The sequence below is a fragment of the Polyodon spathula genome, chromosome 22 (assembly GCF_017654505.1).
Source record: "Polyodon spathula isolate WHYD16114869_AA chromosome 22, ASM1765450v1, whole genome shotgun sequence".
Lineage (NCBI taxonomy): Eukaryota > Metazoa > Chordata > Actinopteri > Acipenseriformes > Polyodontidae > Polyodon > Polyodon spathula.
Window position 1 is genome coordinate 2,786,975 of NC_054555.1, and position 72,089 is coordinate 2,859,063.

Genomic DNA, 72,089 nt, shown 5'->3' on the forward strand with positions numbered 1-72,089 from the left:
AACGTGTGTCTACTTCGCTTAAGGGTGGTGCACTGCATTACATCCTCACACATAGCAGGCTACACTACTGCTAACACAACTCAGCACGGGTGGAGCAAGAAGTTTTTTTTTCAGCATTTCTTTTGGAATTTTCTGCCACTCTGCAGAACCTAAGATGCGCGACTCACCGCGAAACTGGCGATAATAGCATGAGTATGGTCGCTAGCTGGTTAACACTTTTGTCTCTGCTACTTATCTCATATTATGCTTTTTTAACAGAACCTACTTTTGACAGATATTATTATTTTTCTCTTGTTGCTGCATGAAAATGAACAGATCGGTGTCGCTCTGCCAGGAGACCGGGTTTTACAATCTTTCCAACGGCGAGTGCCTACTCAACAGGAGCTCTGCCACGGACGCCGCTATGGACAACGCCACTCTCATGCACGTCCTGCCCTGTGTATATGGCATACTGTGCATCGTTGGTGTCGCCGCTAACAGTTTGGTGATATACTCTGTGGCCTCCTGTAAGAATAAAATGGTTTCTGATATTTACGTGCTGAACCTGGCCATCGCTGACATGCTGTTCTTACTGGGCATGCCTTTTACCATCCATCAGCTTGTCAGAGACCGACACTGGGTCTTTGGGAATGTCATGTGCAAAGCGGTGACTGTGGTGGATGTAAGCAATCAATTTACCACCGTGGGAATTGTTACAGTATTGTGCATAGACAGGTAAGAGTTTTTTTTTTTTTTTTTTAAACAGCGTCTAGAATTGAAGGATGAAGGTAGTGCGCGGATTTTGGAGAGCAACTTTGTGCCAATTATTATTATTATTTTTTTTTTTAAGTTTTCTGTTCAAAGCGTTTAAGTTTGTTTGTTGAGAAGATATATTAGTTTATTTATTTATTAATTTATTTATGTATTATTTTATTTATTTATTTGCATCCATTTTATTTTTTCTTTTAAGATTATTTTACTCAGTTGGAGGAGACTCCTGTCACAGACACTTTGCGCAAAGTCTGCGGACAATCAAAAGGAAATACGGGTAACAACGTTTGGCTGGAAAGAAAATGTGTCACGATAATTTGGTTCCACAAATGGTTATCATGTGCTGCTGTCGGCGACAGTGATGTGCACCAAAACAGATGAGATCTGTACAATCAGTATTTAAGGCAGTGGCACAGACTGGAAAGTTTGAGCACAAAGATTTGCTTGCTGCTGTGTGGACAGGCAGACTTAACCTCTGCTCTGATATCCTGACAGGAGTGTTTTGCAAGAATTGGCAGATGTTAACACCAGTAGCATTTGTTACTTTCACTATGGCATCTGCATAAAGCTAATTAATATACAAGTTTGGATGCAACAAATACTTTTTTCTCACTCAGACCCCCTGCTTACTAAATATCTTGCTGTCCCAGAAATATATATATATATATAGTAAAGATTTGAATGAGCAAGCTGTCTCACTGGTTTAATGGTACCCCCAAATGTTCTCCCTTTTCTTAGAAAGCCGTGCAGTGCAGCAAGTCACTCAGCCTACTCACTCACAACATATTTGGTATCCCTGAAAAAACAATCCTCTCCTTTATAAAAAATATATGCAAGGTTGTAATGAGCAATCTGCCTCAGATGTGGCATCCCAAATATGATCCCCATACTATCACTTATGGGTAGAAAACGAATGTTCCATCCAGTCATTCAGCATTGGAAACGAATAGGTCACATTTTGGTAAGATATGATTTATTGAAGAAAGAGTGTGAAACAGTATGAAACACTGTGAAACAGCTTTTTCCTACCCATGTTGTTATACCCATTTGAAATGCTGTTACAACCTATATATTGGACACTGGACAACCTCAGCCCCCCAGACACTCTCTGAACCAAAGACACTGATGCTAAAGAGATGCTGAATCCTGGTCAGTCAGCGCTCCAAAGACACTGATGCTATAGAGATGCTGAATCCTGGTCAGTCAGCGCTCCAAAGACACTGATGCTATAGAGATGCTGAATCCTGGTCAGTCAGCACTCCAAAGACACTGATGCTATAGAGATGCTGAACCCTGGTCAGTCAGCGCTCCAAAGACACTGATGCTATAGAGATGCTGAATCCTGGTCAGTCAGCGCTCCAAAGACACTGATGCTATAGAGATGCTGAATCCTGGTCAATCAGAGCTCCAAAGACACTGATGCTATAGAGATGCTGAATCCTGGTCAGTCAGCGCTCCAAAGACACTGATGCTATAGAGATGCTGAATCCTGGTCAGTCAGCGCTCCAAAGACACTGATGCTATAGAGATGCTGAATCCTGGTCAGTCAGCGCTCCAAAGACACTGATGCTATAGAGATGCTGAATCCTGGTCAATCAGCGCTCCAAAGACACTGATGCTATAGAGATGCTGAATCCTGGTCAATCAGTGCTCCAAAGACACTGATGCTATAGAGATGCTGAATCCTGGTCAGTCAGCGCTCCAAAGACACTGATGCTATAGAGATGCTGAATCCTGGTCAATCAGCACTCCAAAGACACTGATGCTATAGAGATGCTGAATCCTGGTCAGTCAGTGCTTGGGCTCATTGGACTCCTGACCGGTGCAACAGGGAACTGGCCTCATGTGCTTTTCCTCTGTAACCCCACGGAATGCAAATAACTATGTAGAGCTACTGGTGGGTCCTCATCTTCATCCTCATATTCACACATCCAAAGCACTAGCAGAGATACACTCAGAGGATTCACCCATCCAAAGAACTGGTAGAGATATACTCAGAGGATTCAGAGATACACTCGGAGGATTCAGAGATACACTCGGAGGATTCACCCATCCAAAGAACTGGTAGAGATATACTCAGAGGATTCAGAGATACACTCGGAGGATTCAGAGATACACTCGGAGGATTCACCCATCCAAAGAACTGGTAGATACTCAGAGGATTCAGAGATACACTCGGAGGATTCAGAGATACACTCAGAGGATTCAGAGATACACTCGGAGGATTCAGAGATACACTCGGAGGATTCACACATCCAAAGCACTGGCAGATATACACTCAGAGGATTCAGAGATACACTCTGAGGATTCAGAGATACACTCAGAGGATTCACACATCCAAAGCACTGGCAGAGATACACTCAGAGGATTCAGAGATACACTCTGAGGATTCAGAGATACACTCGGAGGATTCAGAGATACACTCAGAGGATTCACACATCCAAAGCACTGGCAGATATACACTCAGAGGATTCAGAGATACACTCGGAGGATTCAGAGATACACTCAGAGGATTCACACATCCAAAGCACTGGCAGAGATACACTCAGAGGATTCAGAGATACACTCTGAGGATTCAGAGATACACTCGGAGGATTCAGAGATACACTCAGAGGATTCACACATCCAAAGCACTGGCAGAGATACACTCAGAGGATTCAGAGATACACTGGGAGGATTCAGAGATACACTCAGAGGATTCAGAGATACACTCAGAGGATTCAGAGATACAGCCAGGTCTTTTTAAAATTCCAAAACATGTCAGCCAGAAAAGATTGCCTCCAAGTTCTTAAACCTTTATAATGCAGAATACTCACAAATAAAAATAGAGAAACACAATGCAAACACAGGGGGTCGTGTTGGATGATACATCCTGTATTAGGGCCATCATCATGCCATTTTATCAAGAGAAGCACATATCCAATTGAGATTAAACTTGCTAAGGACATTCTACAGCACAAGTTATTGAGAGTGTCAAAATCTGGCAGTACAGGTATATGAAGAAGACTGTCTCAATTTCACATTTTTTATTCCATATAGAACTGCTTGAATTATCAGTATAATGTAGTATGGAGTATACAGATGTGTTACTCTGTATGCTGCATTTACATATATATAGGTTTTGTCTGTTTTACCATGGAAAGCTCCTAAGGCAGTTCTAGTAGAAATTGGATATGGACATTTGAGAGTCAAGTATTCCTTTTAATTTATGTCCAATATTTGGTACAGTGGGACCCCTGCATACAGCTCTCATACAGCTGTGAATCAATTAAATATTCCATTGTATTTAAAAAAGGACATGTCTACCTCAATAATCATAATTTAGTGCCTCTGTTAATCATAGACTATAGCAGTTCTGATTTATGCAACACACTGGCAAATCAATGACCTCACGAATGAGATTTTGAGGTGCCCTGGGCTATCGAGCCTAAAAATAGAAAAAAGGCAAAATGAAAAAAGTGGCAAGGATGAACAAGGATGTTTTCTAGGTGGGGCAGACAGGGTATAGGAGGTGAAGATGTGTTTTGAGAGGACATTAAAAAAAGCAATAAAATAACCGTAATGCTAAACAGTAGGTTGACTAAACAACATTTGACAGCCATTTTATCCAGTGTGACGGATTTGAAAGTCAGTCTGTATTCCATTGCATGACTGAAGCCGTAGAGTAGATCAAAAACATGTGTTTTCTGCTTAATCCGTTTATAGCCATGCAGAGGTTTACCCAATATCACTAGACTTCAGAGAAAGACATTCAAGTTGAGTAACAGACAAACAAAACGTGCTTCCTCAGTTCTGTCAAATTTTATGTTTTTTGATGTCCGCAGCTGTTCTGTTTTCATGCTGACCTGTCAGCTTTCTTTTTGATTCTGAAACCATCTTTTTAAACCCGTCTACTGGATTAAATATGAGAAATGATGTGCTGTGTAACTTGAATGTTACTCCCAGGATTCCCAGGCATTAGCAACCACAGGTAGATACCAGCAGGAACATCACATCGGAGGTCAGGAGATCTACCATAGAAAATTAATACAGCCTGAAGACAATTTTTCACAATACAGTTTGGTATGCACAGCATCCTTCTTACTGCACACTTATGTTTCATTTTTAAAGTTAGTTCCTGAAATGGTAAACTAATGAACAATCTTATAATCATTAAAACTGTATACATTTTTTTCTCTTTAATTTCTAAATATTTTTAAGATTTTAAGATGACCACACTTCAATGTTTTTATATTTTCAAACCCCAAGCAGCTCAGTGGGCAGAACAGCCAAGAATATTCCCACTTTTCAAATCCAAACTGAAAAACTGTAATTATTTTCTGCTTGAAATGCCTGTTTGCATGATTAATTTAATTGAGTTACAAAGAGCAAACGAGAACATTTCAAAATCACAAGAGGCAGGAAAGGTTAAGTGTATTTACAGCTGGTGCTGCTAGGAATATAACCTGCTGGAATTCTGTCTGCTTATTTGGTTAGAACCTTTTTTAAAAATCTAAAGAGGTCAGCTCCTCAACCTATAATTTATTTACTGTTATCTTGTTCCAGAGAACACCTGTCACACATTGAGGCAGAATGCAGCTCACAGTGGAGCACTGTGTGGGTTTGCTGTTTAACCAAAAATATGAAAGCCAGGAAGAGACTCACCATTCTCTACATTTCAGTCATTGAAAACCACTGTCTAAATGGATTGTTACTTACTATAATGCTACTAGGAATGATACAAATATCAAATAATACTACTACTACTACTACTACTACTACTAATAATAATAATAATAATAATAATAATAATAATAATAATAATAATAATAATAATAATAATAATAATAATGTATCCCACGTCTGTTAAATGTTTCTAGACATTTCGGTTGTGAATGATAATTCCATTTTTGTGTGATGTGGGATGCTGTCCTTCCATCTTGATGTATTTATTTACATGAACTGCTGCAACACTGCGAATCTCGGACGATGCACTTTTGACCTTTGTCTCTGTACCCTTTAGCATTAGAAATTCTGTCTCCTTTCATTCGTGAGAACCCGAATAGCCCTGCGTTTGGGAGTTATCATGTAGAACGTCAGTAGCGCATGCTTTTTTTTATTAATATCCTGCCCACGACACCCTGAGCTGTTTCATTATTGCAGTCACTCTTATGGTTAAAGATACAGTTCTACAGGTTAACAGAACGCATGTGGGTCAGCAGGTATGCTGTCAATTTAACTTGATTTGTGATGACCCAGTATGTTGAAACATCCAGGCTTTCATTAAGGTGTATCTATGCAGGGGCACATTGTTAACACTGCCAGCCTATTCATAATGCCACTGTTGGCAGCTTCCTTTGTAGCTTGTAATAGCTGCAAAGGTGCTCTTGTAAAAAAAAAATAGAGCATTTGTCAGGGTCAGTACACTGTCCTTTAATAAGACTGACAGTGCCCTTTCAATTGGGAGACATTTATTACAGCAGTCACATATCTGGAAGTCGAAGCGCTGTTACTGTGTGATTGCCTGCAGGGGGAAATAGGCATGTGGGTAATGCATGCCACACACACTCCACTCCTCCTTCCAGTTCAAGCATGGTAGATTACACAGCAAACATAGCAGATTCTCGTATAAAATTCAGACCAGGTCAAAACAAACATTTATTTTGAAAATGAATGGATCAATACTATTTATGTAAGTGTTAGTGAGCTCTTTGTCATCCTTAGCTAGTAGGAAATAAACATACTGGTACAGTGCTGTTATTTCTTTATTTGATCTGCCTTAAAAAGATCATCAGAAGAAGAACACGCTTATCACGCTTTATCTGTGTTTAAATGTGAAAGGGTTATTTCTGAAAGGATCAGCTAGTCTTGCTCTCACTGTATATTAAAAATTAATGTCTAGTGCAAAGGATCAGATATTATTCAACTCACACCTTCTGTGTCTCTCTACTGGTGTATATACAGGAGAGAGGGAGAGAGAGAGAGAGAGAGAGAGAGAGAGAGAGAGAGAGAGAGAGAGAGAGAGAGAGAGAGAGAGAGAGAGATACTGTGTTCTCAAATAAAATGTTGAATACCATTTTAATTTACATTTTAGCACCACTATATAGTATATTTTAGGATAACCTTAATCTTTAGGTAATTACCATGGCATATAATGCTGCTTTGTGTTTTCTGTGCTGTCTGTCAAAATATTTCCTATATTTCATTTGTATGGCATTAGCCACGGCAAATGTGTCTTGCAGATGGTAAGTGTTTTTTATCTGTTTTCACTGTACAATGTTGTACATAAGCATGCATAATCATGTGTAAACAGAGCATTTGACAGAGCGAGCAGACAACATGTTTAATCTTTTTTAATCTTGGGCTTGCTTATGTTGACATTCACTTGGAGTGCACTCTGTCGCTGCAGTAGTTAAATTTCATTCTGTTGAATAATTCCTTATTTTAAATAACCATTCTTTACAGATCTTATAAAAGATCATATTTATTTTTTCCTAATGACATTGGACAACGCTATTGTAACTTATATTCAGCTGTACACCCCGGTCCTATTATCTCGGTGGGAACCTTTTTATTCAGCGGCTTATAAGAAATGAAATGAGATTCTCTATCACACTGATGGAGCAGTTTTTAGCTTTTTTTCATGTGGCGAAGCTGCAGGTGACAGCTGAAGCATATCCATTGACTAGCAAAAATAAATAAGAAATAAGGAAACATGAAGAAGAAATGATGAATCTTTTACGTATTTAAAGGCGAAAAACTGTCAAGGAAGATTATGGAAAATAAATACACAGAAAAGACACTCAAAAATGTAATCCATACAAAATAACTTGTTGATTCATGCTTTTTAAAGGCAACAATAGAACGTTCCAAGGAACTTGTCCCCTGCTGTTTGTGATGTAGTTTGAGGAGTCTCTCTCTTGGTTTGAGTTGACTTGTTGTTTGTGATGGTGTTTGAGGAGTCTCTCTCTTGGTTTGAGTTGACTTGTTGTTTGTGATGGCGTTTGAGGAGTCTATCTCTTGGTTTGAGTTGACTTGCTGTTTGTGATAGTGTTTGAGGAGTCTTTTGGTTTTGCTTGACTTGCTGTTTGTGATGGAGTTTGAGGAGTCTCTGTCTTGGTTTGAGTTGACTTGCTGTTTGTGATGGCGTTTGAAGAGTCTATCTCTTGGTTTGAGTTGACTTGCTGTTTGTGATGGCGTTTGAAGAGTCTATCTCTTGGTTTGAGTTGACTTGCTGTTTGTGATAGTGTTTGAGGAGTCTTTTGGTTTTGCTTGACTTGCTGTTTGTGATGGAGTTTGAGGAGTCTCTCTCTTGGTTTGAGTTGACTTGCTGTTTGTGATGGTGTTTGAGGAGTCTCTCTCTTGGTTTGAGTTGACTTGCTGTTTGTGATGGAGTTTGAGGAGTCTATCTCTTGGTTTGAGTTGACTTGCTGTTTGTGATGGCGTTTGAGGAGTCTATCTCTTGGTTTGAGTTGACTTGCTGTTTGTGATAGTGTTTGAGGAGTCTTTTGGTTTTGCTTGACTTGCTGTTTGTGATGGAGTTTGAGGAGTCTCTGTCTTGGTTTAAGTTGACTTGCTTTTTTGATGCATTCTGTGTTCTTTTTGTTTCATTTAAATTTAATATGTATTGAATTCATTAATCTGGATTAAACATTGATAATAATGATCTCAACAATCAATGCAAATGCTGAGTTTAGAAGCTTTGCATGTAGTTATAACAACAATATTATTGGTGATAAAAATGTGACTGTGGCTATCAACCACCAGCAGAAACCAATACTTCGTGCAGGGTTTCCATAACGACTGTATTTCAAAATGTCAGCCAAGCTGAACTATTGTTTCAATGTAAAATCTCTTAGAAAGCATAATACCTTTCAAGAAAAAACATCACTCTTGATTGAAATGGGCTGATTATAAATGCAGCCTAGACTAAATAAGTATGTAATGTTCTGACTACTAGAGCTCAAAAACCCACTGCTCTTATGTTTCCCAAGACTATTCCTGCAAACAAGCATTTGCCTTTCCCTTGGGAATGTACTTATTGAATTGAAATATTGTTTATACAGCATGAGGCACAACCTTAGCAGAAGTGATCTCTTACAGTTGCATGTGAGTCAAAGTGCAAGTCCGATGGGGAAACCTGGAGGGAACTAGCTTACTTGTTGTCCAAGGCCCTGCTCAGTTCACAATCTCATCCCCATTTTCTTTACGTTTCAGGTATGTTGCAATAGTCCACCCAGCCTCAGAGAGGAGGACAATCCAGTGGACCATGGTCATCAATGCCCTGGTGTGGACTGGCAGCTTCCTGCTGACGGTACCGGTCATGCTGTACTCCAGGACCATCCGAGTGGGAAAGGCAGAAGTGTGCGTCCTGGACCTGCCTTCTGGCCCCACAGACATGTACTGGTACACCCTGTACCAGTCCACCATGGGCTTCATCATCCCCCTCATCATCATCAGCACTTTCTACTCACTCACGCTCTACCACGTCTTCAGATCCCTCCGCAGGGTGCGCCGGAAGCAGTCCATCTGGGCCAAGAAGGCCACCAAGACGGTCCTCTTGGTCATCGCGGTGTTCCTGCTCTGCTGGTCGCCCTTCCATGTCATGCAGGTGCTCAACCTCAGCACCGTGGCCCCCACTCCTTCTTTTCTCTACGCCTACCACATCAGCATCTGCCTGAGCTACGCCCACAGCTGCGTCAACCCCCTCATGCTGCTCTGCTTTGCACAGAACTTCCAGGAACGGCTCTGTCGGAGTAAGCAGTCCCACAATGGCCAGCTGAGCACCTCCAGGCACACGGTGGTCAAGACCGAAGGAGGCTCCACAGTCACAGCAGACACTAACTATCGGAGCACAGTTATTTAAAAGTTTTAGGTGCTGGAAGGACTGATTGAAGTTATTGACATGAAAGTGTAGCACTTTCAACTTGCACTCCTAGTTTCTTTGTCAGGATACCAGGATCGCTGCCTCTTGAGGATTTGTAAGCTTTTGATCCAGAATTGTGTTTTTTTTTGTTTGAAAAATTAGAAATGAAATAGTCCTGTGTTCATCTGAGCTCTCTTCCTACCTCTGCCTCAATTGTTTCTTGGTAGGTTTGTTATGTAAACATTTAATTTGGCCATTGAGACATAAAGGCGGAGACACAATTTTCACTTTTTTTCAATAATCTAAAAAAACTGGGTTGATAGTTTGGGTTTATACATTTTTGCAGGGACTCTCTCATAAATACGTTATTTAATGCAATTTTATTTTCTGAAAACAAGCACACATTTGTCATTTACCCATAATTTACATGACGCATGTTCAAAGCATTTTCTCCACTATTTAATTATAACCACTGCTCATTTCACAAACTAGAACCAAACAACTAAAGTCATGCAGTATAAATAATGCACCAAACTATCTTAAAAACTCTTAAGTTATTTACTTGTAACGTCAGGTTCAGTGCAGTCCTGAGAGGTCACGATTAAATCAAGGTTCATCTGAATGTAGCACTAGGTTAACTATGGTTGTACCTGAATGTGTAAAAATATCTTTGGATTGCAGTGAATTAGAGGGTTATTATTGGCATCAATGTTTTGATTACATTATAATTTCATAAGAGGAAAGCTTAAGTGATTTATGATTAAGCCACCAGAACGCATGATATGCAAATATATCACGGGGCAATCAATGCCACCCATTGTTTTATAATATAGGGATCAGCTTTTGTTTAAATAAAAAGATTTGTAATTTTAAAAACACAATAAAACATAAGAACAAGCTGAATCAGCATGTGGGTTTCTAGCCTCTCTTCTGTATTATGTAAGAGGTTACACTGTGCAGTTTATAGCAAAGGAAGGGTTGACGAATGGTTCACTAAAATGCAGACGCTGCACCCCACATTTCAAAAGACATTGAGCATTTATGATATGCACTTTTTCTTTTGTGAGGGCTAGAGATCAATTATAAGACGTATCTAGATATTATGAGTCAATAACTCAGTATGCAGCACAGCCTCACTCCAAAGCCCCTGGAACCTGTTTTAATAGACAGCCACTCAAATTAAAGAAGTGCTTTCTCTTGTTAATTTGTTTTAATGGTAACACTGTAGTTTTAGCATTATAAATAACCAATCAAATGTGTAATGAAGGGTGTTATAAAAAATTATGAGATGTGTATTAATAATAACATGCTATGTCAATACAGTGTCATAAGAACATGTAGCTAAGGGCCTTGCCATCTAAGAAACCTAACAATATGTGTTATTCAAATGTCATTGTAATAAACTGTTAACCTATGTTAATAATTACCTGTATGTAAACTTCTATAACATATGTATGTGTGTTCTTGCAAAAGGTTCCTAAACTGGAGTGTTGCTGTGAAACTTTTTAGTTAAGTAAAAAAAAAAAAAAAATAGTAAAAAGAAAAACCTTTGGCTTTGTAAACCATAACAAAATTCAATATTCAATGTTTTTCCTTGTATAAGTCTTTTCAGGTCTGTCTCACTGATTGTGTGGGGCTGCTTTGCATTTGCAATACAGTTATTATACACTTTTTTCCATTTAATTAATTTGTTTGTTGTTTATTATCACTTGTAACAGATACCTAAACTAAAGTGCTACCCTTTTTTATTTTTTAAATCCCATTATCCTTAAAAAGGTTGGTTTAGAACCAGTATAGTGCTGATAGAAATAAGCTTTTGGATTGAAACATTTACTACCAGACTTCAGTATACGTTTTCTAAATATATTCAAAGCAAATGCAGAACTGAATGGAGATGTTCTCATCCTAATCAATGGTACAATATGGAATGCAAAGGCAAAAAAATATTATTATTATGCATCATAACCATGTTAAACAGTGTTTACTTGTAATGAAAAATTGACTATGCTTGATGCAATGAGCTTATTATATACCTAAACAAATGTTGCGTTATTTCTGTACATAAAACTTGAAATGGCCAATGTTCAGTCAAAGTAGGTATAGCAATAGAAATTGTGCATGCAACTATTCTATCAGTACTGCAAACGGAGTGCCTGGCATACTGCTACAATAATCATTCAGACCATTTATGACATGCTGATATACAGTAACAACCTAAATACAAAATAAAGCACGCTGTGTACAAATAGCACCTGGAGCAGTATGATAACCCAGTGTAACCCCGTGCAAAATAGTCTTTGGACTGTGCATTGTCTCAGAATGCCTGGAGACATCTCTGACCAGCTGTTTACTTCTGTCATTACCAACATGTGGCCAAATCATATTACAACCCTGGGCCTAATGAATAGTGCACACATTGTAACACAAGTGCTGGTATTGGTTAGTTAAGTGCTTTTCATGACATGCCAGCTGGAACTATTCCAATAGTAGAAACAGTAGTACTTTCTATCAGAGTAACCTGTGCAGATTGTCATGTGAGCAAATAAATAAAAAGCACACAGTACATTAGAAAACAGTAGATAAACAGGGAGAGAACATTACATTTGAACATGTTTCTTGTTCTGTATTTCAACTAATGATACAAAATAGACTGTTTGTTATCTAATTGCCAGTAAAAGCATTGCTGTGCTGTCTTCACTGTGAAGTCCCTGGTTGGGAATTCTATGCTATAGTAGTACAATAGTAACAATAGTAGTACAATAGTAACTTATTGTATTTTATTCCCCTGGTCTATGAATTCAAAACACATACTGATAAAATGATATGGCTTCATGAATGATTATAAGATAGGGTAATCCTCTTTGTCAATTCCATTGGTTGCTCAGCCAGCCAATCATAGGGGCAGAAGCCTGTTTATTTGCTGTGCAGGTTACCATTGATTAGAGAGAGTATTTGGCATTTGGGAGTAAAACTAGAAAGTTCAGGGTACAATTATAATCTATGCCAAGCAGTCTTCGTTAGCCCACCTACCTGTTGCCCATAATTGCAATATAGTTCTTGGCAAATTAAAATGGCAGATAGTTCACCAATGTAGAAAGGTTAAAACATAATAATCAATGTTTTGCAATTGTTGTCTATTATCACCAGTGATGTTATGTCACCAGATCAACATTTTGTTTTGTTCTGTGTGGTATTTCAAAAGACAAAGCTGTGGAAACCATTGCACTTCCTGGTCCTCTCTGTGTGCTTACACAGCTTCTAAAACCTTGGTTAGAACTCCTCTAAAGCAATGACAAAATGCTGCTTTCAGCCCCTTTGAAACTGAGCTGGACTGTTAGCAGTGAATCAGAGCAAGTTTGAGGGCTATTCACGGTAGCAACCTCCCAGTGTCTCACCACCACAGAGCTTAGTTCTGCCTATGTGCATGGAGAAAAGAGGGGGAGGCAAGCCACACACATGATTGATAATAATACGTTTGGAGAAGGGATCAAATGGCACAGCGTCTCATGAAAAATACAACCATCATGTTATTACAGCGTTATTGGCTTGAATGTGTTGCACACAATAGCCCTGTCCATACAGCAAGGAAATATCATGTGCTTAGTTCCTTGAATATGGTTCATTTGAAAGTTTTTTTTTTAATGCAGAAATTCTTATTACTGCCGTCCAGGATGGTGCAATCTGAAATGAGAATGTGTTTTTATATGTAATGTACTGTGTACAGTATCATATTGTGAATAAAAAAAATTATAAAATAAAGCCTATAGACCTGTGTAATCACAGTTATTTAGTAAATGTATGTTTGTAAAAGTCAATACATCGTTGGCTGGATTTATACAGTTACAGGGTGTTGCCTTTAAGATGTTGTTTAAAATGTAAACCCTACAATGTGTCATTTTCCTTTATGATGGAAAAAGAAATTAGCAAAGCAATTGTTATGATTGGCTTAAATGAATAGGGAGAATTAATAGCGGTAGCAGTATCTTGGTATCGCTTTTTTGTGTGTGTTTTTGTTATGTTAATGAGATGCAAAAAAATAAAAAGATCCATTGCTTATTTTATCTTTAACCTTTAATGGGGCATCATTTTAAGTGTTTACAAGTCTTTCATTAACTCTTGTTTATTGACAGGTAAATTAAATAAAAGCACCTAGTAATTTTAACAAAACTACTGATCATCCAGACAACCAAGCCACTTTCTGTTTGGGTCTTATTTTATTTTCTAAGAAATAGGAGTTAATGAAAGACTGTGGTGAAGTCAGTCGATATGTATTATCTCTAGAAGCAGCGCATTTGTTGTGTATGCCAATTTAAATAGTTTGTATTATTTCTACTTTCCAAAAATTAACAAAACAAAATGCCAGATCTGCAAGTCTGGGTTTATCAAATTTAAATGTTCCAATAAAGCTTTGACATGAAATCTGTGGTATTCTTGTGATATTTCTTTCTGCGCTCTGATGTAGTGTCAGCCAGTGGAAATGGATAGACAGCAACACACATGGACTCTGGCCCTGCCACTTCCATTCTGAAAACTGAGTCTGCTATATATTACAAAGATTTATCTTCCCCAGACTCTACCTTCAATTCAGGATAAAGAGAAGAAGTGTCTTGATTAACAGCTAAAGCCCTTGTGCCATGGTATTGAAAAGCTAAAAATGAAACTGCAACTCTGTATGTGTCCAGGCAGGAGAGGAATGAAAGTGAAGATAAATTAATAAAAATAGAGAAAATGGTGTCTGTTTAACACAATGACACATGAATACATATATTAATGCTAATATAATATCTGCAGTGTTGAAAGAGTATAGGAGGATTACTCATTTCTTACAGAAACAAAGACAGTAATTAAAATGCACTGTAATAGTGCAAGACTTGAGGTGAGGGATTTTCCGTTCATTATTTGTGGTGTACGGTTGTTTTGTTTAACCTTTTTGTTTTGGATCAGTGAGTTGTCTTTTTGTTTGTCATTTTTATTTTGGACAAAATAAACATTTCAGCTCTGAGTCCTACCTCCTGACCACCTTGGACACCCAGCTATCCTGTCACAAGTACAAAGGAGGTGACTACCTTAGACAGCCAGCTATCCTGTCAAAAGTACAGTGGAGGTGACTACCTTAGACACCCAGCTATCTTGTCAAAAGTTCAGAGGAGGTTGTTGGTATCACAGCAGGAAACGAGTGATAGGCCTGTCCTGACGCCAACCCGTACATTGTACAGCTTTGGCCAAAAGTTTAGCTTCACCCTATAGAATTAACACATTTTGCTTCATAAAGTTCAACGACACATGTTGAATAATGTTATGTTAACATACTGCATTACATACTCTTTTGTAGAAATTGAAAAATGAGAAATTTTGAAATCTAACATGTAATAACATACTACTATTATGGCTTCCAGTAGACTTTTGCAATATCAGAAAATGATGTCAAATAAAAGATCAAAATTATGTTCTAAACTTTTGGCCATAGCTGTATTACATGTACTCTATCAAATATGTATTGTTAACTGTCCTTAACAGTATTGTTATTGGTATGGATGACCCTCTTTTCAGGGAGAGGAAGCAAACATCCAAACAGTTCTACGGATATGAAAGGGAATGCTGCACTGAGACCATACAGGAGAACCATACTGCCTTCTAAAGACTGCTAAGGGTTTACAACTAGAATACAAAGAGTACTTTGCACTAAACTAGTTATTCAATCAGTTTAGCAAATTTAGAGCAAACTTTTCTCCCAAATTCCTTGTGCATTGGTGAAGATTCGCTAAGCATTTTCCCTGGAAATTGTTACATTTTTGTTATATAATTTTTACATGAGCGCACAGTACATCTTTAGTGAATGTGCCCCTTTGTGTTTTTGTTTGCGTCAATATTCTTAAGATTACTGTGATGATTTATCATGAAGACAATTAGCTATTTCATTTGTAATGTCTTTTTTTTTTTTTTTTTTTTTCGAACTGGCATGTTTTTTTTTTTTTTTGTTTTGTTGTGTGCAGTACTATCATCTGATTTGAAGTCACAAATGTATTAATAAGAGAATGTCCCAGGGGTACAAAACTCGAAACGCACAAAGTCATTCTTCTTCAGTCTTTCATCTTGGAAATTCTGTGTTGCAGATCACATCTCTGCAAACATGAGGTGCAGATAATATTTGACCTAGATCCACACAAGTCATGAACTCTCAAACAAGGCTTCTAATACATTAAAGCTGCTAATCTCCAAACTGCTTAGTGTGACTAGAAAGCTGGGAACTCGTGGATGACTGACCAAAGATCCTGGTCAGAAAATATTAAACTGACTGTTAGTCTGACAAGTCACTGGTGGGGAAAATGAGCTTTCCTTTATGCATAGCTTCTCCATGTAGTATTTTTGGAGGGGAGGAGGTTGTGTTTTGAAGACTTGTTCATGAATGATTTCTAGACTGTCATTGGTCTCGTTAAGCCGTTTTTTGTGTGTAATTGGTAGGGGGTGTTGAATAATTTGCATATGATTAATTCAAATCAGAATCTTTGTATAATAAGCAACCCTTCTCTTGGTCAGTCCATCCCGCTGGGTAGAGAGCCAGACAATTAACAGCACCTGGATACCAAGGCAATACTTACACGGGCACAAGCCTGGCCAAGTGACCTTACAGAGGCCAGCCCGGTGGCATAACTGTATTATCCAATGTATTCAAGTGTGCAATGAATCTAAAGCAGCTGTTCAGGTAAAAAAAAAAAAAAAAAAAAAAAAAATGTAATGGTGATGATACTCCAAATATTACCATTTCTGCATTGTCCAAATTCCTCTTTCATTGCTCCAAATGCAGTCTACTGTATATATCAGTCTTCGTTTAAACTCTATGTAAATGTCTGCCTGTATAATATTTGCATACTTTGCATATATATATATATATATATATATATATATATATATATATATATATATATATATATATATATATATATATATATATTCAATTTCCATTATTGTAAGAAAACAAGGCCTACTGTTTTCTTAATATCCACTGAGACCCTGAGAGTAAACGTAACCAGACATGACCAACAATTTAAAATCACAGTAATCCAGGTTTTATTATTAGCCTACACATAGAAATTCACTACTACCAGTTTATGCACTAGCCCTGATACAGAGTAGCAGATAAAGTACAATACTTGGCTATTAGCTGCTATCAGTTCCTCTGCTGCCTTTTCCAACTGTGCGTGAATGCAACCTTGTATCAATAGATAAAGCCTCCAACCGCCACCCACAGCCCTTACATTCCTCGACATGCCCCCTCTCCATACCAGCAACTCCTCACTTAACAAAGAACACACGTCACCTCCTGCGACAGTTCTCAGGCATTACATGTATCGAAAAAGTTCAGTGTTAGTCAAGCAAATTATTTATTAAAGTATATCAAAAAACAAAAATTGTGAAAAGTACTAGATAGTACTAGATAGTACTAGAATTCTACTAAAGTTAAAATAAAACGTAAATATTTTCCATTCAATGATAGTCAAGATGTTTTAGATATACCTTCACATTTTGTGAACACATTTTAATACCTTCACATTTTGTGAACATAAGCTGTTGAAATATCTGCAATGATATTCATGTAAGCTTTCCATCTACAAACATGCAAATGCTTGTTTAGACCTTTGTTAATGTCCCACCCAAAGCCATTGGGTTAACTTTTACACACTCTCTGTTATAGAGGAGCAGACTCTGAGGCAATAGTTAATTCAAACAAATCCCTTTGCTTGGGTTGCTAAGGAAACAAGCTTACTTGCATGTCAAATGAACATTTGTAGGTGTTCAATAATATGCTTTTATAAAACAGACCTTTGACGAGACTCTAGAATTAGAATACTGAAGTTTGGTTTGTACAACTGCCCTAAGCATTTATTTCATTGTGAACACATGAAATGATATGGAGGTTCAGACTATCAGGATTTAGGTAAGCGAGATTGTACTGCTGTTTAACATGTCCGTAGCATACCTGCACATCCCTCTAGGATTAAACAGGTAAAGAGTGCCTTTGCAAATTGACTTTTGAATGTAATCTTAACTTTCAAATCATCTAAAAGTATGTTTCTTAGGTTTTAAGATTATCTCTGTGTCTCTATTTGTACTCGTTCAGAACTCTAAATGTAATCAGCACTGAGATTAAAGCAGACGAGGAATAAAAATAACAGAATGTGTGTATCATTCTGTGTCCTGACATAGAAAATGCAAAGAATTTAAGTTTTGTTGTATTTTGCACCAGAGGTTTAAAGCTCCCAAAAACTGGTGAGAATGTGGCCAGACTAAAGAGGGTATTGATTGCAAATTGAGCCTGGCCACATGTGTGAAGGAGGAGCTGGAAGATAGCGTCTCAGTTCATTTAAATCTCTTTGTGGTCTCTGCGCTGGTCACTGAGAGAGTACAACTAAAGGGCCTGTACCTTTTGTTTTGAATTTTGTTTATTTTGTTATTTAGTCCTCCTGGCACTTCCTCATCTTGACAGAAAATAACTTTTCATAAAAATAATAATAATAATTCTGTAGCATGAAAGTTAATTTCTGATTAATATGTGAACAGGGGTTCAAATATGAGATTTGCTAAAGCAGTCACCAGATACGTGCATAGATATTTCTTCTGGCTTTTGCTCATTTTAATTGCACTGGAGAATAATTTTAAAATATAATACAATAAAGGCCTTTTTATACATCCAGAATGTGGTGTATAACATGTAGAGCTAGAAGATTTAGCTTCCTCATTACTTACTTGAAGAGTAATTGAATTATTACAGAACTGCACAGGGATTGCAGAGCAAAATTAAAATTCTGGAAGATTAGCAATCTGATCTAGGCGCTTCTATAAAGTATATGTCACTGGCTCAAGCCAAATACATACCTTGTGAAATCTGATTGACAATATATTGTGAATACTGTCACTAATCTGAGAATATAACAATGATCACCAAACCATTACATTATTCATTACTAAACCTGTCCATAACCAATTAATCAAAGAAAAAAATGACCTGAAAACATCAAGAATAATCAATGTAGGGACGACACCCACAGAGATGTGAATTGCATTGTTGTGGATCAGTCGAACGCCAAAACATCCATTGTGGAAAACAATTTTCTTACTAGCATGCAGGCTCAGGCATCTTTATGTAGCTGACAAAATCAATGCCAGCCTCATTTAAGTCAATGCAGGATGCTGAAGCAGTAACAACAAATGGGCTACAGACATGGTGATTAAAAGGAGAGATTTAGCAATTAGTCATTTTATCAGTGCACTGCTACTGACATAAAATATAAAAAATAGCATGCATTTGGCACATTTTCTAGATAACGAATAGAAACGATCTGAAATGTATTTATAAGGCTTTATAAAGCATGTTTTTCAACAGAAGTTAAAAAAAAAAGTTATTTGCTTTAGAATTCCTTGTAATAAGAGAATATCGGCAGCACTAAAAGCCTCTGAATTTAAATAATGTTCACAGCTGCCATTAGGATAATTGCTGGGTTTCACAAAAAGGTCATTCTAACAGATTTTTATTTATTTTTTTTGATGTTCACAGTGTTGATGTTCAGTGTTTTACAAATTAATTGTGGGGTTATTTCTTTTAGGTCTGGGTCATTAACCATGATGGCATTAAAAGTGATAAATGGAAGCCCACTTAACTGTTCCATTTGCACTTTGCCAACATACTTCAACTTGTGTCAACTTTTTAAATGTCTTTTTTTATAAAGAGATAGATGACATTTATTGCACATGAGGCTATTCCCTGTGTGGTTTATTAGAATGCAATCATTGTATCCTCGTTCTCTAACACAGTTATGAAAAAGTCGTCAGCTTTATGGATTCCTTTTCTCTTCCAGGACCAGACTCACTAGGAGAAAGACAGATAAGTAATCAGATTCCTAACCGAAATAAACCTTGGGTGCATGCCTGCTTTTATTATCTGTTCATTACTGAAAATGTTTTCTTTTCAGACACAATCTCTGAGTGCTTTCAAATTTCCAAATTCGATATGCAGCTCAATCCAAACACAATCAGAGGAGGGATGCTGTAGCAGCTGGTATCTATTTGTTTTCCATGTCTGTTCATTTAACATTGATTAAGTATTAGAAACAGGTTCTGACATCTGACACCAACAGTGTACAGCACAAAATGTCATCTTTTGAAAGCCTCAGTGCTGCGCTAAGCAATGCAAAGTCATCTTATCATGGGAAATGGAAGTCTCCTATAGGGAGATGTAACAGATTCCATTTAGTTTCACTGGGTGACCCCTCTTTAACCCTCCACTTGGGGAAAGGCATACAATAATTTTGCTGTACAATACCTTTCCAAGGCAGATTTGTATGGGGTTAGTGGTAATTATAGTTGCAAGTTAGACACAACTGATACAAATGGATTGTTCCACATTCAACACATTTCTGCATGCTACATTTTCTGTTTTCCAGGCATTTGGACTGATTTAAGAATGGGTATTGGTTTAAAAACTGTGCTAAAGCCCTTTGTTGAAAGCACATGCATGCTGGTCCTTTGGATAAGCTGTTTGCATGTCACTATAGAACAGGGAAATGAAGCACAACATGGAGATTGGCATTTTGAGTTAGATTGATTCATTGAGGTTGTATGGACATCATGCCTAAGTGAATTCATTTAGAAGGGGATGGTGGAAAATCCATAACCTCTGTCACAAAAAGATCACCCCCTTCAGTGTTTCTGAAGATGAACAGGTACCTGGTTTTTGAAAGGTCTGTTCAATGCATTTCAAAGGGGATAGTGTGTCAGTGCTGTCAGACAGGTTGAGAGTTCAAACAATTCATACTAGTACACTTGATCAGAGAGTGTTCTAGAACACTTGATCAGAGAGATGCAGCAAACAACCCAAAGTCAAAGTCTGTTTTTGTGTAGAAATCAATTGGGTAGGAAGTGAAATACAGTGTGTTTTTTCTGATCATGGGATTTTGACCCAGCGGGTTCAATACAATTCATTAATTTATTTCTGGTTAGATGAATACACACCTGTGTATTCAGCTTTACTTGTATTTTCAATCCCTCTTGCTTGCAGTAACTCCGAATAATCGTGCTTCTAAGGTACGACATTGTGTGTAGGGTGTCTGTTATTATTAAGGTATGATATGTTCAGGATGACATTTATGCACAAGATGCATTGGAATTTAGACATATTCTTAAGTGATTGATTGATTGATTGCTGTAAGCGATTTATAATCATCGACAGGACATTGCCTGTATGGGTCTCCATTCACCTCAGCTGCCCAGTCCCCTGATAGAATAATGTGTATTCTAATATCCAAGGTAACAGACTGACCATCTCACCACCGGCAAGATTCACCAACTGTGGTCAATTGGGATCACGGATTTCCACTCCTGTGTAATTTTCTTAACCTCTTTAGAACTGCTTGCATGAAGTGTCTCGGCTAAGTGTAACACTGTATTTCAAAATGGTGAGTCTGTTTGAGGAAATGCTTCCTTTTTCTCAAGGTTGGATAACCTCTTCAATATTTAGATCAATGATGGACAAATTGACCAGTCCATGCAATAAAGCATGGCCGGCCAACCAAGAATCCTATTTCTCCTCACCTGGTGCCTCTGCCTTCCTTGAGAGACAATTAAATATGACATTCTATCTGAACAAAGTAAAGAACAGCTGGGGTGCATATTAAAAAATGGAATAAATTAGCTTTGTGACTTCATTTGTGCATTTTCAGATTGCATTTGTGCGTTTTCAGATTGCATTTGTGCGTTTTCAGATTGCATTTGTGTGTTTTCAAAAAGGGCCATGGGGGAAACAATTTAATGATATTGATTTCTTTTTTTTTTTTTTTTTTTTTTTTTAGTTAAGTGGCTTTAAAGAAGGCAGCTGAATGCTCCAGGTTTTATATTTTTCCATTGTTTACTTGCTGACTGTCGAGTCAGAGGTGTGGTCAATTGATTTTGTTGTACTATGCTGGGAATGCTTCTAAATAATCACATTTGCCTCCATTTATTCATAAGATATGACAAAAAAGGGTCAAACTTACAAATTGTGTCACCTAATCACACTGTAATAACAGTGCTGGTGTAGTTACAATGCAACTTTGTGCTAAATACAAAACTGGCAATTGAACGCAGTTGCTAACATGCAGTAGCAGGCTTCTCTGTGGATAACAGGTGAAGAGCATCACCCACACAAAGGTTAACTGGAAAAGATGACAGCATTCCTATATACATTTACTGCACAAAAACATATATTAATTATGCATTTTGTAGCCTATATAACCTTGACTACGCCATCTATAGTTTAATGAGGAATAGAACCTATAATATGAATTCAAAGAGGTATGGAATATGAAATAACACATGGTTCCTTGATATAAGCCACTTCCAACTAAATGAAAGTCAGAGACAAAGTTATAGTTATGCTTGTCCGAGCAGCATCCTTTAACAGCAACAAAAACAGGTTTTCAAAGAACACCCGATACACAGATCTTGAGTCCTCTGTATTGAAGTTTCTTTAGCACTGGAAAACAAAGCGAGAGCGAGCACAGGGAGACCAAGCACTGACACAAACCAGGGGCAAAGTTTACCAGGTGAACTCCCCTCTGATCACCCGACTCACCAAGCCCCAGACCAGACCCAGCCAGGCACATCACCCAGTGAAATAAAGAGTGCTCACAATAAACAAAACAGTGCCAAGTGCACTTAAATATATTTAGTGCATAAACAAACACAGAAACCTACACAGCAGACAAAGAAACAAACTATTTTCTTGCTTGTTCAGGTGCATTGTACATACAAGATAATTAAGCCTTGATTGCTGTTAATTGTTGTCAGGATAACATCACGCCCAGATTTGCTTTGGGCTTTTCAACAATTATTAGGTGCAAACAAGACCCATGAAGTAAACTGATACCACTGAAGTAAATGCTTGTTTAATTTATGTTAATGAAATCTAAAAAAAACAAACTTCCTGTGCTATACTGCCCTAATTTCCAATTCTACTACAGCACAGGCTACCCTTTCACAACTACAATTTATCAGCAATAGGAACACAAATGAGTGTGTAATGAACTGTGGTGAGGTAAACTGCAATGCTATTGCAATTTACCTTCAGTCTATCATCATTAGAATTGATTGACTGTCACTGCGGATTGGCATACAATAATCTGTAGGCACGTTGCAGCTAAACTGAATTTAAACTAGACTCTGGTGTATTCTTTTCAATGACCTTCGGTATCTTTTTTAAACCTCCAGATTGCAATTATGATTGCTGGTGTTTCAGAACTCCAGTTTTTTGGATGATTACAGCAACCCTCACTTAATAGTCTGCATTCAGGCTGGGTTCAGTGTTTTATTGGGAACCTTTCTCTGTCCAATTATCTTTTGTAAGGACACCTCACTTATTGATTGCATTGATAGCTGCACTTGCGTTTGTATATTTGTACGGTTAGCTTTAACCATTTCAATGTATTCCAAAGCTGTTTGTTTACTGAGTTTGTTATTAGTTGTATACCTCCACCCCCTGGGAAGCAATGCAAGTCTACTGAATCCCTCTTGAATGCCTGCAATGAAGGTCACTGAATTAATGCTAATTCAGGGTACAGTGTTGTCTGCTCAAGGGGCTACAACACTGCATGCCTTTGATCAAAAGCTGACCTTTTCCTCCCTGGCAGATTGTGATGATTACTCTTCTAAATATGGTTTGCATCCCTTCTGCATACACCTTCAATCTGCTGCAGCTCACAGATCGAGTCAGCTCCTGCTGTCTAAAGGGCATGTCTGAAATTTAATGACCAAATTGATGCTAAGAATTTTTTTAATAATCTTTTCTACAAGTTTTCTGCTGTATACCATAAAAACTACAAAAAAGTAGAGCATAAAACAATGTGTAGAGTACTGTATGTTGAAGGCATGACATAAATACTGCCACCCTGTGATTGACATACTGTTGAAAATAAGTCAGGTTGCTAGGGGCAACCACCATTAGATATGTCATTTATGTGTATATCTTTGCAGTAAAAAATAAACGTCAAACATTTTCACACCACATTATGATTTGCTATACTATCTTTTCACTGTGACCTCTGAACCCTGTTCTCCTAACACATTCAGTTTAATACACAGCAAGTATTTTAATATATAACTGTGGCTCCTCTAATCACAGACAGGGAACAATGGAAATACTGAGCCTCCTGCTAAATATTAAACAGAACATTTCAATGCTGGGCATGTATGGAAACAAGAATACAGTGTATTAATGCTTCATGAACATCTTAGCACACTTTCTATTAAATATTAACACAACACAACCCTAACAGCAGAAGATCCATTTCTGTATTGTTTCCTTTTGCATGAAAATCCAATGCTTGGAACTGTCCATGGTGCTGAAATCAACATTTGTATTCATTAGGGGTTATTTTTAAAAAAGCGCTCTTTTATTATTTATAAAACTATAAATCTACTTTAATTGTGTGTGTGTGTGTGTGTGTGTGTGTGTGTGTGTGTGTGTGTGTGTGTGTGTGTGTGTGTGTGTGTGCGTGTGCGTGTGCGTATGCGCGTGCAGGTGTTACTATCAATGTGCAGGCAAAATTTGAGAAAATGCCTCCACAAAGATAGTAACTCCTGAAAAATCAATCTTATGAGGATGACCCCACTTTGTAAAATCACCTTTTTAAGAACTAAATATGCCTTAAAAAAAAAAACTAAAAGTGCCAAAATATTTGTTTGTTGTCGACTTTCATCCTGTGTGGAGTTTTGTCTGTTTGGACAAATATAGCGAGAGAAAGTCCCCACAAATATAAAAATGAGAACCTGTGTGTGTGTGTCTCAAAATAAACTTATGTTTACATTTTGATTTGGTAAGTAAAGTTTTTCGAGTGATTATGGAAAAAAAAGCAATCTGTCTTTTAATTTTCAGAACATTAGAAACAGATGTGTAATCAAAGCTGTGAAAATAAGTATCTTATACTGCTCAAATGACAAGTTCCATTTTTTTTTTTACTGGATTCTGATGTTAAAGAAAGGGCTGTGAGACTCTTAATGAGGTCTCCTAAAGGGTTGGTCATAACATTTCTGTCATGATCTTCTTTTAATCATCTGTTAACACTGTCTCTCAGGTGGATGGCAATTCATAACATCCAGTGATTTAATACAACAGACAGGATCAGCAGCACACCTCAAAGTTTCCTTTCCAAACATAACCTTGAAGGCCTGCAAGCTATAAATAATTGATTCACACCTGATTCTATCACACCTACAGGCCAAGTGATGCATGCCTGGGTTCTCGGGCATTATGCATTCTGTGATTTGATGCAATCACAAAGCATTCATGATTGTGTGCCCTGTAGAGTCAATATTAATTTCTCCTGACATTCTATCAGTTCACTTCCTGAATAGAGATCCAACAACAGTGTGGTAGCAATGACATTTCCAATGCAATTTGATTTATTGTCATGCAAATATGACTGCAGGATAAATTATGTATATTGCAATCTGCAATCAACAGCAGAGCTGTGTTGAACTGTTTCATTAGGATCTACTCCAGGCTTATATGATTGGGGCTGGGTTCACAATTTAATTAAATTAAGGCAAGGCCATTATGAGCTCTCCAACACCTAGTGCAAGTGGAAGGTTGTGGGGTTTCTGTATTAGAAATTAAACTTAATTAATGAAATTACCATAAACGGGCATTTTAACATACCTAATCTGCTGTCCCCAGTGGAAGGTAAGTCAAGTGATCAGGAGCTTGCTGGTTTGAATCCTGGTTGTGCTGAGTTGCAGATCTTGGCTGCATAGGCCTTTGTGCTCCTACGCAGTGGTGGGTGGGGGTAGGGGTGGGGGGTTTCAAATTTGGACAGTCCATCTCCTTGTGTTTCAGTGACCCATGCTGGACATGCACCCCACAAGTCCATGTAAAGAGTCCTCAGACTAGCCCTGTGCCTCCATTGGGCAGAAGGTTGCTGTCATCTGTTGCTTATGATCGGTGGGTAAAAAGTGATAATTAGATTCACTGAAGAATTGTATTATCCCAATAAATAGATGATGTCATGCAATATGACATTTTATTCATAACATCTCTTCTAAAGATCAAAGCGTGGAAATGCAATATTGCTTTCAAACTCCCAGCAGGGGCTCCCAATATATTTAATCCTATTGTGTTGTCTGAGATATGCTTTGATTTCATTTCAAATAAAATCTTTAGAAATGTATTACGAAAGAAGTATAATATGTAATCTCCATTGTTATTTCCAATATCTTGCCAGGATGGAAAAGCTCATGCAATTAGCTATTGAACAGATAAAAAGAGGCTCTGAATAGTAATTAAGAAAAAAATAAAATAAAATAAAACAGATGGTAATCCTCATGGCCTTCCATTCTGAGCCAATGGTCCTTTGTATAATCTTCTACCTGTCTTGAATATGCCTTAGTTTTTAGATTATTTGATTGAATGATTATAAAAGGATGTTTTGAGCAACACTGTGCACACAGTAGGGCAACAGAAAAACATCATTTTACAACTAGAACCAGTGTTTCTCCTTTACAAAAAAAAAAAAAAAAAAAAAAAGAAAGTTTATTAATAACTGGAGTAATTGCTTTGAAAACATTCCTATAATAATCCTATCATGGCCTGAGTTGGGAATGTCATGGGTTTCAGTCTTTAGCGTTAGTGTTTGGAATGCAAAGTGTTTTTTGATATGACCTGTTATAGGTAAAATGGACTCCCCTGCTTACTTTTAATGTATTTATTTAGAATATATTCAATACTTGCCATCTGCCCGTTCAGAAGCATCCTGTCACTGAGGCAAGCAATATTATTATATGCAGGGTCATGATCTGTGTATAATAATTATGTAACAAGTCTCTATGAGAAAATGTCTCTATTAATGCCGTAACAGCAGCTTACCATTCATCTAATTTCTGGAGAAATAAATAGTGAAGTTTACTTATTTGAGAACGCTTTCTTTCTTTGAGGTAGCAACAATAGGGAGTATCTCTCGTTTCAGGTATATTGTGTACACTGTATCTTTCTGGTTTCTTTCTTATGTCCACCATTTGACTCAAGGGTTCCTTTGTCAAAACAATAATAAATACAGCAGCATGTAGGAAAGTTGTCTTTCTCTTTTTACAGCAACAGTGTGTAATTCATTGCCCTGTACAGTCAATATACATTTTTAAAGGTATCAGTAAAGTTTGATTCAAAATGGCTAATCCATCCTCCCCTCAGCTTAGGCTGCTGTCTGTGTCTTTATATTTATCCATTTTGTTGCTTTTTGGTATAAGTGAGTTTATTAAACTTCTAGACTGGTGGAAGTGATATTGTGTTGCAATACACTGCTTCACTTTGCTTATGAACCAAACATTTTGTCATATTAAAACTCCAACATGAAGAAAGATTAGCTGACATGCTAAGGCTGGAATAAAAGCGGAAACAACTAGACTTTAATTAGAATACAACATATTCTTCTACCTTTCTTTCAAATGAATTAAACTGATGGATTTCAGATCTGGGAATGATGCAGAATGAGCCCCCCCCCCCCCATCCACAGATAGCAATGTCCTGCTACACATGTGGTTAATATTGAAAATAAACATGATATTAAAATTGAGAACTGCTTTTACAGCATGACCGGTGACAGACTCACCTTCGGGGACTGGGTCACATGGGGTCAACAGCAACTTCTAGTTGAAACAAGTTCATAAGCTGTATTAGAAAATAAGTTAGGTAAAGAGAGTCATAGCGAAGTGCAGGAATAGGCCTTGACAAAATCATTTTTTAAAGGCTACATTTTTTTAAATGCATGTATCGATACAGAAAAAACTGATGGGACAAAACTAGAAATTACTGGTAAAAAATCAATACATTGTCATTATACAGTAGAAGTAGGGTTAGGTTATATGATTATTTGCATTTAATTGAATCTTATATGGTTTAACTGTGTGCCTGGGTCAAGTTGCAATGAAGCAAACGGGTAAAGCGCCGATAAACATCTTAATCTACTTTGTTTAAAGAATGCACTGGGGCTTCTTGAAGCTCTTACAAACTATTTAGCTGCTCTCATCTTTCCCTTCCCTGCTTCCTTTCTTCCCAGTACCTCCTTCTGTCTCATTACCTGTTGTATGCCATCGTTCTGACAGCTACCCTGGGTTCCTCTCATTACTTTGTGTTGCAGTTTCACCTTCCACATGTAACACAGCCTTGATTGGCAATGTGTATGTTTAAGGATCTGCATTAGTGAATCAAGTTTTCTTTTGCATTGCCAGCAGAGTAAACAATACATGCTCACTAGATGGCCTTGTGTCTTTACACTATACAGGCACTTTGGTTTTAGAAATCCGGAGGCAACTGTAGTCGGAAAACTGCTCTTAAATTCAGGACATCAAAACACTAAGTCTGTTGTATCCTGCTGCTGTATGTTCTTGTGACTCAACACAGTCGTTCGGAGTATAGGCAGCAGGTACGGTAGTACTGTGACTGAAACATTTCTACCTATTCAATACCCTGTCTGCTATTGTTTTGAAATGAAAAGAAATCAAGCACAGAAAAGAAGGGAAAGCATGCAGAGGTTCACAAACTTTATATTGAAAGATAAACTATTGCACCGAGCCATTTCCAGACACACACACACACACACACACACACCACTCCATGCCCATTATTATTATTAACAAGCTGTAAATAAACAGACGTGTACCGCCGAACAACAGAAACCACCTACAATGTCATCTTTTTTCCATTTATTTTTTCTACTGGTAACAGTATTTAAATAAAAACATATATCTGGGTAATAAATTTAAAAACGTGTATTTAATGTAATGTGTCTTGCAAACAAATTTACAGTTTCTCTCATTTTGCTAGTTTCGTAGACAGTGTGGTGATTGCGTTGCGTTGATTATAAATTCAAATAAATAGCTCCCTCCTTTAAAAAACAAACAAAAACAGGATTATATATTTATTTATGTAATTGTTGTCTTTAATTAAGAACACACACACACCTGCACGGTATTTCCCGTTTAGGGTCTTAAACACACCTGTCAGGGGTAGATGCTTGATTGAAACGGAGATGGCTACAGCTACAATTCAAACGGTGAGCGGGTTGCGCTTCCTTGCATTTGTGGCACATGTTTTTATATATTTTATTATCATTATTAACAATTAGAATTTTCATAGTTAGCATATTTTTTTTATTTTTAATTATTTGTTGTTTTAATTCGAGTCAGGTGGGACATTTCGTTGGCTTCATTAGACTTCAATAGTTTATGTTGCGCTGCTGTGCTCTTTGCACCCGCTTTCTGGAGGAAGCACTGTGCCCTGGCAAGGAAGCCTGCGTAGCGCATTTAGTATGTTAAATGTTTTAGCGAAACAGGAAATGCCATTGAACCAAAGTAACGGTAGATTTGGAATAGAGCGGATAGTGCCCTTATTATCCTTAGCGGTTCGTGTAGTTTTCCTAAGTTCGGTAAAAGTTCAAAGTTAAATACTATAACCTTATAGTGAACACATGTGATATCACAACCATCTAGTAAACAACTTTGATATAAAATGCTTTATTTTTTTTTTAATTCCTGGAAAAGTTGAGCACGGACTTAAAACAAATAGTAGTGTGTGTGTGTGTTTTTTTTTTTTTTTTTTTTCTTTTTTTAGTTTCTTATCTGTTAGACATTTCTGGGTAGCCCAAAGACATTTAAAAAAAAAAAAAAAAGGATTCAAAATAAGAATAAGTCTTCCTAGGTAAGTTTGGCACGTGCACAGAAGAAAAAGGAGCAAAAGAAGATCCCACGTGATGTAACAGAAGCCACCGCTTCGCTGGAGAGGCTCGTCAAGAGCCCATTGCAGAACAGGTAGTGCTGTCGGTCTCTGCGTTGTTCACGCTTAATGTTCATTTTGAGTTAAAGAAAACATATGTAACATGGCTGTCACCACACTAAGACTAGGGTGTGAACTGTGCCTCATCAACTGCTGCTGCTGCTGCAGGGCCACTCGCAATAGGACCCCGGTTTTACATCTCATCCAAAGGTCGGATGATATTGTGATGTTTGGCATAATCAGGCTAACAAAGCCTGGGTATTATTGCTGTTCTGATCAAGTATTCTGTTAATGCTTTCTTACGCCCCCCTCGTGTCCTTACAGATGGGCTCTATGGTTCTATAAGAATGACAAAAGTAAAACATGGCAGGCGAACCTGCAGCTCATCACCAAGTTCGACACAGTGGAGGATTTCTGGGCGTGAGTAAAAACAAGCTGACTCAAGGATATGCATTATATTGCATAGCTGACGTGCAGCATTTAGGGCTAAACTAACACAAAGCCAGACAAATGAGGTGTGAATGTTTTTGTTGTTGCCAACAAACATAATGTGGTAAATACTGTAAGCACCGACTGAATATAATAGATATCTTTGGATTTGAATCTATAGAAATGCATTGCAAACGTAAGGGTACACTGCCATCGTGTGGCAAAGAGCTGCAAACACATACCAGGTGGATAGAGACATACCCCTTGCCTATAATTGGTATTGTTAAAATGCTGATGGAGCAGACAATCTCTGAAGTAGGTATTGTATGTTTTCAGTGTGAATTGTGCATGTACTAATATTGTGATGTAGCTATCGGGCACACAGTTTTGAGGTTGCCTCTTTGGATAAGTCTGCATTAGGATGTTCAAGCAAGTGGAGATGTCACTTTTTCTGTCTAGTTTCCTGGTCAGTCCTCTGCCAGCATGCATTGTTCCTTGTCCACTCACCTTAACCCTCCACCCTCCAGCACTAATGGAATGGGATTGTGCTATTATAGTGCATAAACATATTTTGTCAAGCTGTTGTACTCTGTAGTGCTGTTCAGTTTCATTGTCTCTCCAGTTAAATAACTTGTTGAGCCATGTCAATGATCTCTAAATCCAGATTATTGGTTTATTTGTATAATATTGTGGGGAAAGAACCTAACTATTCCCAGTGATTTTTTTGAGGGTGTTGTAATTGAAGAGACATCTCCAGATCACAATCATTTAGATTGTCTGCTATTTCAGTTTATAAGTTTGTGTTGCTTTGCTTTTTCAAAGAATATATAACCACATTCAGGTTGCCAGCAAGCTGTCTTCGGGCTGTGACTACTCTCTGTTTAAGGCAAGTGAATTAGGTTTAATCAAATCTTTTAATTTTCTGTTTTTAAAGACTTTGTCTCTTCTTGTGGGAACTTTTGGTGAGGGGATGATTAATACTGCTGCTCTTTCAGCGATCTTTCCACTTCACTGCTGGTCTCCATTAGTGAAATTATTACCCTGATGAAAGCACTAGCCAAAACGTTTTTATACTTGACTCAGTTCTGCATAAGTTTATCTTTAGAATCCATGATCTAGTGTTTGAAGAAATCAGAGGTTATGAAAGGGCATGAGTCTGCTTTAGTATGGTCTTTACACCAAAAGATTTTCCTTTTTAAGGAAAAGATTATGATCGAGTTGGACCATGCAGTAGAGGAATGCAGCACGCCTCTGACTCCCTTATCCCGTTCCCCACTCTCTGTCATGTACTATACACAGTGAAGAAGTGATCCCTTTAACCCTGTGGGTCTAGACTGAAGTGGGGCATCAGCGGATCCCAAGTTTGGTTCTCTCTATTGTTTTGTTGCAAATGGTACTATGATAGTCCAGAACTAAGCACTACATTCAAGTTCACTGCAATTGACCAAATGTATGTCTTGGTTTTTTTAGGATGGGATTGAGCCCATGTGGGAGGATAGGAGGAACAAATGCGGTGGCCGCTGGTTAATTACTCTTTCAAAACAGCAGAGGCACACCGAGCTTGATCGGTTTTGGCTGGAAACTGTGAGAACTGTTTCATTGTTTATTTAGTACAGGGCATACTGTCCAGGGCATCTCTTTCTCTCTCTCTCTTGCTCTCATTGTTTAAAAACAAGTTTTAAAGATGTCTATAAACACACACCATGAACAGGGCTTGTAGCAGTATTGAGTATCTGGATAACCGACCCTGTCCTTCGTTAAGAGCTCTCTCAGGGATTGAAATAGGATATGCAGTTCTGCTCTCTCCTTCCTACGAGGACAGTGAATGGTGCCTGTCTGGTCTTCTCTCAGCTCCTGTGCATCATTGGAGAGTCCTTTGATGATTACAGTGATGATGTGTGCGGCGCTGTCATCAATGTCCGTGCAAAGGGAGATAAAATCGCTGTCTGGACGACCAACACGGAAAACAGGGAGGCTGTCACTTACATTGGGTGGGTGTGTTCTTTGTGTTGCTCTGAGGCATAGCGGTACCATAAAACCTTTTCATGTTGGAGTGAGTTGTCCTCAGATGGACTCTAAACCTTGATGTCTGAGACATTTAAATTCTTAGCACTCTAATTGCAAGTGTAGTTGCTGTTAATAGGTTCCAATGGGGATGTAACTTATAATGCATGTTGGGAACTTCAGAACTTTTTCCCGACCAATCAGGAAGCTCCATTGCAGGGTACTACCATACTCCAGGGTGCAAATCATCTTAAAAATTGATGCTAAACTGTATTGAAATTTTAGCACCAGAGAGCCTACTGGTGCTAAAGTGTCAAACCTTGTCCTAATCAAGCCCCCCCCCCCCCCCCCCCCTCACAACCTCCCACACGACAAACTTTCTCTCCTGTGGGTGGGTCATGTGAGCAGTCCAGACCCAATGAGAAACAATCATCGATGGCTACTAAGGAACACAAAAATAACTGCTTGTACCAGAATTGGATGTTTCTGCCTGGTGCTTTGAGGTACCCTGATGCTAGAATCTCATGCTAAATTTGCACCCCTGACTTGGTATTTGACGTTCTTGACACTATTGCCAGGCAGGAATACTCTCCAATCTGGGTGCTGTTGTATTCGTCTCTGTTCAGAACATCTGAGCAGTGTTTGACTTGGATACTTGCATGGTCTTTTTTTTTTTTATGTTGGTCTCTGTAGTTTGTGTTGATTATTAAAGTGAACTGAAGTCCCATCAGTTCACCCCTAATACTTATATTCTAACTTTGCTTATATGTAAAATGTTTAGGTCAGTTTCTGCACATATTGAATATAAATTTGGTAGTCTGGAATCTACCTGTACTGCTGACACCTGATAGGCTGTACCTTGGGAGCTTCTGGACAGATTTTGTTGAAGCCATGCAGGAGCATTTGAAATGCTATTCTACACGCTGTGGCTGTGATGCATTCTCCAATCTACAAACTGTTTAGTATTTCACACTATCAAAAGGGATATAGCAATGAGAAAACAAGAACGAATCTGATGCTTCATGCCACAGTGTCCAAAGTTGGCCCTTCCACTGATCGTCTTTGTTCCAACCCTGTTCCAAATGATTTAATTGAACCAATTAAGCCTCTACCTAAACCCTGTAGTAGTTTGCTAATTGTACCTGTTAAACCTGCAGTGGAATGGCCCTTCGTTAGACACCCTTGCTACATGGAAATGACTGCATATGTCACAATGTACAGATTAGAAGCTTCACTGAACTCCTTTTCCCCTCCCTATTCAGGCGCAGGTACAAGGAAGGGCTGGGGCTCCCTGCAAAGATAGCCATTGGCTATCAGGCTCATGCAGACACAGCGACGAAGAGCAACTCTCTTGGCAAGAACGAGTTTGTTGTCTGAGAGGCTGTGGTAGTCTTGGGAGAGGAAGCAGAACTCCAGTGTTAACTTTAGCTGATGTCATGACATTTTTTTTGGTTATTTAATGTTCAGTACTTGCACTGTTCTGTTATCCTAAAATAAATGAATGTGTGGAGATGCAAATGGTTTTGTTTAGTTGCTTAGACAGAATACTTTGCCACTGTGCTCAAAACAAGCGGTTTGTGTATAAAATAAAAATATTTGCATTTGTTGATCAATAAATTGTTATACTGCATTCAATAAGGTGAAGTATATGAGACATGGAATAGTCCTGTGTATTTCAGCTATTTTGAACCTCTGCTTTTATCTGAGGTTGGTACTGTCTTGTGTAACGATGCACACTTCAGCTGTGTTTCAAGACAGTCCTCACAATTGGAGGTGGTTTTGTTATTTTTGTGCTCTACATTTCTTTCCACAGTGGTTGCTTCTTTTTGTTTTCTTTAGATTAAAAAATATCTAGTATTTGGGGAAAATAACTTCATTTTGTACTTACTGGTGGATGCGTGCCATTCCCAATTAAGAGGGTGCAGAGTCAAGAGCATCTGTAACAGTGATGTGAGATTCATTTGCAACATCGTCTTACCTGTTGTCTTGCTCAAAAATCCCACCTGTCTATGCACAATGCTTGCTTATACTGAAGGAGCACTAATCAAGTTTATAATTGAATTTTTCCTCCCCTTAGCACTAGCTGTGTTATCACTGTTTTTTTTTGTTTTTTTGTTTTATTAAACTAATATTTTCTTCCACGAACCAGGAATGCTGTTGAGTTTAGTTTGGCATTTCCACATGGATTTGACTTGCCATGTTCAATTTGAAGTAAAAACAACCATTCTGAAAGTCTGGATAATGTGTTGGTAGAAGCAGGCCTGTCTCTCTACCACATGAACTCATATTAAATAACTCCTACAAGCTAAGAAAAGCAATGCAATGCAGACATTAAGCCTCTAACCAGTTTTAATAGGGTTTTTTTGTGTTTAACAGATTTAATGGCTGTTGTAATTGGTACTTTTTTTTTTTTCTTGGCTCCTTTTTTCCACACGATGGCACTGTGCAAGTTATGCACAGCTTTAGATCAAGCATTTATTGTGTGCAGCTTTTAAATTTATAAACTGCCTGCACGCAGTCGTGCTTGACTGTGGATGGTGATTCATGACACCGTCTTCTCCAAAAGTGAATAAATTCAATTATACAACACGTTTGGCAAAATTGCTGGGCAACACACCAGGCAGAGAAACCACAATTCCACAGATAACCAAACGTAAGTTTGACCAAACTAATATGTATCACAGATATTGCATTCTTACAGATGAGAACATAAGAAAGTTTACAAACGAGAGGAGGCCATTGGGCCCATCTTGCTAGTTTGGTTGTTAGTAGCTTATTGATCCCAGAATCTCATCAAGCAGCTTCTTGAAGGATCCCAGGGTGTCAGCTTCAACAACATTACTGGGAAGTTGATTCCAGACCCTCACAATTCTCTGTGTAAAAAAGTGCCCCCTATTTTCTGTTCTGAATGCCCCTTTGTCTAATCTCCATTTGTGACCCCTGCTCCTTGTTTCTTTTTTTCAGGCTGAAAAAGTCCCTTGGGTCGACACTGTCAATACCTTTTAGAATTTTGAATGCTTGAATTAGGTCGCCACGTAGTCTTCTTTGTTCAAGACTGAGCAGATTCAATTCTTTTAGAATGTCTGCATATGACATGCGATGGAGAACGCATACTGTATTAATGGGTGGAGTGGCCAAGTTTGACCCTTGTGGGTATCCATCTATTGCACACGTGCATTTCACACTTATTTCAAAATAAACATTAAAAAAAAAAAATAAATAAATAAATAAAAATCCAAAAGCTGTAACGGTTTATTTCGTTCGTGTTAACACGCTGTCAAACCAAATGTCGCTGCAGCTTCCCCTGTGTGTGTGTGATTCGTTGTGGCAGTAAGTGTCATCACGATCGCCATCAACACTCATTGCTCTTCAGAATATTTTGTAATGTACTTCGCACAGGTTCCACTAGGGGTCCCTGTGAAAAAAATGGTGGCTTCGAAACTGGCTTTGTGAAGAGCTTGTGTTTTTTTTTCTTGCATTGAGCACAGCAGGGGTGTATATGTGAACAAGTCAGAGATACAATTGTTCCAGAAATGGAGGTTATTCGCAGGCGATCCTGAAACAAAAAAAACAACAAAACCCAAATGCAAGCCGTTTTGTACCTCTGGGGTTACTGCTGTGTAATTCTACACCAAATGCGCCGTCGTCGTCGGTTAATGTCTCCGGTTTTACACTAATTCATTCCTGTCGAGGATTCCTACAGCTAGATGTTTTACATACACCCATATTCCTAACGCGTTTCTTTTTGTGTGTGTGTGAACTGTAGAATCGTTTCGAATTATTCTGTGCTCTTTTTTTATTCTTTATTTATTTTTATTATTTGCGTTTATTTTCACGCAATAATACCATAAGCAGAATGTCTGGGAAACACCACCATTACAAAGGACCCGAAGTGAGCTGCTGTGTGAAATATTTCCTTTTTGGCTTCAACATTATTTTTTGGGTAAGTCGATGTGTTGCTAGAGAAGCAGTGTAGTGATACTGAGAAAGTATAAAACATTATCTAATCTACACATCTTGGTCGTGACATTATCTGTGTGTGAGTGAGAGGGAGATGGGGGAGGTGGGCGAGCGTTTGTTTTTGTGAAAACCCCATACATCTGCACAGCACTTGCCTTTCCCGATCTTGGAAGAATATTGACATGTGAAAAAGCTAAATCGAAGATTTATTATTATTAGTTCTCAATATGATAAAATACTAACATGTATAAAAGGTACATAATTATATTAAAAAGTTATATAATATTGTCTTGTTTTTCATAATATAAAGCTCAGCTGTCGGTTGACTGACGAACATTTTTGGTGTTTTTTTCAAGAATACAAAACACGTAGAGAGTAATCCGATTGATCCCTCTGTTATACAGTAGACAGTGAAACAATATACAGTACTTTGCAGTCTCTGGTCTGGCCCGAGTGTAACAATGTTATTTCCTCTGTTTTACTGGTGTACCCTACGGAGTTGTATAGTTGTTTCCTCTAGTTGTGTTTTTAAACATGTTAAGACTGTTAAATGTTTTGACTGTCTTTTGAAGAGTGCTAGCTTTGGCTGTTTTATATTTTGCAAATAACCCAACTGTTTTGTATAGTGTGCTTATCTGTATGAACCCGATTTGTATACTTCAACACATTTCAGGTTTGAAGTTCCTGTTAATTCAGGTTTCCTATGAAGACCAACAGCAGCGCTTAGTATTTTTAGTGTGTTATCTGTCCTGCCAAACTGGGGGCATACTAATCCAGCTACAGTTACAGTTCAAAATACATTGTTGATTGTCTTTTACTGTCTGTACTGGGTACAGTATATATTCAGAGTAAACCAGTAAGAGGGTGTTTAGTAGCAAGTAGTTTATTTTTGTTTAACTCTGTGTTTTATACCATCTGAATAAACTAAATCTTCCCCCTAGGATCCTAATGTAATTTCAAAACTGCCCTGTTAAATAATATAGACAGTTATGCAACATGCTGCCTTCACCATACTGTACAGCATTTATAGTTCAACAAAACCTGTTAACACACTGACTTGGGTAAACAGACCACCTTGTACTTGACTCCTTTTAATGTGATGTAATGTTGAAGAACACTCTGTGCAATCATTTATTAATTCTGCTGTATTCAATAAATAATAATAAGGTCATTATTGCCACAGAGTAGCCTACATTTCAAGCTGTGTTTGTTCAAATGTTCAACATTTTGTCCCAGCAATACTTTTACGGTTTGTATGGTACAGTGCGTTCCCAAAACAAATCTGTTTTTTAAATACAACAATGCAGGCCACAGACAGCAATGGTGATTATTGTTTGTAATTTGACTCCCCTTACTTAGTACAGTACCTAACAGCATAGTGGAGGAATTTGTGTGCTTTGAGTTGCATCGTCAAGTGGCCTCGACCTTCTCTAAACTTCAATATGTAGTGCATGTTGCCCCAGTACAGTACAGTACTGTGCTTTGTCAGAATGACTGGAAAGAAGTATACTAATGGAACAGATCTATGAAGCCACAGACTGTGGTGGTGTTATAACAAGATGTAGGTATTAATCCAAACTGTCAGAAATGTGCATGACAAATATAGGTGGTTAGCATGACTTTTATTTCAAATTCTTTTCCATACATTTAATAGCTGTACATATTCATTTAATGGTGCAGTCATTTATATAAATGATATGTGAATGATTAGAAACATTTCAAATATCAGGTGTGTAAAAGGTGTATTCTTAAAGTCTGGGCTGAAGATCAAGTAAATTACATAGACTCTAACAGCTATGCATTGTGACTGACCGGCATTTAGGCAAATTACTTGGAACGAAACATTGACAAATTAAAAAGGGAGCAGTCAGACCAGATATATAACATACCATACCCCCATTTACCCAGGTGTTTCCATTTTTTTGTCCACTGCCTGTAGTATAGCCAGCTGGATATTTTGACGCCATACACAATTGTGCATTGTGGCATACAGGTACCATCTTTAGTTGTATTTTTTTATGTTTTATTTATTGACTTGGTTCAAAGATTTGTTCTTTTTTTCAAACTAAAACACAGCCAGCATTCTAAGAAGTGCTGAATGGCTGGTACTGTGGTGTCTAGTTAAGTGGATTAAGTACTGCAGGCTAATTATTAAACAAGCACAAGATCACGAACATAAACATTTGAACAAGAAAAACAATCGCTGTGTCATTAGGCAGCATTGTGAACATGTTCTCAAAGCCTCTGACAGAAAGGACATCATAACCATTTCACAAAGGGGACTCCAAATTTCATTCTAACGATTTCATAATCTTTCTTGTAAAAGAGATACCTGTCTCATCTGGGAGACTTTCCAAATGGAAAAGGAGCATGTGGGTGCAGGCTGGCCACAGAGCCATTTTCTGTTTCAGTTTGCAGTTTTGCTTTGGTTGATCAAGGTTTTTTTTTTTTTCTAAAGCAGAACCAAACCAGCGATCTAAGTAATTGGCTAGGCCACTGACATTTCTGTTGATTATTGAACTGTTTTTCTGTAAAGCTTTGTTTTGTAATTCTGAAGAGGTTGAGTAATAATGGAGATGTGTTCTTTTTTTTTTCTTCTTTTTTGAAAAAAAAATCCCCAAAGGAAGTCTAATTCCCACTCATCCGCAAAATCAACATCCTTGTTGGTGCTGGATAATGCAGTATACATTAAGTATTGTAGCCTGGTGATTGCAGGTTTGCAAACACTTACAGCATGTACTGATTCTTTTACAGTAGTGTATATGGGGCTGCTGTGTGTACTTTCATATACTTTAGTACAACATGGTTCCTGTTTAATATTTGTATAGTGACTTGAGTCTAGATGAGAACGTGGTTTCCCAAAGAAACTGTTGACACTTGTGTTTAATGACACTTTGTTTAAGTTTGGTTTATACAGTAACTGCATGCACTGGGTAACCTTCAAACTCCAGGGCGTGTTTTAATGAAGTCATGCCATGCTACTGTAGCCGGCACTTAGAATGCACCTCAGTGTCTGGGCAGCTGGAGAGACCCAGGATTAATCCTTTATAATGAGCGGATAGGGCCCTGGGGGAAGATTGATTTGGAATCGATTCGTACTTCTTACCTTCTTAGTAAAGCATTTTATTTTTCTTGGGTTCTGAGTCTGGAATAAAATGGAGTCATTCAGAGGAATGATTTGTAAAGAAAAGACAGAACTCATTGTGTGCAAGGGGGCCCCCCCCTGCACTCGCTGTCCGATTCATTGAGAGGTAGGTGCTTGTATTGAGCTAGAGCTGGACTTGAGAAGCGTTCTTTTCATCCTCACTTGAACACAAATCCTCCCCCTCACCTTGGGAACTGGGCAGCAACAGAAAGAGGGACGAGGGAAGAGAAAACAGTCAGATGTTTTGCTTTGGTTTACTAGTTACAGACTGCTGTAGTAAAACCGAAGTAGTGTCCAACTGGTACCAGTTGTTGCTCGGGCATTTAACATCAGTTAAATAAATCAATTCACGTAGGGAAAAATAAAGACAAGCCTGTACATACAGGCTAATTACCTAAGGCACTGCAGGCAATATTGGAATACTGTAACCTTCCGTGTCAGAAGGAAAAAGGTGCAAACACTGAACTAAACGGAGTAAGTTCCTGTAGGAAACTGTTGTGTTCCTGTGAGCGTAAACCCGCAAAAGCCATTGTTTTGTGCGACACCGAGGAGCAGCGCTAGAGGGAATCGCTCGGCACGGAATTGAAGGTAAAACCCCTGTACTTGGATCAGAGATCAACACCGACCTCTGCCTTCCTACTTCTTGAGGTCAGGAAACATTTAAGCATCTTACTGTAGTTCAGATTGGGATGACTGTCTGTATAAATGGGTTACCCATCCACTTGCATAATCTCTAAAGAAGCTTGCACGCATAGCTGCAAGCGTTCGGTACAGATATGCACCCCTTCCTTTGAATGCACATACAGGTACAGTACACGCATGCTCAGATATATTGAAGCAGGGAGTAAAGGAAAGAGCACAGTCCAGCATTAAGTGTATATTTAGCTCCCGCTAAATGGATTTGGAATGAAGTGCAATGTGTACGTAATAGTTACCTTAGTACTGTAAATGCTGTAAGACTCACCCCAATTGACTAATGCATTTCTGACACGATTTCATGTACATTGCACCCAGTTTTCATCACAGTGGAAGTTTAAAAGTTTTGCATGTTTGTGTCCACCCTTGTAAATTTGCAGGATAGTTGTGCGTTATTCCCATGGTCCTGTCCAATGACTGCATTTACCAGGGTTTGCGATGGTTTTTTATATGCTTTACCTCACAGTACCTATCTTGGCTTTACAGTGCTTACCTACAGTATGCTTTTACAAGGACAGGGCCTACTAAAGGCAACAGAACAGTACATCAAGTTTGGTATGTCAAACCCGTGTCCACTAGCTCCTAAAATCTGCAATGCATCCATGATAAAAAAAAAAAAGTAATAATGAAATAAGGTTTGCAGGTTCAACATCAGTGAAATAACATTGCATTCACTGTTCTAGACTCAAGATGATCTTGCTCCCCTACACTGCGCTGCACTGTACAGAGATGGACTTAAAATCCCCTCTGAATACAGTAGCAGTTCGATCCGTTCTAGGTTTTAGAATGGCTTTTGCAGTGCTTGCTAGTTTACCTTGTCAATCTACAGTTCAGGTTATAATCGTTGTGGAGTGACCTGTTCTTAACCTGCGTGTAACTAGACAGGACTTGCAGTGGCCTGTACAGTCAATAGATCGGAGAGACACGTTTGTTTAGAATTGTTTTTAGTAGATAATGATCTTTTTTGTGGTGGTTCCCTGTCATATTGTGAGTTTCTAATGGTCTCTTTGTGTATTGTGCTATCTATAATCTAGGACCTTGTGTATAGTGAAAGGAGGGTACACACATTTCAAATCCTTTTAGAAATGTATAACTGATAATATACACAGATTACTGTATACATTAATGAAATGCCACTTGGTACCTGCTTGCTTTGCATTTTATTTTATTTTCCTTGTAGAAGTTAGGGCATTATCTGCAAGTTAAAATATAAGTTTGGTATGGTATTAAGAGATTTCATTTTTGGGAATAATTCCAGTATCAAATCATGAAATCTCACTTTACGGTAAACCAGTACAGGCAGAATTTGATTACTTCCCACGCAGAGTAATCGCCTTTAGGTTTAAACCATAAGCAATGTGTTTTTCATGCTGCTGCATGCAAGAGGTTCAGTGTGTCTTTTTTCTAACACTCTGTTTTATCCCACACCTGAGAAAGGGATAGCTTCACAAGGCAGGGCTTCTCCTTTTTCAAAAAGTATCGCATATGTTGAAAAGCAACAAAACCCAGCCAGTGCTGACTCGAAATAGGACCAGTTCTAATGCAAGTATTAATTTTTCTGCATGGCTGGCCTCTTCAGACTTGTAGCGATGCTGATTGCTTCTTTTACTGCTGTGTCTAAGTTAATCTGATTGGATTAGAAGGTAGTCTGAACCAAGCTAAATTGAATCCATCGCTCTCTGACACCTGTTGCCTAATCTCTGCAGATTATTTACAAAAAGGGTGAGTGTGTGAGCATCTACTATGCTGTATGGAGAATTTTTATTTGAATTGCAAGCTATACAATTCATCTGTTGTCTCAGTGCTGAGCTACAGTATAATACTGTATGATATAATATGTCTGTACCTCATCCCATCAGTTGTGACCAAGGGAAAGTTACAGATTATTAGGAATCGAGCTAACTGTATATTTTCCATATTTAAGACTGCGATTAGTGTGTCCAAAAATCAATAACTAAGCAAAATAAATAAACAAATGCAGTGGCCATTGTAAGTGCAAGATAACTGGCTGCTGCAGTAGTATTTATAGTAAATACTTTTTAGTGTAACTTAGTTTAATGCTTTGCCAAGGGATATCAGTAATCTTGAAAATATGCTTAGGTCTTTTTGGCTGTTGCTCAAAGCCAATTACGTCCTTTTTTATGTTTCCCTTTTAAATGTCCTCTTTCAACATGTCAACCCTTTTGGTAGCCAAACAAAACAGATGGTGCCTTTTCTGTACAGTGGCTTTACTGTTGAAGAATATACAGCAAAACTTTTGAAGCGTAATGTTATTGCACAGGCATTTTTACTCTTACATTAGTTTAGTCCAAGTAAATCACTTAAGACTTAAAAGTGCATTACCGCTTGCTTTACAGAGTACTGTAAAGTTTTTCTGAGCTACACCACCCTCCTGATGTGTTTATCATTATCACAGTTATATTGCACATCCCACCTCTTGTGTTCTTATCTCTGACCATCAATAAGTATAGGAGGAATAGCCGGACACGGCAGGCTTTGAATCGGCTTCTAGTTGCCATGCAGTGTGAAGAGGTGAGGGGGCGGAGGGAGGGTAGCCATAGCAAAATCTGTAGGTGGTGGGATTCTTTTTGGTTGTCTCGCAGTCTGTGTGCATGTCTTCATCAGAATGAGAATGCAGCTTTGTGCATCTCCTGGGTAACTGCTGGTTGCTAACGGAGGTTGTAATGGAAGCCCTGTCTGGAGGTCAGGGCAGTGGATTAGCAAACTCTGTGAACCTGCAGCCAAATAGGCTTTAGAGTTTCAGGTTAGAGAGTGACGTGGGAATGAAATTGAGTCCCGCCCCGTCCTGTCTCATCATAGATTTTCCTGTTGCATCCCATCTCGTGAAAAATGTTTACATGTTTTTTTCTCTCATCCCGTACTGTTTCGGAGATATAAATTTTTTTCATTCCCGTCCCCATCCCGTCTCGTCAAATGTCCTGTCCCATCCTGTCACATGATATTTAAGAAAAAGAGAAGTGACTGATTTCTTTTAGTCTGTCTCTGTATGGCAGACCTTTCAGGCAGGATATTTTTTAGGTCTTTTTCATTCTCGTCCTGTTCCCAGACGAATTTTTTTAAACTTTGTTCACTACTGCCATATAACAAGAACCACACAAACCTAAGCCAATCGTTTTATTATGCATAACGTGTTGATAACAAAAAAAAACAACAAAACAAAAAAAAGTTTAATTAATCCAATTATTTGCTGAGACTGGCATATGTAAAGTTAGTTTAGGTATTACAGTTTTACTGTGAATGTTAGTTGCAATCAAAGATAGGAAGATGCAGTGGAGTTGACTTGAATGGTTGGGCCAGTGACATCACTAAATGGGGTGTCTCAATTAGAGTGTGTCATTGATACGAGGGTTATAGTATTAGTCTTGGTTAATATAAAGATACCCAGAAGTCTGAGTATGCATTTGATTGATTTAGTTTTACAACATCTCATGTTGATTTGGTTTAACATTATAACTAAAGTTCTTAGCTTGTCTGACAGACTAAAGTTTGGTACTGTACTGCTCTTTCCACAGCCTTCAGTCTTGCTCCAACCCGTTCCCGCAGCCTTCAGTTCCTCTCCCATCCATTCCTGTGAGATTTAAAACTCTTTATTCCCAGTCCTACCCATTCCTGCCAGTTTCATTTCTGTTTGCAGCCATTCCTGCAAACATAAAGAGCAATGTATTCCCGTAGCATGGGAATCCGGTCCTAATGTCACTTTCCACTGGACACTGGCCATTGACACTGTAGTATGTATAGTAGCAAAGGAATTTATTTCCTGCGTTTACTGTACTGTGTATACAGTCGGGTGTAAATAGTTTAAAGTTAACCATTTAGGTTAAATGTTAGCCAAGTGTCCAATGATTCAAATTTGGCCTTAATGTTTAACCATTCTCATCAATGTGATGGATCAAACCATTCTTCCTCTGTCGGACTGTTGATTGCATACTGTTGTGCCGATTATGTGCTGGGAGTGGACCGGAATTAACGTCCAAGTTTACAACAGACCTGTGACCTTTAACCTGTGACCCTGAGGGTGGTGTGCTTCTTTAGTGTATGATTCTCTTATTTGTTGTGTACGTTATTAAAATAAACAATGAACCTAGCATTGCACTGCTGCCCAGCTTAGGAAGCCACAGTACTCCCTACCAATTAGACATGCAGCAGTTTTCATCATTGCCTGCAACGTTGTTAAATGGTGTTTTAAATGCTATTGCATCATTAACCTAATAAGAGTTTCAAAATTACAGCAATCCGTCCTTTTAATTAGCGCTTTGCCTGAGAGACACAAATCTGAAAAATGCAAAGAATGAAGTACTTTCAAAACTATGAAGCCTTCCATTTAGTTTCAGTTTCAGCTCTTATTGAGAATAGATGCAGTTGAAGCTGATGATGGCTCTGAGATTGCTGTATTCAGTTCTACTATTTACTGTGCAGCCTGTTCAAACCTCTGTTCTGTTCTGATTTGAGTCCTTGAAGCAGTCTTAGTTCCTAATATCCTCAGGGATTTCCAATGCTATTATCTGTACGCAGCTTGATGTCATTGGAGTTGGGAAAGGAGTTTCTGTTCAGGCTGCAAACAGTCATGATGATCACATCAGCCCTGGATAATGGGACATGTGAAGAGCACACAACCAACGGCAACATTTCCCAAGAGCTTCCTGGCAGGATTTCAGAATGGGGGGGGGGGGGGGCCGTGTAACGCATAAGAAAATCTTTCAATGGCATCGCTGTACAGTCCGCTGCAAGGACAGCACTGGTGCAAGTGATCAGTTACCCACACGTCCACATCCAGGCCATGTTTCTCGACTAGTTTTCAAAGCCGGAACACACTTTATAACCACATTCAGGCTCTATGTATGTCCACAATTATATAGACTTCTGTGTTCAATATATAAAACCAGTGCAAGCACATTCAGAGGGGCCTCATAATCACACAGTATGTTTAGAATGTATTACAAGTGTAATATTTATAATCCTGTTCAGCGAGGTAGAGTAGAGGTGCCACCACGTCAGTTTAAATTTACAGTAAGCTCAAAGGTAAGAGCATGAGAGTTACTGTACAGGTTAACAGTTTTTTGTATAAAATTATAGCCATTTGCAATCCAAAACATATACTGTAGGAGACTATTACATACTGTTAGGAAATATATTTTTTATTTATTGGACAAAAAACTTGAGAAGGAAAGTGATATTTGTAATGTTTATGTGTATTTGGGTGTGATATTTTGTGATATTTACCATTTCTTTTCAACTTCTCTGCCAGTATTATTGCTGCATAGTGTTTTTTTTTTTTTTTCTTCTGAACACTGGAAATATTTGCAATGTAGAACCAAAGAACCCTTTGAGTGCAGGAAGTATGAATGCTATTTAGCTGTGTATTGGCACCCTCTAGAAGGTAGCATGTAGGCTGGTGTACACATTCCAGAGCACTGTGACAAATACAGTCCTTGTTTCTGCAATCAGATATCTGACACGAGTGGGTCAAGGCTGGCAGGAGACCAGGGGCGTTCTCCTTGATTCCAGCTCAGATCTGCGCTGTATGTCTTAGAAAGTAATCTGTGAGTGGGATTTTAGAGGACTCCTGCTGACTCTAATTTAAATAAGAAACTAGTTGTCTTTTGTGCATTTATACATGGTGTGCACATAAACGCCATGCTCAAACTGTTTAGTATTCAACAAGACACATTGTAATACTGTGCATGCTGTATACCATAGTAGCACCTGGCTATTACTCAAGTCTGGATGCTCGATGGTAGATTGGTCTATACGTGTGCCTTCCAGTAAAATCCATTGAGGTTATGCAGTACTTTCAAAATTGATCCAAAAATAAATAAATCAATGGGCTGATATGCAAACTAGCTTTGCACTTGGAGCGATTCCACCGTCCAGGTTTCAGTATTACATTGAATCAGCGGGCCTTTGGGCTTTCAGAGCAGTGCTGAAGCAAGCAGAGGCTCAGTTGTCAGTGTTAATGGCTTTAAAATGGTTTGCTCCTGTAACAGTTTTTCTACTGTGGTGTTTATGCTTTCAGGATAAAAGATTCCCATGTGTGCATTACAGGACACAGGGACTTCAATTTGAAGATGGGTAGATAGATTTAGGCGGTTACCAGGCAGTCGTTCCAGTAAGTCGTAAAGGGAACTGTTTTTTCAGAACAGAACTGACTGTGTGTCATGTGTGAATGCATTATTTCATTATGTCTGGGGGTAAGGCACTGAACTGTGAAACGGACATCTGGAACAAGCAGAGAGGCTGATTTTACTAGGTGTTTGCAGGGGGTTTACTGCTCCCTATTCTGCACTCTGAACACTAGATCACAATAATGTACCACAACATGATTTTGGAGCATAATAGTGGCAGCTTCTTTCAACTTGAGAAGGCTTTCCATTAAAGGTCTTTTAGAAGTTTGGCTATAACATAAATACAGTGTCCTAAACCACGTGCTTTATGATCGGCTAGCTTTCATATGCACCATTGAGTTAAATACCTAAAACCACAGCAATTGTAAAAGGCAATTCACTGCTTGAACTGAAATGGCTAGTATAAACATGCCCTTATGTGTGTATTATTATTATTATTATTATTATTATTATTATTATTATTATTATTATTATTATTATTATTATTATCACTCACTTCAACTTGGGTTACTGTATTCCTGTAAATGCACCAAATGCCAGTGAAAGTACAGTGCACTTCCCACACAGCAGCCCTCACAGCACATTGTGGGCAGTTTACACAGGTTTCTAAATAAGAGATAAGTAGTGTTTAGTGTGCACAGAAATACATTTGTGTCCTCATTCTAACCACGTCTTTACACACCAAAACCCTTTGATTTGTGAAAGGCAATTAAAACTGTTAATGTTACAACACCTTGACTTTCTTGTAACATTATAACATTAAGGTGTATATATATATTTTTCTTTTGCACAAAAAAGAAATGGAGGGTGCAGATTGTGTTTCGGTGTCTTTTGAAAAATCCTAGCCATGTTGTATAGTTATGACTGAGCCCAGAGGTTTTTTTTTGTGTTGTATGTTTTTTAATCTACACTAATTGCCAGTTGTTTATTTGCTCTTGTGCTTTGAAACCGCTTTCTCCTCTAAAAGCAATGGAATCTTGCTTGCATTGTATTCAGCAGTCTTGTTTTCCTTGTATACCCTGTTTTTCAGTTGCTGGGTGCTTCGTTCTTGGCTATCGGTCTCTGGGCCTGGGCTGAAAAGGTAAGGAAAAAGTGTGAGTTAATCAGCATGTTTGAAAGGCTGAGCTTTTTTTCCTGATGTTTACCACTAGCACCAGGCAACCAAGGTCGGAATGTGTCATAGCTAAACATGCTGAAACAGTCTGTTCATTATTTCAGTTCTTTTTTCAATACTGTTGTGTGAGTGATAACCAGGTTTAGGCAAGGTTGCTGAAGCATACCATGTAACGTTAAAAGTTAAAACCAGTCATTTTGAAATGGCTTGCTCTTGCAGGGAGTGCTGTCGAACATCTCTTCGATCACGGACCTGGGCGGCTTCGATCCTGTCTGGTTGTTTATGGTGGTTGGGGCGGTGATGTTCATTCTGGGCTTCGCTGGCTGTATCGGAGCACTCCGAGAAAACACACACCTCCTCAAATTTGTGAGTTTATTGACGTTTTACCATCAAAGGATTTACAGTAAACTTGCACACACACAAAGCTCCATATTCTGTACATAATGTGTATATGAAATCAACAGTTTATCGGATTGTGTCAGCCAGGTAGCTTGTGGCAGACACACAGATGTACATGCATACTGTCAGGGTCCACATTTGGAATAATGATTCTAATGCTGGGTAGTATATAACTGTCTGGTGCCATTTAATCTACACCACACAGTCTCTACTCTGTAAGAACACTGTACTATGTGTCCTGTCTGTGCCATGCCAGTTCAATTCATTATTCATTCCTCAAAGTGCTTTGCATAAACTCATACAATATGAATCTTTTCCATTCCATCACTTGCAAATCTAATTTGAAACACATTTGAAGAGGCTGATTCAGAGACGATCAGAGTGTCTGCATTTTGTACCCGGTCGAGATACAAAACGCTGAGGTATGGATTCAGACGCAAGCAATATGAATAAATCGAATCACAAAATACAATTTGAACAACCCTAAGATTAAACGTTCGTGCTGATACCAAGGATATCAAGAGCTGTATTGATCCAGTTTACAAAATGCTAACTTGCTGTAGCCTGGATAATATATTCATCACTTTGTTTCTCTGATTGTATTTATTCAACATAGATCTGTACATAATTTGTTATCAGAACCAGTGGGCACATTTTAAATGAACCTTAAGTTCCACTGTCATTAAAACCATTAAGCACAGACCCATGCTGTTGTAATTTTACAGCTACATAACATAGTAGAAACGGCTCATAGATTTTCAGATGTTTCTGCTGGATGGTTAAAGGGTTGCCAGCGAGTCAAAGCAATCTACGCCTGTCTGCTGAGCAGAAAGTGATTGATCATCTGCAGCACAGAGACCCTGATTGCCTGGAGTGCTTGCAGTCAACACATTACAAGTCCAAGTCCAATCAGAGAGGAGGAAGAATAACCTCTGTGTATGCAGAGTGGAACTGTTCCTCCAGGTGTTGTGCATTCTGGAGTGGACAGTCTGTAGAATAAAATCGGGTTAATGAATTGACTGGATTGATTCGTTAAGGTTGCTTTATGACCTCCCATGTTTTATTCAACTTTGCACTTCTTACAACATGTTCTTCCACATGCTACCTTTTCACAGTAATGAACCTGGTTGGCTGAGATGCTGGAGGTTTTGCTCAAACCCTCTTAATTTGTGTGCTTTGCAAGGCACTTGCTTGAAGAAACCAGTTATGGGGGATCTTTACCCATTTCTTTCTCTCTCGTTCTGTCCAGTTCTCTGTGTTTTTAGGGCTGATCTTTTTCCTGGAGCTCACGGCAGGGATCTTAGCCTTTGTGTTCAAAGACTGGATCAAAGATCAGCTCAATTTCTTCATCAATAACAATGTCAAGGCGTATCGGGATGACATCGATCTGCAGAACCTTATAGACTTCGCCCAAGAATATGTGAGTTAATGTCTTTCTAAAAAAAAAATTACAAAATTACAGCAGTCACACTGTTCATATTATTTTATTTGTTTCCAAAGGGAAACACCAACTATTTTTGTTTTGTGAAAATAGGACTGAGAAACAGTGCTGGGAATATTCCTCGTATGTAAGGCCATGGGGCTCTGTCTCTGTGTAACTGTTTTTAAACCAATAGTTATGGGATGTTGCTCTTGGATAAACCATGAGCTGAGCTGGAGTGCAGTTCAGCGCTGGTCAGTGTTGATAAACAGTGATATAAAGTGAAGGGTCCTGTTTAAAGTTTAATTAAAATGACATACGTGGCTGTGTTGGTTTAGTCACTTGTTGCTGCAATAAAATTGATATGGGAGCTAGGAAAAATAAACTCCCTGTGCAACACAGGACATGAAGTCTCCCTGAGCATCTGATCACTGGAAGGGGTTCACTTGCAGTCGTATTGTCTGTATGGATTGGGTTCCAGTGTGTCTTCCAGAAAAGTGAATTCCTGGAGCTCCCAATATGACAAAACTGGAGGTGAAATGGATAATAAGGGATTTCTAGCTGTATGACATATAGCGTTCAACCAAGCAGCTGTCTTAATGAAGAGCTACGGTAGTTTTGTTTTTGAAGGTCTTGGTAAAACATTCCTATATTGCTATGTTCCCCGTTCCCCCCCACCACCACCCATGTCATTCTGCAGTGGTCATGCTGTGGAGCACATGGTCCGAATGACTGGAACCTGAATATCTATTTTAACTGCACGGACATGAACCCGAGCCGAGAGCGATGCGGGGTCCCCTTCTCCTGCTGCGTCAAGGACCCAGCGGTAAGAACACCGGTCTCCCCAGAACCTTCAGAAAGCAACTGAAGAAGGGGCTACCCAGCCTGTCTAGATTGTCATTAAAGCATTGTTGAAAATTAATTATCATTTAGGTGCAAAAGGAAAATATGAACCTGGCATAATTGAAGAAAGTAGGGGTCAGTTTGAGTTTTTGCCCTTACTAACCAAAATAAGTCGTGACTTTTTCTTGAAGCGTGGTGAACAAAGAGCCAATAGTTCCTATACAAGTTATTTTTCTTCCTCTTTCTCTGTTTAGGAGGATGTACTTAATACACAGTGCGGCTATGACGTGAGGCTCAAAATGGTGAGTATTACTTTTGAACCTGTTAGTGAATTGAAAGGAAATGGTTGAGATGAAAGTGCACTCCTCCACAAGGCAGAGATACACGCGTGTGTCGGTGGTCAACAGAGGTGGAGGTGTGGCTTCCGTCTCCTCACCGGCCTTGATGTGCCCCTGGCTTGCATTGTGTTCAATGGTTAGTGTCAGTAGTAATACCCACAGTTGCTCAATAAAGGCACCATGCTGTATAAGGCCACTGAAATGAATGAGGATCTTTTTTTATTTTATTTTTTCATTCCAATGAAACAAGAACCATCATGTTACAAGTCCTTTGTTAATTGGTATTAACCATTAAATAGACTTGAGGAAATTATTGCTATCCCCTGCACTTGGGACAGTGAGGGTGAGTGATTGAGCAACGCTGTCTATATAGACGAGACTCTAACAGGCAGTCAGTTGAGCTGTCATTTAGAGCCTGTTTTATATTCAGTAGAGTTTGTGCCCGACTGGGAGCTGTCATCTTCGTCTTCGCCCTTCCATCCCAACTGGGTTTTGAGGTATGGTTTTATTATGTAAAGATGTGAAAGTAGAAGAAACGAAATTGGACAAGCATTTACGCTAATTCCTATGATAGACATATGAACTGCAACACTTGTCTTTTGAATGAATTACAGTACCTAGATATCACAATGTGTCCTTAACACTGATGAAACACCTAGAGGAATCTTAGTTCGATTTGTATATATATAAATTCTTATTTATTTTTTCCCCCAAGGATTTGTACAGAGAATATGGGGTAGAGTGGCATTCTAGACAGCCATTTTATAAGTGTGTCTCAAAAACAATTTATACTTGGCCAAGCAATTGGGCAAATTCCATTTGTAACAGCAGTAAAAGAAAATGACTGAATCACTTCTGAAGAGTGCACCGATTTCAGCTGAAATTTGAAACTGTTTACAGCAGTCACTTACGCAATAAACATTGCGGTGTGCAGGTAATTGCACAGGCTTATGCCTCAGCCATGCATAATTACACAGTGGTTGCTTTTTGTAATGAACTTTGCTTCCCATCCTTGGTAAGTGTCCTAGCAGATGAGATAAGGGCTTGTTTCAGTGTGTGTGCATGCTTTGAATCCTTTAAAGCCACCTTGTTGTATCTGGATTACCCACAATCCACCATTCCATTCTGGCTTCTCAAATTGGGCCACATGTATACCCATTGCACACTTGAACAAACTTGGTGTCACAATGAATCGTCTTTTGTCAGTATAAACTGAAAAGATATGCTGTTTGACCAGAAGTGTCTGTTTTAATGCCGAGTTAAGCTTTCCTTTTTAATGTAAACGGGACAAGATCTTATTGCACAACTTCACTAGAAAGAAGTGGAGCTTGACAGCAAAACTCTCAAAGTTGTGGATGGTAAGAAAAATGGCTTTTGCTGCCCTGTTTTCAAGCTGCTTCTAGTTTATGTCCCCTAAATGAATGCGAAACAGATACAGTGAATGAAAGACCCTATGCACATGTGTGCTTTGTGTTGGTTTGCGTGATTGGTGAAGCACATTCCCTAGTACAGATGTGTAGTTTTGACCGCTCCAGTCTGGCCTGTTCCCGCTGGTGTTTAAGTCTGCCTCCGGACCTCGTTCCGCTTGTTGTGCTCCACGGATTCACAATATTTATTACAGACCAATTGCAATAGGTTCTTGTAATTTGCTACCAAGCCTCCTTCCCTCCGGGTTCCTGAGAGGCTGTGATTTCAATAGCTTTTCTTTTTTTTTTTTTTTTTTTTTTTTTTGTCAGTTATCTGAGGAAACAAAAGCCCCTTTCTGTCTGTGTCTGTGCAAACAAAGCCTGTGCCTCTAGGGGGGTTTAGGCTCTGCGTTCCTCTATTCAGTCTGCCTCCCTTCCCAGCACACAATCTGCCAGCTTCCTGGATAGTGCAATGAAGAACGGCAACAGCACTTTTTTTTCCCCCCCAGAAACCTGCACTGTGGTGTTCATTTTCATTATTTTATGTATCTTTAAATAAATATTGGAAGGTGAATTAAATCCCCAGATGTGTAATGCTGCCCTTGGTTTTAGATAAGCTAAACAGTTGTGGTGTGCATGTGTGAGGGGGTAGCAAGGACCTGCTTATTTGTCTCCGAGGGGGAGAGGTGTTCTATAAACGAGGGTGCAGAACTTTGATTGTGAGTGTTGTTTTCACTGGAAATGTGCCAGATTCTTCTGAGAAGCTTCATGGTTCTGGTATGAGGATAGGGGGCCCCTCCTATCACACTAGCATGCCTGTTTACAAACCTTAAGAATCCTATAATGTCCCCACTGGTAATACCTTTCTTTGTTTGTTTTCTCCTGGGCTCTTTAGGAACTAGACCAGCAAAGCTTCATTTACACCAAGGGATGTGTAGGACAATTTGAAAAATGGCTCCAGGATAATTTAATAGTTGTAGCTGGTATTTTTGTTGGAGTTGCACTGCTACAGGTAAGCAAATGACGGGTTCTTTATAGTTTTATATGTAATTGCTTTTAAGTCCTGTTTCTTTTAAAAGGTGCAGGTCAGTACATGTTCATGGAAAATATCTTTTCCTGCTAGTCCATATCCGGACAGGATTTTCCAGTTCAGACTCTCTGTCAGAGCTGGCAATTTTAATACTGGATTTCCACCTAGTGCCGCCTGTGTGTTAGTGCAACTGTAGTTTGTGGAAGCTGTGAAAACTCAAGCATGTGTTAGATTTGCACTCATCTAGTTTTTATTTTTTTGCATTTGAACACCTGGCAGACCCTTATATAATATTGTTATAATTTTTAAATACTGCCCAATTGTCAAGTACACACTGGCTAATCAATTTCCTACTGAGGTGTAAGAGACTATTTATTTGTAGTGAAATCTGTATGACATAGCTGGTGTAACCAGTGTCCTGCTCTGATGTGTATTTCCCTGTTTTTCTCAATGTTTTCTACTGATTACCCCATTCACATTAGATGTTTCCTACAGTCATTAATTCATATTAAACATTAAGGCTTGCCCTTTCAGTATATCAAGAGTATGCCCTTTTGCAATGGATTATGAGGACCAGTCTGCCCCGGAGCGCCCATGTGATTGTTGTTTGTTTGTTTGTTTTCAGATATTTGGAATCTGTCTGGCACAGAACCTCGTTAGTGATATAAAAGCGGTGAAGGCAAACTGGTGACGCCAGGTTCAGGAGACTGCAGAGACGAGAACCAGTCTCCCCAAGGCGGCTGCGCGCTGAACTAGAGCATGGATCCCTGGTTGCAGCAGGGGGGGACCTGTGGATTATTTTATTAGACGGCTCGAGGCGTATTTTGATTTCTCTTTTTTATTTTTTATTTTATTGATTTACAGAAGAGTATGTCGTGGTTTTGCACGTGGTACCTGCGAGAATGTTTGAAGACTCGTGCTCTTGCAGGAAGAAGCTGGAGCTCATCAGGAGTTTACTGGACTGCCTTTACCACTCGAAACGTTGGATCAGAAATCGTCTCCTCTGATCAGTGGGGCTCTCCTAATTCAATCCGGAGTCCTCCCGGCCTTGTCTTGTGGGTCAAATTTCACAACCTCCCGTCCTGAAATGAAAAGGCTGACATTACATGCATAGGTCGGCCTGTTTTTTGTCATGTTTTTAATTTCATGGCGGTTTTTGTGCTCTCTGTGGTTCTCTTGTTTCCTTCAGAGATAATCCACATGTGACGACAGACTGCCCCACATTATTTAACAGCTGTGATCTTTACTGTCATACTGGAATACTGGAAGGAATCACTCAAACTGATTCCCTCTGTAGAGGAGTTTGGATCAGGCCAGTAATTTGTTAATATTTTAAAAATTGTTAAAATCTGTGATATCTATTACGGTACTTCTCTCTTAACTAGTCCGGTTAAGTTCTGTTTTTAAATGTCATTTATTAAGACAATTTGGGGTTGACATGATTGTTGTCCTTGGACACTTATTTTACACATCCCTACCTACTACTACAGAGACCCCCTCACTCCAGTTGCTGGCACATGGGTGCTCACAATTAGAACGCACGAACTGAACTGACTCGGAGGGGCACATTTGAAAGAGATTTCTTTTCTAGGTAAGTGCTCTTGAGAGTTGTGCAAGGGCAGGTTTTTTGTACTGACACTGCCATAAATAGGATTTTATTACTGTCTGGTCCTTTTGTCATACACGATGCATTTATAAAAAAAAGTCCTTTCGTAGTTCCCTACATGTCAGACTGTGGTTGGGACACAGTCCCACATTGCTCTATGTGTGTCTCCAGCGCTGGAGTTGCCGGCACTGGGCACAGCGCTTTCGAGTGTTCAGACACTGCTGTCAGTTATTCATCTCTTAAACCAGTTGATGCACAGATACAGTAGAGACTCGTTGGACTCTTTTTCACCCTTCTATCTCCGTCAATACCAATTTAATAACAATATTGAGATATTTGCTCTTTTAAATATCTTGTGTGACTGTGCTGTGGTGGAATCATTACTAGCTCACCCTGTGGTGTGTGTGTGTGTGTGCATGTAGGTGCTTTTTTTGTCCCATCATCACTCTTGCAGTGCCCTGTCTCAGGATGCTGTGGAACCAAGCCCATTCAACAGCATTGCTGTACCTGCTAAACTGGCTTAATCATGGCGGGTCAAGCTTCCATGATAACGATTATAAAACAGATAATAAGATCAACAAGCTCTTATTGTTGAGTTCTATCATACAGTAGCCACAGCCGTGCCACACCAGTGTCTATTGTAATGGGAAGGCTGTGAAGCTTCACATCTTGGTTCTTCCTGATGTAAGAAAGCTGATTTCTATGCACTATGCCTTTGTCTTATGAGAATAAGGGGTGCCCTTCTCCAGGGCTAATCAGTCCTTGAGAACCTTCCCAGTGAACGTCTTTCCAATCCATTGGTGGCTCCTTGGTGGATTGCGGCTCTCAAAACCAAAGAGACCGTCCTATTTGAGGAGGAATGGTTGTATCACAATGCTCTCTGATAGTGGATGCGGTATAACTATACATCAAGTAAACAAGTTCAGAATGGTTTTCACTTGAGGTTTCAATACTGTTGTATACGAGCTAGGCACACCCGTCCTATTACAATGGTCCTGGATAGTCAAAGTTCTGTGTTGATTATAATCTCAATAAACCAACCTGCCCACATCTCAAACACTGTCATTTCAGCATGTCTGTAACACCTACCTCGGTTCAAAAGATGTACAACACTTCGTTATGTTATGTGTGTAATATTATCTAGTAAGGCAACACAAGCCTGGTATTCAAACAAAAACTGTAGTTTAATACTGTGTTATTAATACTAAGCTATTTCCCTTAGTCAATATTTCTGTATGCTGTGATACCATTTTTTTTTTTTTTTTTTGTGAATATTGGATTAATTCCCTTGCAATACTGGGCCCACCACTAGGTGGTAGCCTTCAGTAAAGTCATGTTAGTTGTTTTACTGAGATTGTATCTGAGCAGAATGGGGGGGGGGGGGGGGGGGGGAATTTGCATAGCAGTTTGAGCCGTTCCATGATGTGTTGATAGTTTATTCAGTCATACCTTGGATTAAGGAGAAGCAGTTAAGTTTAATTAAGCTAAAAGAACAAAACAATCGAAGAGTTCAAATTGTCATACAAAGGGAGGTTTATTTCCACCCTTCTTGGACATGTTTTCTGTCCCTGTCTAGTCTGATCGCACCATTCTTGCTTGTGGGCTTTTGCTTTCATTGCAGCTGTCAGTGGGCTCCCAGGTTGGCAGGATAGTTGTGATTGGTTAGGGATGGGCATTGCCATTACTTTTAATGTTCCAAGCATTTTTTAAATGTATTATTCCATCCAGATTCTGAATATTATTAGACAGTGTGTTCTTGTAAGGCAACAAAAAAAACCCACTGCCATGTGAAAAGATTTTGGTAACATGAGTGTGTTTCAAACGCAGGGCTGTAACCCACAGCACCCTCACCATCTCCGAGTAATAACCCTTATGTAGCCGTGATAAATAGATACAGTAGTGCGAATGGGGTCATTATCACTGTCATCAATATTACAGGAGTGAATGTCTTACCAGTTCACTTAGTCTTACCACATTACCAAGACTCCTACATGACAAGAGGCACAGTGTTCATGTGGTATGCCAACAAGCTAGTCTCGGATCTTTACACTTTATTACAGAAGTGGTCAAAGCTATTGAAACCTCAGGGGTCATTATCATAGCTCTCTTCTTTTTAAATAGTGTCCCTCCTTATTTTCTTATCTGACTTTGCATGTGAGCAAACCGTGAGATACAGATAAAGGTAAATTAGTGAAGGGCACTTGTACGGTAAAATATAGTATCTCTACAATTTCCAACACTGCCTGACCCCCAGATTTATCACGTCGTCAAATAGAGCATCTTTTAGGACCTGGATGGTCCTAAAAGTACTGGATGAATGGAATAGTTAGGAATAAAGTGGTTAACACTAAATAAACCATAACGTTCTTGTGAATTATGAAGGGGGTGGGGGGTGGTTTATTATATACCACTTTCTATGCACTAGTATGTGTTTGTGTTCTTTTAAAGATATTGAAATGAAAGCATTCCTTCTATGTCAAAAAGACAACGAGTGAGGCAGACCAAATTGCATTACAAGCCACAAGTTTTTAAAAAGGTCCAACTTTATATCACTGACTCTCATCAGCCATTCAAAAAAAAAATATAGGATTCTGTTGAATGTGCTTTAATAGCATAACAGTAAAGACAAGCTAAGCTGTGTTATGTGAAATGGAATGGGACATTGTTTTCTATAGGATTCCTGAAACATTGTACACATTCAGTAGTAATTATTATTGTGTATTTATTTAGCAGACACCTTTACTTACAGAGATTAGGCTGTGTGACCTATGCATCAACTGCAGGGTCACTTACAACAGTGTCTCGCCTGAAAGACTGAGCACAAGGTGGTTAAGTGACTTGCTCAGGGTCACACAGTGAGTCAGTAAGTGAGCCTGGATTTGAACCGGAGACCTCCTGGTTACAACCACTGTTCACAGTAATACCTGAACAGTGGTTTCTTTGAAGGAAATGTGCAGTGCTGGTTATCAAGCATGCCTTACTGGAAAAGCTTGGGATTCTGTTTTCCATATTCTGTATTTTTATTCTGTGTTATCGTGCAATTGTGATCACTCTTAAAATACAGTTTGGATTGCCTTACACATGCTTGTTCCTCTGTCATGGGCTCTGACTCTTGTGTTCAGTATCAAAGATCAAACAACCCTGTTCAGTTGGTCACAAAGGCTCAAGGAGTCCATCATAATCTGAAATTCATACGGTACAGTACATGAGAAACACGCCTCTTTGTAGGTCATTTAATCAGATCTGGATCCTAGAACTTCCTCTGCAAGCGATTTGATATTAATAATCCATTGCTGATGTCAGAAATGAAGGATTGCATTTTAAAAGGGCTTGCTGTGCTTCTGCACCCAGGTCCACACTACTGTGTTTGTAACTGATGATATAAAACTTGAGTGCCAACACCGTGATTAAGACATGGGTTGATAGTTCTCAAATTCTGTATCGTGCAAAATTTGGAAGTAGGTTTCTATGTGCAGTGCCATCTGTCAAGTGATGTGAAAGGACAAAGACACTTTGTACAATAACTGGGTTACAGCGTTACTAGATCTTTAACTAGATCATTTAGTTCCGAGAAATGGGTTGGAATAATAATAATACAAATGAAAACAAGAACTGCTATCTTCCTCTTTCAACTTCTCTCCATTATTTGGAGAAAAATCAAATGTGTTTTAATGGTTTACAACTTTTAATTCCTGAAACACCAACATATCAGAACTGCTAGTTTTGAAAATAAAGGACATTGATTGTTGGACACGGTCTGCTGCACTGTGCGTTGTCTTATAAATATGCTTCTTTTTCATATTGAATAAAATGATTTATCACTACTGTTTGGTGTATTGTATATTGTATTCTTTAAGTAAGGATTGCATCTTATTAATTGTCAGTTAGTTATTTAAGGGGTAAGTGGTTAATCGGTGAACAAAACCACAGTCCAGAGAGTTGCTTAGTCCACATGAAACATCTCAATTCAACTGCTTTCAGAATGGCACTGCCAAATACCATGTGTATTCAACCTTTTCAGAATGGCACTGCCAAATACCATGTGTATTCAACCTTTTCAGAATGGCACTGCCAAATACCATGTGTATTCAACCTTTTCAGAATGGCACTGCCAAATACCATGTGTATTCAACCTTTTCAGAATGGCACTGCCAAATACCATGTGTATTCAACCTTTTCAGAATGGCACTGCCAAATACCATGTGTATTCAACCTTTTCAGAATGGCACTGCCAAATACCATGTGTATTCAACCTTTTCAGAATGGCACTGCCAAATACCATGTGTATTCAACCTTTTCAGAATGGCACTGCCAAATACCATGTGTATTCAACCTTTTCAGAATGGCACTGCCAAATACCATGTGTATTCAACCTTTTCAGAATGGCACTGCCAAATACCATGTGTATTCAACCTTTTCAGAATGGCACTGCCAAATACCATGTGTATTCAACCTTTTCAGAATGGCACTGCCAAATACCATGTGTATTCAACCTTTTCAGAATGGCACTGCCAAATACCATGTGTATTCAACCTTTTCTCAGCAGTTCAACCAGTGTTAGTGTTAACAGTTTTATTAACTCGGTCTTTTTGCTGTTCTCTGTCTTTGACGCATTCCACAGTTACTGAGTTGGAAAATTGTTCAATTATAAGAGCAAAGGTTGATCTTGAATAAGGCTGCAGTACCACTGTACACGGCCAGGTGGCTCTATTGTGTACTGATTTTTTTAAAGGGTGGTAAAATTACTACTTGGTATTTTATACAATTCATTGTTGCTTTAGTTAGCTTTTCGTACAAAAAAAAAAGTGAAATGGAGCAGACTGTAAGGTGATCTACATAATTTTGTAGAAATGTAGATTTCTTATTTGACCACAAGAGGGAGCTATTTGCTCATCTTTCAAACTGTTGACCAGAACATTGTTTCTGGTGTTTTTATTTTAGCTTTATTCCATACAGTGCTTCCTGTTATATTGACAGCCTATTTGATTTATTTAATTAAATGTAATATATATATATATATATATATATATATATATATATATATATATATATATATATATATATATATATATATATATATATATATATAAAAATAAAAATAAAAATAAAAATAAAAATAAAAACAAAAACTAAAAGCGAGAGAGGGAGAGAATATGTTCTAGTTTTGTTGTGGCTGCTGTTTGAAACCATGTTATTTACATTTTCCTTCTACAGTACTGAATTTCTTACCTGTATAATATCCTATTATGTGTGTTTTGTATGCTTCTCTGCCTACGGTAGCTGACACAATGTTTCCATTTAAAAATACAACCAAGCAACATACAGCCTTGGGACCATCTTTCCAGAACCATCAAGTAAAGACCCTCTTTATATACCTGCTGCAGTAAACCACAGAAACACCCCCATTCAATCATACTGGCAGGTAAAATCAGGCTGTTGTAAAACCAACTTTAGCAGACAGCTTGACAAGACACTGACAATCATTCAAACCCCTTCATAATCACACACTCTGTCTTGAGAGCTTGACAAGACACTTAGTCATTCAAACACGCACCTGAGAGGACAGGTCCAGCAGTGTATGGACTAGTGGAACTTAGCAGTGCAGGCAACATCTGTCTAAGGGTTTCTTCTTCTAGCTGTTACTAACTGACTATTCTAATTGGGCTCCCACGAGATAAATAACTGTCAAAGGCTGAAGGATTAACGAGGAAGGTTAAATTATTTTTTTAATGAAGAATAATCATTAGAAAGCTAGCTGCTGAAAATGCGATGAGTAAGAGAAGGAGAAATTTGGATTGATGATGGAGTCTCCCTCTGGCGATCAGTAAAGATTTCAATATGGAATATTTTGATCTCATAAAAGTACTTTGGCACATGTGGTTTTAATGTTGATGTTAGTAGTGTTAATAATAAAAACTAAAACTAAAAAACCTAGAATCGAACAGATTGGAAATATTCCCAGTTTTATTCTGAAGACATTAAGAGACACTTGATGTAATGCATTACCAACTGCTATGATGAATTCCTTTAAAGCATCGTCAATGGGGGTTAAGTTTCACCTTTGTTAACATGAACAGCCTCCTATGACTCCCTACTTGTTTCAAAGCGTGCTTTGTTTCTCTTTTGTGGGGTTTAATGAATGAGCTCCTGTGGGACTGGCAGGGCAAATGTGATATTCCTTTGTGCGATACACTGGCTCAGTGGGTCAGGATTTATTAGTGCTTTACCCCTTTCCTGAATTATTATTTTCCTATTGACCACATTTTGAATTGTAAGACTCACAGCAACCCCCAATGCAACCAGGAGCAACTAAACTTCCCATCTGCAATTCAGTGTGTTTCTAACTCAGACAGAAAGTGTTTTGGTTGTGCACAATTGCGAGTGCTGAAACTTTCAAATCTGAATTCCCATCCCTGTGATTCAGTTAGTTGGTTCAGCATCAGGCGTCTGGATCGCCTGGTATTTAGGTCACTCACCCCCCTGCGCACGTTCGAATGTTCCAACTCAGGTCAGTCAACAAGAGTTTTAACAAAGGGCTATGGAGAGCAGAGGGAGTTCCTCAGCAAGACTGTGCGCAAGGTATCACAAGCTGATGTTGTCATCTGGCACACAGCCTACAGTAGTTATTGTGTGCTCTGTTTGTGGAGCTGCAAGAAGATGCTGTGCTTGTTTGTGCAATGTCTGTCACATTCTATTGAAGGTAAAAGGTTCAGAGAGAGAGAGAGTTTTTTTTTTTTAATCCACTCAAACCGCACTCATCTCAGACAAGGTTAGGTTAACCAGAGTGCCCTCTACCTTTATTCCTATTATTATTATTATTATTATTATTATTATTATTATTAGTAGTAGTAGTAGTAGTAGTATTTGTTCATTTAGCAGACTCCTTTATCCAAGGCGACTTACAGAGACTATAAAGATCAAGGTTTACTGCACAGGTGTAAAATCAGGCCCCTTGATCTGTAATAATGTAATTAGCCTAATGGCATGGGATTGCCTAATAATGAAAATATGCATTGCAACATGTAAAGCGTTGCTCATCAGCCACCAACGATGACACACTGTAGATGTTAGACCCACACCCTGCTCATTTCACTTTGATCTCGCTGACGGAGGAGTTCAGGAATGAAGCATTGAAGGCCCTGTACTGTGTATTGTCTATTAGTTGTGTTATTTGGCACAGTAGGAGGACTTGTTTCAGTTTGCGGTTTGTTCTGGCATACATCATCTGCCACTAGAAAGTTATGTTTAGGAAATGTACCCCCCTTGCAAACCATGATTCAAACCATCAGATCTTCTGCTCTGGCCAGCATCCATCAACATGTACAAAGTATTTACAAATGTGATAATGAGAAATGATCCCCTGCTGCTAAGATCTACAGTATGGAAGATTTACCAGCTAAGTATTTTGAAACAAACATGGGAATGCACACCCCACAGTTTAATTCTGCTAATGTGCTATACCCAATAGTCATGCACATATTCTTTCTGCAGTTACACTAGTAAGCCACTAGCTGTCACTGTGTGTTATGCACATATTATAGTGGAAGTAAAAAGCAAATAAAAAAAAAAGGGAAAGTGGTTTTAGCCATATTTGTTTTTGTTTAGTTTTTTCTTCAACCCTAGTTCATATATTGTACTTACACATTATAATTGTATGACTCTTTTTCTGAATATTTTGGTTGATTTCCAATTTTTTTTTTATTTTAATTTTATTATTGTATGTGTTATGATTTCATATATATATATATATATATATATATATATATATAAATTCGCATATTTAGGTATTTGTTTTAATTTGTTTTAGCAAGCACGTTTAAAGGGGAGATTTAAGCAAACCATTTAAACCAGACCACAAACGAGACAGGGCTGCTTTTATTGGTGTTTGCTTTTCAAAGGAGTCAAGCAGTTGGTGGCACTTCATCTAAAGTGATATCTTGTGGATATTCTGTCAATGGAGGGTGATATCTTGTGGATATTCTGTCAATGGAGGGTGATATCTTTGTGGATATTCTGTCAATGGAGGGTTATACCTTGTGAATATCCTGTCAATGGAGGGTTATACCTTGTGGATATTCTGTCAATGGAGGGTGTTATCTTGTGGATATTCTGTCAATGGAGGGTTATACCTTGTGGATATTCTGTCAATGGAGGGTTATACCTTGTGGATATCCTGTCAATGGAGGGTTATACCTTGTGGATATTCTGTCAATGGAGGGTTATACCGGATGGATATTCTGTCAATGGAGGGTGATATCTGTGGATATTCTGTCAATGGAGGGTGTTATCTTGTGGATATTCTGTCAATGGAGGTGTTATCTTGTGGATATTCTGTCAATGGAGGGTTATACCGGATGGATATTCTGTCAATGGAGGGTGATATCTGTGGAAAGATGGACGATGAGAAATGAATATCTGGCGCTGTAAGCTTGAAGTGCTGATACTTCGCACACTGTTTAATATAATTCCATTAATACATGTAAAATGACATGTTCTACACGATTCTTTGCAGATTCTGGAGCTCAGTTCCTGTGTGCTGGCACTGGATACAGGAGTTGCAGAGCACTGTGATGATGTAATATTCTGACAGAAACCATTGTCATGTTGAACCTAATATCTAAGAAATATATACATTATCTGATAACAGCAAGCGAGAATACAAATAAGGTATATTTTATACTTTTACTGTATTTTATGATAATTGCAATATCCCTTTATTGGCCTAAATGACTCTTATTTTTATTTTTTTTATATGAAAAGGTAATGTAGGTATACGAAAATGTGAATAATTGATTTTAAAAAATCAATGATATCAGGACATTTCGGACTACATCCTTCTTCAGCTGGATGGAAAAAGCAATGCGTAAACAAGCTGTCTTTCAACTTGTCTTTCTTTTCTTTTGAAAGACAGCTTGTTTTTAACAATAGCTTGTTTACACACTGCTTTTTCCATCCAGCTGAAGAAGGACTTGTAGTCCGAAACGTCCTGATATGATTGATTATATATATATATATATATATATATATATATATATATATATATATATATATATATATATATATATATATATATATATATATAATCAGAGAAACTGGCTTGCTGAAAATATTAAACAAATACATGTTTAAGGACCAACAGAAACAGTATTTTAAAATTAGAAATGTCATTTTGTAATTTAGGTCTTTTGTTTCAGGAACATTGCAATTTGAAATGACTATTTGGTAAAACTGAAATAAAATGTGTTTGCAGAAGCAAAAGTGAATAATAATGATTTAGAATCATGAAAAAATATACGTAGGCAAGAAGATATATGTGTAATGCCTGATGTTAAGACAACTGCATGTCGATAACTGCCTGGTTTTGTTGTTATACTATCCAGCCTGTAGTTAAATGATGCCATCCAAACCTGACATTGAATTGGTCTATTGAAACTATTTCTCAACAAGATCTGCTGTGTATAAAAGCTGTTCTACTGCATGATATATGAACCAGAACTATTGTGAACTTCTTGAGGTCCTTTGTGACATCACAGCCTCCTCTAGTCTCTGCCTCTTCTTGAGCAGTCCTTTGTGACATCATAGTCTCCTATAGTCTCTGCCTCTTCTTGAGCAGTCCAGTGTGACATCACAACCTCCTCTAGTCTCTGCCTCTTCTTGAGCAGTCCTTTATGACATCGCAACCCCCTCTGACTCTTCTTGAGCAGTCCAATGTAACATCACAACCTCCTCTCTGCCTCTTTGTGGGTCCAATTTATAATCGCTGACCTTTTGCTAATCAAAACACTAACATTACATTCACTTCACATAAGGCTGACTTCAGTTTTCAAACAGCCTGATTCCAGACTTTCAATCTGCTATCAAAGTCCCTCTCAGTTGACACAGAACATGTACATAAATGTCACATTGTAGTATTGCTTTGTCTTCAGCCTCTAAGATCAAACGTGTTGTTTGCAACAGCTGAACATTGGCTATGCATTTTTCTTAAACTGGATGCTGTTGGGTGTTTGTTTCGCAAATTCACAAACCAAACAAATTTAATTTAGTAAGTGACTCGGTTCAGTTATCATTAACTCCACTTTGAGGTCTAAAGAGCCACTAAAAATAAAAGAGCAAAACATCAAAGTGCAATTGTGTTCTCCAAAAAACAGGATCCAAATGTTTGACTGATTGCAGCCTTTCCTGTGTCTTGAGTATCTAGAGTGGATACTAACTGCTTGACTGTGTTAATTTCAAGTGATATCCAGCATCAAATGACAGCCCATCTATTTCTGTGAGCATTGAGCGCTGTCCTTCTAGCTCTTCCAAAATCATTCAGGCCGGCTCCAGATTTATTAGCAAAAGTGCTAAACTGGGGCATATAGATACAATTCTCAACATTATCTTCTTGGGTTACATAAATAAATCCTCTGGGTGTCTTTCCTCTACTGGTGAAAAATGTTTTAATGGCTACGAAAACAAAACAAAATGAAAACAAAGAGGAATAATAATTAGGGAAAAAAAGTAACACATTTCAAAATTCCAATACATCTTTAGGACTCTGGGACTAACAAATTCCACTTTTGACAAAACACAGTTATCTTTGGTCGCTGAAAATTTCCTAAGGAATGTTGCGTTCGTTTAGTTCAACAGAGTGCAATCTATTGGTGCCCTCTTTGTTTTGGTCAATGGAATGGTTCCCAGTGAAGCTGTTTTGCCAATGAAAGCACTTGCCAGCAGCCTGTCCTATAGGAGTCGCCCTGGAGCTCTGCTGTTTCACAGTTCTGCAGAGATGCCGGCCCTCTTTAGCTGTAGGCTTCCGCTCCAGCCTCGGGGGCAGGTGTTGTAGCTCCGGGCACCCGGGGACTTCAGGCCGGAGCTGGGTGATCTCAACCCAGAGTCTTCGGAATCCCCCGATGCATCTGAATCCGTCAGCGACCGGGTGGGGTACAAACGCACGGGCGACCTGATTATCCTGGTGGGGGTCTCTGGGGGACTCCGGAATGTTGGAGACTGGTTTACCAATGTCCTGGCTTGAAAGGACAAGGGGCTAGGGGGCTCCAGTCCATGGTGTAAGAAGGAGACGCTCGTAGGAGACATGGACACACCTCGCCCATCCAATCCCCCAGGTGATGTGGTGTTCTTCCTCCTGGCAGCGTTGATGATGTTCTTGGCTAGCATGCGCCGACTGGCTTTGATGTCCTGGCCGATGGAGGACTGGCTCCGCTGATCCCAGGGAGGGGAGAGAGGAGACGAGCCTGACGATGGATAGCGAGCCCGTGGGGAGGACACAGGGACTTCAGCAGCTGGCTGTGCCTTTGACACACCTGTACCTCTGTCCGGGCTGCTCAGGGGTCTTGACTGATGGGGTGTCCAGGTACTAGCAACTGAGAGGGACTCCTTCTGGACCTGTGTAGAGATCAAAAGCACATTATTGTTATTATAATATTATTATTATTATTATTATTATTAAGTAGTAGTACTAGTATCATCCACTGATGAAAGAATAAGCGGGTTTGTACAACCAAAACCCTCCCATTGAAAATAACATGTTGCTTGTTTGGAAACCACGTTCCATCAATCATAAAATCACCATCTGCATGGTAAATCACCAGATTCCCTTTTCTCTAATTTGTATAGACTGACCGCTTCCTTGGGTAAAAGCCTGCATTGTGGTCTGTGAGCATGCAATGATCCACCAAGGCTATTATTGCACATTGGGGCTCTGTACTTGGGGCTCTGTTTTACTTATGAGGTTATGAGTAACTGGTGCTGACCTCCGCTCATGGATCCTGACCATGCAGGATTGAGGTCAGCATTGTTTTAATGGGTATCAAATATTAAACCAGTAGACCGTATTTCAGATCTTCAATGTAATTCTGAATGCTTTTAGATAGAGCTGCTCTATTTAACCAAGACTCTTTCCAGTGTGGTTCTGAAGAATACCCTCTGCTGGTACAGCTATCTCTTCTCTTGCCTGCCTCGGGATTGTGTCAGCTTTCGTATCGTCCTCAAGTTACAGTCATAGCTTTTAAATGAGCCTTTAACCTTTCCTTGATTTCAGCTGTGGCAGCAGTCAATCAGTCCTTCACCATGACAGTGTATTTGCATTCCTGCGCTGACAAGCTGGGCTGCATGTGCGGTTCCTATGTCTGCTTCAATCTGGCTACTCAATCACACTCATGAACCTCAGCGTTCAGTTGAGCTGGTGCTGTCGAGAGCTTACTGGCAAGATGGAATGTAACATGCCAGCTTGATTAGAATCGGCGCTCAGATTCCACAGCACCACCCATCCATTTAATAAGCAACGTGCACACAGGCACTCGCGTAGCATCCAACAGCACTCTTGGCGGTTTACGATGGTTACAGTTCTCCTGGCTGTCGTTGGCGAGATTGTTTAAGAATGTTATTTTAATTCCATTATTTATGTACCCTTTCCCCCCACCCCAGATGTGTTCAGTACAGAATCTAAATTTGACCTCCTTGATTTCTCCATGGTATATACTGTGCACCACTTGAATAACAAAATAAAAGTATAGCTGGATTCAAGAAAACATATCTAATGCATCCTAAATATGAATCAGGTACTAAATCTCCAGATGACCTCTGACTTCCAATTCATTCTGCATATAAAAGAACCCCCAACCTGTAATTGCAACGCTCCACCTCCAAGGGGGCACCACTACCCCGCGCTAATAACTCCCTACTCAGGGCTCAGTCTTGAACCAAGAAAGCAAGCTCAATACCTCCCCTTTGCATTCTTGCAGTTGACAATATAGATTCTTTGAGATCTTGCCAGGCAAACTGGCACCCGCTCCTCTAGTTTTATGCTGCGTGCTCATGGGGAGGGCCGGCCTGCTTTCAAATCTGACCTTAGACCCATCAGGTCAAGAGTTTCATGTACTCTTATCTGTGACCCTTCAGCTTAGACCACTGCTGAAGCGAATGCTCGCACTTCTGATTTGTTTTTTGGCTTCCTGCTCCAAAGTGAAGACAGTCCAGCCCCTTATCCTGTTCAATTACGAATTACCATTCGACACTGTGGATTATATCAGGGGTTAGTAAAAGAGTCTGAGGTAAAAAGAGAAGACAGCACAGAGAGGTGTGAAGATAAGGCTTTAATACTTAAAAACCAAACAATTCACAGAGAGAGAGAGAGAGTGTTATACAGGAGAAAAGCACAATGAAAAAGCAAAGGAGATGCTACAGATCAGAAACAGTTACAATAGCATGGCTGTGAAGCTGCTACAAGGCCACTAAAGGTTAGAACTATGGGAAAGAAACAAGGCCATTGACACTTCGAAGTGCTGTGTCAAAGATGTAGACAGTAGACTAACACACACCTGGTCTTCAGACTAGTAATTTATTGCAGCAGGTGCATTCTCCAATTGCTAATTTCTGCTGAAAGGTACCATCATGAAGTGGTATGTTGGTGGATTTTATGAAGTGCAACATTTACTGTCTACTGACATGATTGCAGTTGCATATAATTCCAGGGCAGTAGACCCCATATATTAAAACTAAAATAAAAAAAACACCTTAAATCAGCAGCAGTTAACAGCAGCACAGACAAGGTAACATACAATCAAAAAATAATCAGTTAGAGACACCTAACTTAACATGCATTACCTTAACGAGAAAGGAAAATATCGCTTCATACTTTATGTTTTTCATCAAACGCAAAACTCAAAGTCATTTTAATAACTCGAATTTTAACACCAGACAGAAAACATTTATCACATAGAAATGTGTGATAATCACTAAAATTGTTAGCCAAAATGATATATAATATTCAGCAGTAAAACACGTCTGGTTTGTCTTCATAAACTCTAAGTTCATGTCTGTTTTTAGTAAAGTGATTTCATTACTCCAATAAACAAGATTGTATGTTACATATCTTTAAAAAAAAAAAAAAAAAAAAAAAAAAAGGAATTCTAATGTTTGCATATGAAATGAAAAATCCAATTAAATTCCATTTGATGGAAAGTCAGCGATAAAGTGTAAGCGCACTCATATTAACAGCCTTGTTTTCCAATAATACTATCCTGCCACTTACTATAAAGTGCGATCTGAAAAAAAAACAAGAACAAACCAACGAGAGCTGAAAAGTGGAGTATAATGTTTTGTGAGAGGAGCAGAATAACAGTGCAGCACGTGCATTATCCCAATCAACATTTAAAATATAAACTAGGATTAACTTCTAATAATGCAGCACCCATGCACACCCTGTACACATCTACTGTAGAAGGCTGTTTCAACAGGAAGAGAAGAGGAAATTAGTTTGGAATTTGAGTAGAAAAGTTTAACAGTAAAGAATAGGAATACAAAGAGCACTGAAGGTAAGATTTAGAGGAGATATCTGCAGTAATCAGTGGTAAGTGCATGATTTGAGGTTTGAGATTGATGTCTAGTCATGATGTCCAGCAATTGGAGAAACATCAAGAATAGGATGTTTGTTTGTTTGTTTGTTTTTTACTATTAAATAGTGAAAAAAAAAATGTTTCTATATAAATAGATTTTGTTTTATCTATGCTTTTGCTTTGAATCTTGAACCCAGATGCAAAATTGAAAGGTACATTAAGAGACCAAAAGGGTCAATGCATCCAGTGTTTAAGTAATGAATTACTGCAGCTGTACCTGAAGCACTAGCCAAAGCCTATTCACGCCATGTCATTAACCCACTTGAAATAATGCAGTAAAAGTCCCTGGCTTCATTCGGTTTTTGTGCAACTGGATCAAGAAGCCTGACGGATACAGTAGTGTTTTTATGTTTTTTTTGTTATTACCGTAGATCTAATCTGTGGCGTGGATGCTGCGTTCACAACTATCTATTAAAAACATTTTTTTTAAAACAACAGCCACCACTGCAGCAACATTAGGGCTAATGTCCTTGTAAACCTTTAGTCATTTGCATAAATTCAGATCTAATTATGTAGGTTTATTTCTCAGCATGAAAGGACTCCACACCTGGGGTTCGATCCCTGCCTTCTTGGCACAGAATGTGGGTCTCGGAGCCAGGATGCCAGGGCGTGGTGAGGAGACACTGCCCGGCTGCAGAGATGAAGCTGGGGAGGCTGGAGGAGCCTTGGCCATCTCCAGAGGAGCTCCAAGGCTTGGTCTGAACTGTTTTCCTAGTCCATTGACTGGGCTTGGTGGCTCCTGAGAGGAAAGGCACTTGGTGGCTCTGAAGGGTGTTGGACTGTCGAACAGTGGGGATACAGGAGGAGGGGAGAAGGGGAGGGAGCTCTGTCTGGTATAGGCTCTGTCTAAGACCATGGGTTTGGGAGGTGGTGCAGCCCTAGGTAAGGACCTCACGGGGTCTTTGCTTGGGGAGAAGTTGAAGAGAGAGGAGTTCAGCTGATAAGGCTGGTGCTTTGCAATGTCCATCTCTTTCTTGGAGCTTCCGTTTTCAATGACTGGGATTTCTTGATCTGGAAAGGAACCAGATGGTTGCTGTTTGGAGTTCCTAGAAGAATTAGCAGTGATGTTAGCAGAGTCAGCCATGGCTCTCACCCGCCCTGGCACATTAGATGCAAATGTCCAAGAAGGAGGTAGGGACATGGTTGGGGAGGGGGACCTCAGAGCACCTCCTATAACTGGTGGGGATTCTACCACATACTTTTCCATTCTGGACTGACGTTTGGCAAACAGCTCTGCCCCTTTCCCTGCAACATTGGTCAGCCCCTGAGCTGGCTTGGGTTCAGACCTAACCCTTGATCCAGAGCTCTTCAAGCACGATGACCATTCAGGTGCCTTGGAGTCCTCTGAATTTTCTTTAGTCAGGAAGTTTGATGCTTCGGCCCCTAGGGCTAGAAGTTCCTCGTCGTGTGTCTGCTCTCCTGGCTGTTGGTGCTTTTTCTTCTCATCTACACCTTGCACCAGGGACAGCAACTCAGGGTTTGGATTGACCTTGGGCTTCTCTTGAAACGTGAACATAGATTTCCTGGATGCCCTCCGTGTTTTACCTTCTTCCAGTATGCCAGTCTTTTGCACGGCCACCTGCGGTCTCTCTTCATTGCTATACCATGGCTCATAGGCTGGTCTTTGGTCTGCGCTTGCCGCACATAGTGGCACATAAGGAGAAGGAGATGAAGAGATGATGCGGGACACTGGCGGAGGATTTGGAAATGATGGTGTCTGAGGAATTGGAAGGACTGGTGGTGGAGACACAGGACTTCTTGTCTCTCGCACATTTACCAAGGCAGGAGACCCGAACGGTCTTGCTGTTCTGTTGACTATACTGGGTGGTTGTTTACTCAGGGACACTGAGATTTCTCTACTGCTTTCTGCACTTGGAATTTTGTTTTGGACTTTGCCAGTTATGACCAAATAGCTTGGCCCATTTTCCTCAGCTTCCAGAAGATCGTGGGTTGGCTGATCCTTCCTAGTATAGTTGAAAATCTCACTTGAAGGCTCTTCTTTCAGCTCCTGGGTCGAAGCCACTGCAACAGCCTCAGATCTCAGCTCTTCAGCCAGCTCGTTCCTAACGTGCACCTCAGGAATTTCTACACTACTGTAGTCTGTGTCCGCTTCAAGGATGCTCTCAACTTGCTCCTCCATGATCTTGTCTCCGGTATTACTGTGTCTCGGATACACTGACCTGCACTTAAGGGACTTTGAGGTGCAGCTGCTGCTTGGCTCTGGGTTCTGTTTATCAGTGAACGTTCCCTCACATGTTTTGGTGTCTTTGTCAAGAGGTCCCTGTCCGGCTCCTTTGCCAAAGCTGACAAGGGTGAAGGCGTTCACCCGCTGTTTGCGTCTGTTGAAGAGTTGCACCCCTCTGGAGTTGGTGTTGGGTGGGGTGGTCAGTTGGGCAGCTATTATCTGACTCCTGTCTCTTGCTTCCTTCAGCTCTTTTTCTGAGAAGCTAGCGCTTCTGGAAAGATCTGCAATAAACAACAACAACAACAATAAAAATATAACCCCTGGTATTTTTTTGCAGATAGTACTTTTAATAACGATTTTGGTAAATGTACCATCCTTAGCATTTTAAAAATGAAATACTGTATGTATTTAACCGTTTATCTAAAAGATAACATAGCACCCATAGCTGGAAGTGTATGTTTTCAAATCTGGCGTGACTCTGAGCTCCAGACCGTCATCTCCAGATCTTCAGGAGACAAGCCGGGTGGTAATTTCCATCCATTAAAGTTACACTTCCCCAAGGGGAGAGAATTATTCCTTATTTTTAATTGTGCTGAGCATGTAGGGACTGGGAAACTAAGAAGAGGACACAAATCCCGCCTGACAAGACGCAAATGCTGAAACCCGAGTCCAGAAACACAGAGGAGACGGCTCCTAGAATAGAAGCCTATCATTGGCTGTGATGAGTAGCATGTTTGAAACTGTAAATGGCTCATCTGCCAAATCATTAAACTCTGCACTGGATGATCAAGCCTTCACAAATTAGAGGTTAGGAACACAGCTATTCAGAAAACAAATTCCATTCGATTTAAAAAGCAACCCCCTATTTTCTGGCCACAGTTTAGAAACTTTCAGTAAGTAAATGTAAACCTGAAAGAAAATCTGATACTGTCCTTTCTATCTAAAATGAAATTTCTGTAAGCCTGATGTATTTTTACTTTGATTGAAGCTGAATCTGTTTAATGAATTAGTCAGAACAGTGTCTCATTACCCTTGGAAACTGTACCTGCTGGCAGATGTTTGGTTGGCCTGGCCATCTGGAGCTAGAATCCCAGAACATTCCTTAAATGTCTGTAGGAGTCTACAAGCCTCAGTACCAGAAAGTCTACCCTGACATCTTCTCTCGGCTCAGTGCTAACCGTCACAGAACCTTTTTCAATTATGTTCAAAAAAATGTTAGACAGCTGTTCTATTTAATAAACCGGTCACTGTTTGAATTTACAATAGTTGCAATGCAATATATTATGCCAGGCCAAGTCAAAAGGCCTAAAGTAAAAGTCCTGTACAGAAAATTTTATAAAAAATACATGAAAACCTCAACCTGTCTAGCATTAGGCAGAGGAACAAGAAATGAAACATTGCTGAGAGGAATCTATTCTAAAGCTTCTCTACTTTGCTCTTCCTTTTAAACCATTTCAATGCTTGGTTTTCTGTTTTCTATGACAGTTCTGAAAAGGGAGCCAGTCTGTTTATCTTTCTCAGTCTCAATGCACTGTATACGGTATACAGTTTGGAAATGGTATGAACTAATCCTAAGTATTTAGCACAGGTC

At 39.0% G+C, this 72,089-nt stretch overlaps 4 protein-coding genes across 6 annotated transcripts in view; 3 read left to right on the forward strand and 1 right to left on the reverse strand.

Moving 5' to 3' along the window:
• Positions 1–307: 307 nt before the first annotated feature.
• Positions 308–9,595, forward strand: LOC121296898 (melanin-concentrating hormone receptor 1-like). The gene is made up of 2 exons (XM_041222804.1): positions 308–714; positions 8,947–9,595. Exons 1-2 carry the CDS (start codon positions 308–310, stop codon positions 9,593–9,595), a joined length of 1,056 nt encoding a protein of 351 aa, XP_041078738.1.
• A 19,046-nt stretch (positions 9,596–28,641) lies between these two features.
• On the forward strand, positions 28,642–33,321 carry LOC121297490 (eukaryotic translation initiation factor 4E-like). The gene is made up of 7 exons (XM_041223840.1): positions 28,642–28,665; positions 29,331–29,419; positions 29,709–29,804; positions 30,636–30,699; positions 31,284–31,397; positions 31,665–31,804; positions 33,080–33,321. Exons 1-7 carry the CDS (start codon positions 28,642–28,644, stop codon positions 33,192–33,194), a joined length of 642 nt encoding a protein of 213 aa, XP_041079774.1. The 3' UTR covers positions 33,195–33,321.
• Positions 33,322–35,262: 1,941 nt separating this feature from the next.
• Positions 35,263–54,479, forward strand: tspan17 (tetraspanin 17). Its single transcript, XM_041223167.1, has 8 exons — positions 35,263–35,760; positions 46,792–46,842; positions 47,095–47,241; positions 48,524–48,694; positions 49,395–49,520; positions 49,792–49,839; positions 52,177–52,293; positions 52,937–54,479. Exons 1-8 carry the CDS (start codon positions 35,674–35,676, stop codon positions 53,000–53,002), a joined length of 813 nt encoding a protein of 270 aa, XP_041079101.1. The 5' UTR covers positions 35,263–35,673; the 3' UTR covers positions 53,003–54,479.
• Positions 54,480–63,017: 8,538 nt separating this feature from the next.
• The window catches only part of LOC121296863 (synaptopodin 2-like protein), an 18,558-nt gene continuing 9,486 nt past the window's right edge, over positions 63,018–72,089 (reverse strand). For all 3 annotated transcript variants that reach the window (XM_041222736.1, XM_041222737.1, XM_041222739.1), the window contains 2 exons: positions 68,861–70,779; positions 63,018–65,302 (listed from right to left, as the gene is read on the reverse strand). In XM_041222736.1, the coding sequence (XP_041078670.1) occupies positions 64,670–65,302; positions 68,861–70,779 (2,552 nt within the window). In that variant the 3' untranslated portion in view covers positions 63,018–64,669. The remainder of the gene's footprint in view (positions 65,303–68,860; positions 70,780–72,089) is intronic.

Bases quoted from the DNA above. Each gene is read 5' to 3' on its own strand.
- tspan17 (XM_041223167.1), top strand. From the start codon at position 35,674: ATGTCTGGGAAACACCACCATTACAAAGGACCCGAAGTGAGCTGCTGT. The intron at 35,761-46,791 runs GTAAGTCGATGT...CCTGTTTTTCAG, and splicing joins GCTTCAACATTATTTTTTGG to TTGCTGGGTGCTTCGTTCTT. The intron at 52,294-52,936 runs GTAAGCAAATGA...GTTTGTTTTCAG, and splicing joins TTGGAGTTGCACTGCTACAG to ATATTTGGAATCTGTCTGGC.
- LOC121296898 (XM_041222804.1), top strand. From the start codon at position 308: ATGAACAGATCGGTGTCGCTCTGCCAGGAGACCGGGTTTTACAATCTT. The intron at 715-8,946 runs GTAAGAGTTTTT...TTTACGTTTCAG, and splicing joins ACAGTATTGTGCATAGACAG to GTATGTTGCAATAGTCCACC.
- LOC121297490 (XM_041223840.1), top strand. From the start codon at position 28,642: ATGGCTACAGCTACAATTCAAACG. The intron at 30,700-31,283 runs GCAAGTGAATTA...TGGTTTTTTTAG, and splicing joins GTGACTACTCTCTGTTTAAG to GATGGGATTGAGCCCATGTG. The intron at 31,398-31,664 runs GTGAGAACTGTT...GTCTTCTCTCAG, and splicing joins ATCGGTTTTGGCTGGAAACT to CTCCTGTGCATCATTGGAGA.